Below are 70,772 nucleotides of genomic sequence, written 5' to 3'. Positions count from 1 at the left end.
TTGTAAAAGAGTTGTAGGTCTAACGGTTTTTTTCTTCTTCTAGATTATTATGAATAACAAAAGTATTTTTAGTTTCTTGATATCTTTGATCTTATTCGTGTGCCTTAATTACTTGATTGAATCTTGGACGTATGGTAACATACAATAATTAACAATTAGTACTTTAATTTTTAGGAAAATGTTTGGTTTCATTCTTTTGCACATCTTTTGTTTATCTCTATAAAAGAGATCGATGTACAAATCCATCATTGAATCATGCATGAGATCACATACACGTGGGTTCCACAGATTCAATGGTGGATTTGCAATAAAGATTTTGTTGTACGATCCAACGATATTGTACATAGCATTAGATCTTAGATCTAATAAATCTAATTTGAATCATAAAATAAATCATCTCCGTTTGACTTTGATTGCCAGGATACTGATGTGATGTGGCTTCAAGATCCATTTCAACGGTTCTATTCAGATGCTGATTTCCAAATTGCTTGTGATCAATTCTATGGGAACTCTTATGATGTAAATAACAACCCAAATGGAGGATTCAACTACGTAAAGTCTAACAATCGGACGGTTAATTTTTACAAGTTTTGGTACAAGTCAAGAGAAGCATATCCAGGGAATCATGATCAAGATGTACTTAACAAGATCAAGGGTGATCCATTCATCACGGAGATTGGACTGAAAATGAGGTTCCTTGATACTGCTTACTTTGGTGGGTTCTGTGAGATTAGTAGAGATTTAAACCTAGTTTGTACAATGCATGCAAATTGTTGCACTGGCCTTGAGAACAAAGTTTATGACCTTAGAATTTTGCTCGAGGATTGGAGCAAATTTATGTCACTGCCCCCAAGTATGAAGGCATCACCACCATCCTCATGGACAGTTCCACAAAAATGCAGGTATATATATATAAATTATTTGGATATATATGATTTGCTGGAAAAATTATTATTATTTAAAAAAAAAAAAAAAAAGTTTCTATGATGGTTAAGAATTGGTTGTGTTGTTAACGTGTGGTCATTATCATCAAGGAATTCCTTTGGTAAATTATCAACGAAGAACGGCAGAAGGTGATCATAAATGGCAATATTTGCACACTTTTAAGGGTTCGATCATATAAATTCAGGTAAATTATTTTAATTGTTAATAATTATTTTAATTTTTTTTTTTTTTTTTTGGCTTTTGGTTTTTGAAAAGATATATATGAAATTTTAGGGGAAAATGTACTTAGCCACCAAACTTTTAAAAGTGACACTTAACCCTGTTGAACTATGACATTATTACAAGTTTTTTTTGATCGAACTGCCCGAATTGCCCCTGGAATTATTAAAAAAAATAAAAGAAACCTGAAAACAATAAACCGAAAATGCAATAGGTGGTGGCCGAAGAACTTAAAACACAAAACAGTTTTTTTATAAATCTCAATTATTTCTCTTCTTGTCGGAATATTTTGTCAAAATATGTGCCTAACTTTTGTAGAAGAGTTAAATTATTATTTTAAAAATATATATATATATCAGGTTGGTCGTGTAGCCACCCTAAGTGGAGTAGGGTGGCCGTGATGTGGTGTTGATGGCCATGTGGCCACCTCGGTTGACTTTTTCTTATCTTTTCTTTTTTCTTAATTTTTTTTTTTTAAAAAAAAAAAAAATTATTACAAGTAGTCTTTACATATGTAATGCTCGGCCCAAAACACTTGACAAATATTTAGATATGTTTAATTTGCTAATAAAAAAAAAAAACCAAAAAAAAAAAACACAATGAATGAATGTTGTGGATTTTCTAAACCATCCAAAGTACGTAGTTTTAGATAAAAAAATTTGGGCTTTCAAACTACTTTAAAATTTGAATTCTTCAAAAATCTTATGAACGATCCGTGGATCGTCCTAATGATGCCACATAAGTCACTAGACAACACTTTAACGATGTCACGAAGAAGAAGATAACAAAATTTTAGAAAAATCGTCCTAATAGTTATGGATAAGTACTGTTCGGACGGTCATAGTGCGCATGCAACAATAATATATCTAAAAGCTTAGATAAGTGGAGGAAAACCTTATTAAGGGCTGTGGAACCCTAGCAAAACCCCCAACTCGCCACCCTTCCACCCTAGAGAGAGAGAGAGAGAGAGAGAGAGAAAGAAATTTGCTTGGTTTTGGAGGCTTAATTAGGAGATATTTGTGGTAAAAGAGCTGAACTTGATCTTGCATTGCATGTTGTAATTTATGTTGGAGCTTTATTTCGTGTTAGTTTAAGTGTTTGCTTAGAATTTCTTGATCATTGTTAGAAAGTTAGGTTCTTTTGGTAAAAAAAAAACTAGACTTTACATGAAAGCTTGACCCTTTAGGGGCTAGTCTTAGTTTTGGACCTTTGTCGGTGCATGGCCCCTTACTTTCGTCATATAATAACATCTCTAGGCTGTTTAGCAAGAGGAAAATGGGAAAAAACGATGGGTTGTGTTAAATAAGTACCTTTAGGATTTTAGACCACTTTAGGGTCTAGGGAAAATGGAAAGATAGGAGTTTGTTGAGTGAAAGCTTAGAAAAATGCATTCTAGAGCAAAAACATCCAAACGGTGTCGAAAATCATCCTAACGATGGAGACAGCCATCCCAATGATTTTCGGGAGGTCCAGACGGTTTTGGGACAAAATATGTTAATTAGGGTCTTAAGTGCAAATTAGGATTTTTACCTTAGAACTTTGGGTAACATTAGAGTGTGATACAGAGTAAGAAGCTAGAACCTTCACAAGAAGCTCGTGTTTGAAATTTAATGCTCGAGGTAAATAATCACCTGCAAATGCTTAAATGACTAAATCTTTTTTGGCATGGAAATATTATGTTTATAACTTTGCATGTCAAGCTAGCATGAAACCCTTTATCTACATGTTGTGAGCCTTAAGTTCAACATTAATATTATTGGTCGACTATTTTACCCCCGTCAATTAGCTTGCAAAATTATGTTTACTATTAGCAGATGTTAAGTGATGGATTGACATGGCTATTAATTTTATATTACAAAATCGTTTATCAAAGATTGTAGCATAGGCATACTACACAATACAGACTTGACCTTATGGCCGTGTGATGTGTGCGTGAGTTCTACTCAAGATCTAAGAGCTATCATGAGCAGAGTAACCACTTATAGGTGGGGTCACCTCTGATTGCATCACTAGTTGAATAGCACCTGTGGGTCAGATTCTGTTGAACAACAAGGGAATGGCTTGCTATGATACTTCACCCGTTAGCCGCAAGGTTGTCCTTAAGTCCCACGGGACGCGCTACCCCTACCATGAAGGGGTTAAGTACACGGATAGGCCAAACTATTATTTATGTATAGCACATCAGCATGATTTTCTACCTTCCAACTGATGCGTGATTTTTCGAAGTATAAAATGTTCCCCAACTAATGAACCGCTTAAAACCACATTTGAACTTTATTTTTGCAAATGCTTCTATGTCAAAATGCAATTATTTGCATATTTATAAACATGTATTTTTTTTCATAACTGTCATTAATAATTGGTTAATTTATTGCATGAGCTATCTATTGCTGACAATTTTACTTACTATATCGTGGACTTACGCATTTCTTTTCGACTTGATGCAGGTCTAAAGGTGGATCTAGTTGTCATTGAGAAGATTTATTTTGGTTTTACAATTGTTGTGCATAAATGGTGATTAGCGCTCGGACTATATAATTGTAATGTCATTGTGCAAATAGAGAAAAAGAGAATATGGTGACATTGTAACCTAGGGGTAAATCTTCGTATTGTTTTTAATTAAATGATTTGGAGGCGTTACAATTAACGTCTGTTTGGGCTTCTCAAAATAAGCATATGTACTCTATAATAAAAAAAAAAAACATTTTTTCCAATCCAGACCCTACCAAGAAACACTTTTAAAAATAATTTTTACTTTTATATCACATCAAAACACATTTTCAAACCAAAAAATTAAAAATAAAATAACCTTCAAAAACACATTAACAAACATACCCAAAGCATTTTTTTTTTGGAAAACTTTTCACAACTTCTTATTTTAGACAAAATAAGTGCTTAAATTCTGGAAGCGTAGGAGTTAACCTATTACTTAAAAAAAAAAAAAAAAAAAAAAAAAAAAAAAAAAAAAAAAAAAAAAAAAAAAACCGTGGTAATATTGCCAATCTCAGTGGAGGAGAATCAACGCAACCATCACAAAAGGCTACATGTACATTCCTAACCCTGTCTTCCACGTCAACACCACTGTGCATCTCGCCACCTCAACCTGACTCTTTATATCACAAAAGGCCAAATATTTTCTTAGTCACTAACCTGACTCTTATCTTATCTTATCTTTTTTATTTTTTTATTTTTTATTTTTATAGATAACCTGACTCCTATCTTAAATCAACCTCTTTTTATTTTTTTTATTTATTTTTTTTTTTTAAGTACATCAGAAAGTATTACAATGAAAATTTAAAAGAACAAAAACAGGGCTTGGGCAATCCAAATTTAAAACAAAGAATGAAAGTGGACCCTTTGGCTCGAGACACTGATGCCACAAAGTCGGGGTCACTAATAAAGGTGATACCACAAGTGTATTGAGTCAAAAGGACACAAACACAAAAACATGGGTAAACTGGGGAGAGGGTTACAACAAATAAGCCCAAAAAACAAAGAAATAAAAACACAAATAGTAACAGCAGAAGTCCGGAAGAAGTGGGAGCCATCCGTGACAGCGCGTGAGGTACACGGGCCGCCGAGGGGAGGCCTCTCAGCAACAGGAAACGCCGATTTCGCCCGGAACCACAGATGACCGAAGTGGTGGGAGGATGTGGGAGCAAACGGGGTGGTCATGCGCCGGCCAGAGCGAGGAACACTCTGGAGCGTGCAAGCCATGCGTTGGGGAGCAGGCGGCGGTGGAAGAACCGGAGACCATCGGTGGAAGCCGGGGACGCCAGAGAACCCGTTGGTGAGGAGCGTGTCGTGTAAAAATCGAAGGAGGAGAGTAGATCTAGATTCGAAAATTTCAATCATAAAACCTTTCCAAAAGTTACAGAGAACACAGTGAGGGGCGGAAGACCAGATACAGACGCTGTGTGGTGACAAACCAGAAAACATGTAAAGAATTGAAAGGATAGAGGGGTAGATGGAGCTTTTGCCTTATCTCCAGTGGCTTAAAACACCATAAAAAAGGAGGATGGATGACGAAAGGTGAGAAGGGTGGACGATTGGCAAGGAGGATGAAGAGATGAGGCATGGAACAGTGATGGGTGATCGGGAGAGAAGATTTGGTAAATATTTGGAGATTTGGAGATTAGGTAAAGATTTGGAGATTTGTCTGGGAATTTTGTCTTTTGAGAATTTTAATTACCATTTTGCCCTTTTTGAATTGTAAGGGTTAAAGTTTTTTTTTTTTTTTTTTATAAATAAAATAAAATTCTGTATTAGTGCCTATATGTTAACTGATATATCAAGTTGGCATATATTTATGAAGTTTGATAGATACGTTTTTTGTGATACATATATTATGATATAACTTATATTTTGAACTGTAATCACCATACTTTTATGTATTATAATAAAAATATAGTATATAAAAAGAATAAAAAAAATTATTTATTATCATATTTTATTATTTTAATTACACCCCTACTAAGACAGATTTCGCCTCCGCTACTGTCTGGCAAGACAGACCAAGTCGAGGTGGATGCGAAGACAATCCTTGAGAAGACCTTTCAAATGATGACTGCGAGCATGCGCATGAGAGGGACCATGTTGATGACTATTTGGATGTGGATTATGACCTCGTGTCTTTTGAGGTTGGAGTCGAGGGGAAGTTGATGGAAGATAAAGCATCTTTTGTTGTTATTTGGTTCAGATGTATCTTTTGACATCTCATCCATTCATTAAAGAGAAATGATCCCTACACTCATTTCTCACAATAGCCCCACAACAAGCTGACGTGGCTGGTAATATTTTATTATTTTTTTACAAAAAGAAAACAAAACAAAACAAAAAAAATAATAAAATATTACCAGCCACATCAGCTTGTTGTGGAGCTGTTGTGAGAAATGAGTATATGGATCATTTCTCTTCATTGACTAATTTGACTTCTTTTTATGAGGTGGACTGATAACAACTGTTTTGTGGAATTGTGGGTGTTTGATAGACACATTTTTATGAGAGGAATGCTAGAGCTATCTCCTTGTGTTCTCTTGGTGTTCTCCTGAAATGGCATAGATATAATTTTTTTTTTATTAAAAAATTGCATCTATGCCATCTAAAAGGGCATAGATGTAAAAATTACATCTTTTTAATTACACCGGAAGATGTTTTAGCATTTATCTTTTTATGATTGTATGTGATGCTTCTTTTAATATGAATTAAATTCTAGTTAATTTCTACTAATCTCAATGATGTTTTGTGAACTTACACATTGAGAATGTGTAGATTGATTAAGAGATTATGTTGAGTTGAATTATGATATTTATTTATTTTTTATATATAAATTTCCTACAAATTAGTTTGTAAGAAATTTTTTTACAAACCAACTTTTAATATTGACATATGTTCCTCACATATATGGAAAAAACACATTTTTTTAATTACATTTTCTTTTTTAATAGCTTAAATTAGTCACTTTTAAAAGCTTATAGGAAATCTCTGTCCATTTCCTTACATCAAATATGAATGTTGTGATGAGTGTTCATTGTAATTTTAGAGAACATGTACAACAAATTTTTTCCATCCATCAAAGTCTAGTTGTTGTTTGATTGGTTTGGCTTGGCTCGGGTTCGAGTTGTAAATTACATTTACCAATAAATTTTTTTATTTTTTATTTTTTTATGTATTTTAATTTTGTCACCGAATGGCCAGAAGGAGAGATAATAAATTAGCGCTTGGTTTAAAAACCTAAACTAATAAAAAAGTAATGACTTGAACAATTTCATCGATTTTCTAATATTGTTCTATGTACTTGTGCTATTTTCTACACTTAAGAGAGACACCCTTCCTCTTTGTCATTGTATGCCCAACCATTTTTCAAAGAACATCTATTTCATGATTCAAATTAAATTTCACATATATAATTGTGTAATTGTGTATTTGTGTCAATTTTTAATCAATCTGGATCATGAAATAAGAAATGAAGAGAATCATATTCCTCATCAATACCTAAGCAACAAGGCTTTTTTTCTTCTTCTATTTCTCAAAATTACAACTCCACAACACTTGAGGAGAGTCCTATCCACAAATGGAAGCTTAACAAATGTCTATGCTTTGTATTAGAAAAACTACAAATGTTATTGCTTAGATATATGATTTTTTGCCACCCCAATACACAACTCCTTCATGACTACTTTGCCCACGTGAATAAAGTGTTCAACAGTGTGTTTTGGGGTGGCAATGTATCATATCTTTATTACTTATTACATGTTATAGAGGTCACTCACTACTTTTTTTACAAGTAAATTCAACCAATGTATAAGAGAGACACTTAATTAGGAAGAAAAGAAAGAACACAAATCTAGAAGTTCCAAAAAAAAAAAAAAATTAGAGAAGCGAAAACTGTTGAGAGCAATTATCTACCCATAAAAATATGGGTGAAAAGGCGGGCGATTAATAACCATCTACTAACAGCTACCTGCTAAACTGCGTAATCATTTTTGTAGGCGGTAGAAAAAAAACCTCTAACTACCTAGAGTAGGCCGGTTAGCGGTTTTAGGGGTATGCGAAAACTATATATACATACACACACAAAATGACATCGCTTTATATGGAGTTTTAAATGACATCATATATTCAACAACCACCAAAAAATAAAAAACCTTAAAAAAATAAAATAAGCCCAAAAAAAAGGTTCAATGAAGGTCCAACACCTAAAACTAAGCCCAAAATGCCCAAATTTAAAAATTTTTATGTAGTACAATTATAACTTTGAATAACCGCTAACCAACGATTATTTTATAACCTAGGCAGTTAGCGGTTATAAAAATAAAATAACCGACTTTTCACATCAGAAAATTGAGAGTTGTTACTCATCCATCTTTTACTCATATGTTATGCAAATTTACTTTTGAATTTATAGGACCCACTCACAGATTCAACGATAAATTTGTCAAATCACTTATACCATCATACGTACAGAGATAAACAAGAGAAGGACAAACATTTCTCCAAAAAATTAGCTAGGAGCATAACATAACCACATACCACTATATATTTAAGACTAAAAACTAAAAATTAATAAAAGAAAACGAAGATAAATAAAAGAACATCCAATTCCAAACAAGAAAATAACTGATCTCCAGTAATTGAAGGCCGACTTACTTCAAATCTCTCTATCAGGGTAGGGAAAATTTAAATACAAAAAAAAAATAGATCAGTGTCCAAAAAATTAGTCCACTGACTAATTTTTGAAACATAATTAACCATTCAAAGGTTTTACAAAATGGTGGGTTTAGATCCTCTTTGGTCTACAGTGCTGGAGAGTACCCAAGTACCAACAGTTAGCATTGACATACAAAGGTTAGTGTTATTGGCTCTTCGTTTGGTTGACAGGAAAGTTCTCTTCAGGTTGCTTTTGCCAAAAATAATTTGCAGCTTCTAGCCACCCTGTATGGACCAAAAACTTGTTCTGTTTCAATGCCCAACGAGATATCTCTGTTGCAGCATCCATAGAGACGACGTGCGTGACGGACGAATCGAGCTCCGTTGCACAAGTAGCTCCCAAATTCTCTGCCATCCTCCAGAGATGGTGATTATCTGCAGGGAATTTTGTGGGAAACACACGGCTAAAGACAATTTTACACCCTTTCAGTACTTCTTTCCTAATCGTTTTCAGAACCTGCAGAAAATGACATACAGAAAAAATCTTGATTAATACAAATCTCCCTATAGGAAAACCAACTATGCAAAAATTCTCCTTCTCAGATTTTACCAGGTTGAATTAATGGTAAGGCATTCAAAAATTTATTACAAGGAATGAAGGAACCAGAAAACATACATTACTGAAGTTAACATAAAACAGTTTAAAACTGATTCATGGTTGAATATATTAACAAAAAAAAAAAAATACATCATTTTTTGCACAGTTTTTCCAACCCATAATATAGGAAACACTTGAAATCATCCTTGTCACAGGAATGTTAGATTCTACAAATATGTATAGGCGCTTGCCACTGGGGGACCAGGTCTGGACAACAAAAGTAGAACACATGAAACAAAGCTTAGAACAAAAATTTTAGTCCTGTTTCAGTTGTCAAGAATATGATTACCTGCCTCACATCTCTGTCAACAAGATTGTCCTCCAGTACCTGCAAGAAGGTCCCCCTACATTAGAATTTATCACACAACAAACTAAATTAACTATTATCAAATGAGCGGAATGAAGAGGGACATACATCAAAAAACATTTTGTGGATTTGCTTGAGGACTTTAAGAACAGAAGCAAGTGCTCCTTCAGTCTCACTTTCATCACTCTTCAACTCAGAAAGAGATTTACAACTGAAGCCAAATTGGTGGCAACTTGAAGCAAAGAAATGATATCTTTCCATCAATATCAAATTGTCCTTGTGCTTTGTCCATGCCTACAATAATGCATTAAAAATTTATGTCTAGATTATGGTAAAAGGATGATTGTAGCCAACAAAAACGTATAGAGATAAATTGTAGGTTAAAGGCAACAGAAATGATACCCAGTGAATCCAAGCAAACACTGGGTATCATTTCCTATTCGGCCTATCTTTTAAGCAAGAAAGAGTGCAGATATAAAAGAATGAAGCACAGGCAAGCTGATAGTAGGAAATACTTCATTAAATTTCCCTTTTAGCTCCGTTTGTGGCAATAATTTCTTTACGAAGAAGGGCCGTATTTTAACAGCCTCAGAAAGATTTCGAAGGGTATACAAAGTGCTTCTATATACACCAGGAGAAACTGTATATCCTGCATACAAGGTAGATCAATCCTGACAACAAAATCTTTCTGGTTTGATTTCAGTAGCTCCTAGTGTAAAACAAATATGGCATATTGAGGTTGATTTTCGGAACTCCAGCACACTGTCAAGGCATTTCACTGCAGACCTCTTCAACTAAAATCATACTACCTCATCGAGGTAAACATACCACTTTTCGGTCCCCTAAAACCCTCTAACAGCTGATTTCTTTAACAGTGCATCGTTGACCATAAACAACTATAAGAAGAAGTCTTGTTAAGCAAATATAAAGGTAAGCTGATTGCAAATGTACTTACATTTTCTGTATCATCAAGAATCAGAACTGCACTTTCCTGCCCCAGCACAACATCAAGACCCTTTTGATGTTTATGGGTGCCATCATCTCGTGAAATCACTCTAGCACTGAAGTACTCTCTTTGAGGATCAAGCAGCTTAGCCATTTCCAACGCATAGGCCCGGTCACCCATTGTATAGATATACATCTCAAACATCTCACTTGCTTCTTTTAAAAATGTGTGAACAATGGGCCTTAACTTGGTCATCATATGCATAAAATCCAGCATGAAGAGGCTGCCTCCTGAGACATCTATCCATTTCATAATTTTTCAACACAAAAAGGCAGCAAGAACGTTTAGTCATTAAAAGTGTGAAGAACATCAGAAAATTAACTGGTGCAACAAAAACAAAAGTATTAGATGATAATTTAAAAAAATTATCACTCAACTTCTGTGCCAGCAGCAGATTGGGATAAAGCAAAAGCCAACACATAACCAGTCAAAATTAATAAGGGCCTCTATTTAGTTTGCAAGTTCCAATGGGGACGGGGATGCAAACAGTAAGATTGTCATTATTCTTAAATATTTGCTTTTATATGATAGGTTCTGAATATTCTACATTACTACCACGTAACCCACACAAAATAAATCCCATGATACAAATTTTGCCTGACAACTTCCAAAATTATCATATCTGCAGTTCACGAAAAAATATTTCATTGTGAAATTACATTAAAAGGCAGTATCAAAGCTCGCCATAAGCACATCATATAACTTCTACCAGTCTTCTTGTAGAGAGGGAGAGAGAAAAGGCCAAACCCCAGCCATACAAAGCCTAGCTTTAATTAGAAGCCACAACATTCAGCTGGCAAATCAAAAACTTCCCTCACCACATTCCACAAAACTTCCAAGTTCTGGTGATAAAATAACATAAGACTGCATAAGCTCGTCTCAAGCACAAGCAGCTAATTACATCCTTTCAATTTCTTTCAACAATTTTACCTTTCAATAGAAATCAGAATATCCCATTGACAAATTGAAAGCACTCAAAATATAGCACAAAAATTTCCATAAACAGACTCAGAACAATTCATAATCACTCATGTCAACTTCTAAAAGTTTTGGTTGCTTTAAACATGATAATGTTCAATAGCATTTAGCCAAACTAAATAGTACTAATCATACAAAAAGAAAAGAAGCAATCTCACCAAGACATCTGAAACCAAAAATATCTGCAATGCTAATTACACTACCAAATCATAATAACATAAAACAGAACTACCTTGCAGAGAATCTGTTTGGGCCTTTAAATATTCCTCTTCTGGCGTAATATGTATAAGTTGAGTAGAATTTAGCAGCGTATGATCTAAATCAAGAACCAAGTAAAGCTTCTTATGGCGTAACAAGTTCTTCATGTCTGTGTTTCTCAATCTGGCAATTTCATCATTCTGAAGCCTTAGTCCCTGCAAATACATATGTTACACAGGCTTAAACCAAATTCCATTTGAGATCAATAAACATCAGCATACTTCATAAGTTCTAAGTTGATTTAAATCGCTCCAGTTCTAATTATAAAATTGCTTCATATAAGGGGATCGGTAACTTGTGAATATATAAGCTGTATGATGCCTCAATATAAGAAATTTCAGAAGTATTACAAATATTCTCTTTCAATATGCAGCAAAGATAACCAAAACTCAGAATTCCGCCAACCAATCATCTTGAAGAAGTATACCACCCAAATGTAACACCAGATTCCTCAGCCAACCTTTGCCCACAAAGTATACACATGTCTCCAAAAGAACCAGGATGTGTACATAGATCCTTCTTTATGGATGCTTCTGCAAAAGATAAGACATTACATATAATTCAAATCAGTGAAAATAGCACATATCTAAATGAAACTAAAACTCAGCAATGCACGTCCAGTTTTCTCATTCTCTAAGAAAGTGTTTCAAATAACACACACACACACAAAGACTGCTATTTGCATCTGGAATCTTTTCTTCCTCCAATTTATATACGAAAGTACCGTCCATCTTTGTTTCAGTGCAACCAAGAGTATGAACTTCTAGTTAGAAATCACGACCAAGTAGAGACTTCTTTTTATATCTTAACAGTTTGTATAGACATACAGACACAAATGAATGGCCACAGTGGAGACACTTGGGGGCACTCCTTATAAAAATTTTAACAATACTGCAGTCCATGCAAGAAACTTGTGAACATTTTTAACCCCCCTCTCCCTTTCCCAACTAAATTTTTCTAAACCTAGAAAATGGCTCAATTTGACACTTCGCAGAATATTGTAGTTTTTTTATCAAATAAAAAACAGAAACAACTTTTCTCCTCAAAAGAAATCTAATTTCTTTCCTCCGGAAGAGGGGATGATATTCTCACTCTCTCTCACACACCAATTCAGGGTAATTGCCCCTATTGTCAGGCTCCATAAAATATTTCAGGCACTGCACCTGCACACACGCACACATAAATATGTGCACACACATACACTGATATTTACACATGCACATTTCTATATAAGTAAATTTAACAGGAAGATGCCAAGGGCCATCAATCAAGTACACAAGAAGGATATGCTTACAATACATGCGTGTGAGTACATATGAATGTATGTATGTATAGTATGTAAATACATACATATGCATGTCTATTAGTATGATAATTTTTTCTTTTTACAAGAATATTTGAATATTGAAAAGAAAATCTTCAAGCATTGGAGAATTTGTAGTAAGTTGAATGGCCTCAAACCACTTTTCTAAAAGTAAAATTCATTAGTAATAGCAGTTTATTTAGGCTTTAGAAAATATACCAATCAAACAGATATAAGCACAAAAATTGTTTAAGATTTATCTGTATGTACTCCAGCAAAGGAGTGCCTTCAAAAATAAAAATGTTACTTTGGTCCAAAGGAGCAGTTGATGAGTTGGTCTTGTGCTGTGTTTTCCAAGATTTGGCTGGGTGGGTGTTCACAAAATTTGTTAGCCACTGAACTATCCAACTAAGTCAGAAGAATTTACCTACGGTTTGTTTGAGGGACGATGTTTGTGAAGTTGACCCCAGAACCCCCTCTACGTTTTCCAACTTCTCCACCTTGCACCTCTTTATCCTGCAAGTTAATGCATAGGGTTTGAGTTCAAAAAGGAACTATAGCTGACCAGTGAGACTCACAAAATACAAAATCAGAGAATCCGAAAAATGGGGTATCTACTAAAACGAAGTCTTTCATCAGAAAAGTTTCAGAAGGTCAGCTAAAACAGGTTCTCAACAAAAACTGTGTAAAACAATGCAACATATCAAACAAATATTACCATTTTTATTTTTTGATAAGTAACAGGAAGATAAGCATCCCAACCATAACAAGGATGATAAAAACAATCATCTAAATAACCATACAAAACTAAGCAAACTAATTATACAACTAGTAATTTCAAATACAATCACGAATCAATAATATAAGATAAGTTCCCAACAGACCCACAATAGCTTAACGCATAGTCAGAGAACCCAAAACGAGAAAAAAAGACCAAAAATGTTAAAAACAGCACCTTTGGGTTTCGAGGTCGTCATTGCCATCTTCAGCTTCTTCGGAGGAACCAGAATCCAGTGACGCATCGAGAAACGCCGCGAACTCGTCATTGCTCGATGAGTGAACCGGCGAATCGGTCACGAGGCTCATCTCTGCATATATTAACGTAATTGAAGACGAGCTTTGAAATGGGAAAATTAAATTTTATGAAAATAGATTGCCTTGTTGTATGGAAATTGTTGCAGCAGCTGTTGGGAACTGGAAACCAATTCCAGTTTCAATTTTCCTTTGCTTGAGTGTGTGTGCGTGTCTCTTGGGTTTTCAAGCTGAAATTTTTGAGAAGTAAATGGGATTTGTGAAAGGTCCAATTAAACTGGTTTTTTTTTTTTTTTTTTTTTTTTTTGGAAAATTCTTTCTAGTTTAACACTACACTGATGTTTCACTTTCTTGACGTGGTCCTGCTAATTATCTTTAATTTTTTTTAAAAAAATGTCCAATTAGGAATGTGAATCTGTGATCAATAAAATAGAATAAAAATGTAATTTTTAACATTTTTTTAATTTTTTGTATTTTTATTTTCAGCTGACAGGTTGGGCATGGTTGCTACCCAAAATTGAATCAAAATTGGGTATTATAATTTGAGAAATGTTATTTACTACATTATCATTCTCTATTAGGTTGATGCGGTAATGTCCATTAATTACTGGATTAACCCTTACTAAAAAAATAAAAATTCAAAAACTAATGGGTACTTCGACATTTGAGGTGTTGTATATAGCATCACTCTTACAATTTGTATCACCATCTCAAACAATAGAATTATCATTCGATTGTGATGAAGTGGAATTTGGGTGTTGTATATAACATTACTCTTGCAATTTGTATCACCATCTCAAACAATAGAATTATCATTCGTTGGAAGATCTAAAGCAATATATACTAGAACCAAATTTTATTGAAGCAAAACAAAATACCTAAAAACCAACTCTTTGTCGGTAACTCCGACCAGCAGCTCACTGTTGGTAACCCCATCTCACCATAAATGATAGTTACGACTAGTACTAGGGGCCGCAAAACGGGTTGGCATGTCGGATTCGGGTTGACCTACCAACCTGTTAAACTCAAACCCGATACAATTAACTAAACGAGTTGACAACCTAAATCTGAACACATTTATGAGCCAGGTAACTCGACACAACTCCAAAAAAAAAAAAAAAAAAAACCAGCTCTTTGCTTCTCACTTCGGAGAATGAAGGAAAAGCGGCTCACATTTTTTTTTTCCTGAACACGAGATGCTATTTAAACTTGGGGAGTGATTCATGCACTTTTCATGCCCAGCCCCACCCCAATGTATCTTGTAGGAGTATCCCTATTGTGCATGGGGAGTTTTTCTACCATTTCCATTTAAACTTTGGCCTACGCGTCCAGACTAAAGTGGGTCGTAGTCTCCATTTGGCCCAAATTTCACATCTAGGCACCAGTGTCTCTGTGTATTCCCTAGCATTACTCCTCACATATATAGCCAAATTCTCACTTGCCTATTTAAAAGAAATGCTATTTAGCACTCTCTTAAAATTCTCAGTTGAGTTAATATACTCCATCCACCAAGGGGGACAGAATGTCTTTTTTAAAATATTTGTGGTTTATCATTTGGGTCATACTTGTGCTTATGCATCAGACAACTAATCATTGTAAAGAAAGCATTTAACTGCATGTTAACTCTTTCACTTGATACATTGATATGTCTTCTTTCTTTCTTTCTTTCTTCTTCTTCTTCTTCTTCTTCTTCTTCTTCCTTTTTTTTTTTTTTTTTTTTTTTTTTTTTTTTTTTTTGGTTTTTGTTTTAAAACGTGGGATTAACTTGGTTTGTGTGTGTGAGAAGTAAAGATTTAATTCTGCTACTGTTTTTTTTTTTTTTTTAGATGATTTAACTCTTCCACTTGATGCATTGATGTGAAGTAAAGGGCAATGGTGAAAAATGAAAATGCAGGCAATTATTATCTGCCCGCATTTAGTATTCGCACCTAACTGCTATCTGTATATGCGGATACGGTTAATATATAATATATATTATACATATTTAATTAAATTCACTAAAACGACGTCGTTTTGAATTTGTAAAGTTTATGACCTGTAGATTATGTTAGATTTTTTTCACTATCATCTCAAGATCATACCTCACTAATTTTATTTATTTATTTTTTCCTTTATATATATATATATATATATATATATATATAATATAAACCTGTATATGAAAGCCAGTTCTATTTCTTTTCTAATCGGGCTGCAAGTAGATTAAGTATAAACATGAGGGATAGTCACCAAGAAATCCGCCGTAGCACTATGGCAATTTTCATATCGAGATATTACGGTTTCGAACCCCGGCGGCGGAAAATTTTTAATTTCCAAATATTTCTTTTGCCCTAAACAACTCCCTCGTCAAGTGAGCCCTTTGCCTTGTTCCAATCATGTCGGGTCGGTTAGGTAGATTTTGAGACTTATGCTCCGTTTGTTTCGACGTAAAATGGTTTCCGTCGTAAAATATTTTCGACGAAATTAATTTCAAAAGAAATTATTTTCTCGAAAATATTTTTCGGCGTTTGGTTCTCACGAACAAATTAGAAAAGTGAAAATGCAACTGTCGCCGGAATCCGGCAATGACCGGTCGCCGTCGCCGGAATCCGGCGAAAATGTTTGGCCGGATCCGGCCAAAATTGCCGGATTCCGGCAGGACACCTCCTGGCCCGGTCAGATCCGGCCTGATCCGGTCATTTTGGCCGGATCTCGGCAGGATCAGTGGCCGGATCCGGCGGGGTCAGTGGCCGGATCCGGTCAGATCCCGCCGGATCCCGGCCTTTTCGGCCAGATCCGGCCAGATCAGTGACCGGATCCGGTCAGATCAGGCCGGGTTCCGGCAACCGGATTCCGGCGGTTAGCGGTATTCCGGCAGCCGTCAGGATTCCGGTGGTCGGATTCCGACGCCGGCATTATTCCAGTGACTTGATGATGCCGGATTCCGGTGCTGCCTATTTTCGAACGACCGACTGTTGTAGGATTTGGACAGTCAGATATCAAACGTGCGTGTAAGGACGAAGAATATAATTTTGGAAAACGATTTACGGTTTTAAAAACCGTAAATCGTTTTCCAAAAATTAAAGAAGGTTTTACGGTCAAACCGAAAATGATTTTCGTTGACCGTTATTTTCGCCCCTACCAAACACCGTAAAATACCGAAATCATTTTCCGGAAATCATTTTACGCCGAAACAAACGGAGCATTAAAGGCAATAAGTTTAAGTGAAGTTATTTTTTAATATTAATTAAATAATATTTATTTCAATATTAATATTACTTTATTTAAAAATTATTGTTCTTTGTTTTTTGAATGCAAAATTGTCATCCTTTTAAATTTTAATTGGAATTTTAGTTGCTCAATACTTATTACAAGGCCCAAAAAATTTATACCCACGCCATAAATGAATGTTATTATTATTTTAACTATTTCCATTTTTTTCAAGAATAGAATGTTTAAAGTTAAAAAATGGATTTTATTTAATAATATCTTTAATATTACTTGATTCCTTTATTTAATACTATCAATTTTTTAAGACTTAATTTTAGGGAAATGAATTAGAGAGGATCCGGTTAGTTTTATTTGAGGGGCAAAATTGTCTTTTCATATTTTATGGACAATTTTGCCTCTCAAACAACACTAATTGAATCCCTTCCAAATCATTTGAACTAGAGAAGATCCAAATGCTAATTTTAGATGGTCGATATAATATTTGCTATCTGCATGTACGAAAACGGATAGTAGAATATAGGTGGGCACCGTCCACTTACCCATATGCATGTATTAAAAAAATGACTTGTGATCCATTATCCATATGTTGGAAGATTTGATATGTTTTACTTAATTAATTAGAGTTAAGAATGGTAAATTACTTGATTAATCAAAGTTATGTTAAATTGAAATAATAAGATTTTATATTATATTGTCATATATGTTGTGTCGTGAATCAAATCATTAAATTATGAAATTCATTAGCTCTTCTTACTTCTTATGATCCTCTTTAGGAGGCTTTCATCCAATTTTTCCTATACATGCTAGACCCAATATCCATGGTCTATTTATTTATTTAAAAAAGAAGAAAAAAAAAAGAAAAAAAAAAAAAAAAAGAAAGAAAGAGGCAAATGGTACAAACTAGTGAGGAGGTGGGGGAGATAAGATACTCGGACTCTCCGGTTACAGTGTAATCTAATCAAATTTGTGTTCCAATGATGAATTTGGGAGCCAAAATGGGAGCGAGTGGCGTTGTTTTCAGAATCCCAAATCCTCCAATTCCCCTCTCCTCTAATAAAACACCCACACAACAATTACTTCACCATAAGGAGGCGATTTGTAGCAGCAGCAAAGGGAGGCCATTTTCTGGGTTGTCTCTGAGACATGGTGGCTCCTTCGTGTTGGCGTGTCTCCCTCCATCTTCGCCCTCGTCCTCTTCACCCAACAGTCGCTCTACAAAGCTCTACGTCAGTGGTTAGCTTTCCCACTCTCTTAGTTTTGGTCCATCGGCAGTGCTTCTTATTAAAAGTTTACAAATTGTTACAAAATTTGAACTGCAAACGGATAGAGCTTTGCATTCTAATATGGGGTCATGGGGAAGATAGGAAGAAACGTGAGAGTTTACTAATTCATGGAGGTTGTCTCTAAGCGAGGTCTTGATATAACATGTTGGGTCACTTCCTCAATCCATAAAGCTTTAGCTTTTGATTTGAGCTCACTGTATTGTATCAACTTCTCCCTCTTGTGTGACTAGTATCGGATGTGAGAATTAACCATTCACACTCACACATGAACATAAGCTCCAACATTTTTCTGGTCTTGGTGGCCTTTTCCAATCCACTTGCTTGTTGACTCCTCCAAATATTTTTTACTGTTTTAGTATAAATAACATACTGTGTTATAATAGCTTTGCATTTAAATCTATAAATATATATATATATTCATTACAAAGCTTCCTAAACCCTTTTGATCTTTTATACTCCTGTTTCTGCCAGATATATATATATATATATATATATATATATTTTGCTTCAAAAGCACCTGTACAAAGTTTTTTTTTTTAAGTATTAAGCATTATTGTGGGATTATGGGTTGTCTTGGGGGGGTGGTTCATTGAGTCTGCCTCAGTTTTTAAAGTGTATGGCCTTTCACTTTGATATGATAGGATTTTATATGGCTGAGAAGAATCTATATAATACTGCATTCCCTCCATTGTAAACTAATGTCTTATTGGGTTTTATTAACAATATGTTTGGGAACTTCCTTCTTTTGTTGTTTATAGATTTGATGGCCATGTTAGACGCATATCTAATATATATATATATATATATATATATACACACACACACACACACACATACATCATGTCATGCTGTACTATCTGATATGGATATTTCAAACTTGCAGCAGAGGTTTAATGTTTACTGGACTGGACAGTTCTGTTACATATCATTCATAACAAAAAAAAAAAAAGCTCTGTTACGTGTCTCCCATAGACATACCCATGTCTTATGGTGCTATATGACATGGATACTTCACTCTTGCTACATTTTTGAATTCAATTCTGTTGGATCCATATATATACACACACATGCATATATGTATAGCCATGTCCTGTGCTATGCAATATGGATACTTCACACTTACTGCATAATTTTATTCAGTTCTATTGAACCAGCGAGCTTAAGAAAGGTTTTATCCATGGTAATGAATTGAAATTTTCTAAGGACCAATTTACATTGATGCCTTTCTTTATTGGTTGTGATTTCTTTCCCACTTCATGCCGCCTGCCTGGGTGGGGGGGTGTTTTGAGCATGTTGTAATTCATTTCCTATTTCATGCAGGTCTCTCTTTTCGCACCACTGAAGAGAGTCTACGAAAGGCTTTCCAGAACTTCGGTCAACTTGTAGACGGTGAGAATCGCAAATGTTCACATGCTGCCCTTCATTAAACTGGTTTGTTCCAGTTTGTTGATAAATATTTGGTTTCTTAAAAGATTTCCTCATACTTTCAGTCAATCTGGTGATGGATAAAATAGCTAATAGGCCAAGAGGGTTTGCTTTCATCCATTATGCAACTGAGGAGGAATCCCAGAAAGCTATTGAGGGAATGCATGGGAAGGTACACATCAGGCTTTTTACCTCTAAAATATGATATATTCATATAATCTGAACTCTCTTGTAATCTTTCTATTATAAATTCGCAGCTTTTGTGTACGAAGACCAAATTTCTTCCTGTTGCCTTACATGTGAACCAAGTTTGTTTATTCATATATGCAAGAAACAGTTTAGGATAGTTAGTTTATGTAATAGAGAAAGTGGGGAAAGAAGATGAAAAATTAGGAACAGAAGTGGAGCTTTGCGTTACTGAAAGATAGTCTGTTATGTATTTAACAGTGCCTCCAGGCATTGAGATAGGGTGGCAACATGTCGAGTTAGGTTGGGCTATCACTTTTACAAACATGTGCTCAACTGAACCCACTCATTTACTGGGTAAGAATTTAGAAGCTCGATAGTTTCCATTAATATGTATTCTTAACATGTTAATAGTTTCTTCTAACAGTAAATAAGATTCACTTTAATGTCAATTCAGCTGATCAAACTGATGGTAGGTTTTATTGAATCTTTGAAACAAGGAAGGTATAAGTGGAGTAATGAAAAACTATGACAGAGGTAAGTGAAAAATCTCTTGTGGGCAGTTGGGTTGTTGAAGTATCAAAAAGTAAATTGTGGGTGGTGAATATGCATTTTTTACTTTAGAAATCAACAAGATTTGTCTAATTTAAATGTGACATGGCATCATCATCATCATCATAATGATGTTGATGATAACACTCCTGACATGTAGGAAGTGATTACACTCTTGATAAGTTGCTGAGCTTGCTTTGAACCATAACATGTGAGGCTTGGATAATCATGGAGTGTTGGATAAAATTATATAGTATGCATGATATACGCAGAATTAACTTTTAAGGGTGAATCAGTGTAGGTGATTTTCGTGCTAAAAGATTATGATTTGTGTAAATTCTTCGCTCAAGAGTTCTCCACCTATTGCTGTTTGTTCCTATATCCATCCTAGGACCCACAAACTTAGCAATGAGGGGCCTCAACAATGGTGAGGTCCAAATTTTTAACATCTAACCAGCCAATCAAGCCCCAACACGTTGACATTAATAGAGGGGCCTGTGTTTTCAAAAAGGGATTAACGTCCGCTATATAGTAGAACAGCAGGCAATCCTCTTTGTTCATATATATATTACGTCATCAGTTTGCTTCTATTGTGGTCTATAAAAAGTCTTCTACACATTTTTTAGCCAGAAAGTACAGTGTTGGTGGCGTTGATATGATGTTGATGCCACGCATCACTTACCATCTATCTAGTATTTACTCTCAGCTAGTTACTGCCTTTTGGATTAGCAACCTTGGAGGAGATGCTCCAAATGCTCAATAGTCAACACAATATCCAATTTTTTATGTACATTCATAAGAAGGAGTCTTGTTTACTTTGACTGATATATGTAAGAAGTAGGTTGATGGGCTCTTTCTGGAATTACCAAGTAATCAATATATGGGATCATCTACTTCTTGCAGCTCTTATGACTATGGGATTTGTTGAAAATGATTCCTACCAATGGGAATCTAATGATTTATTTATCTAAGTGTAGTCATGTGACTTGTAGCTCTTGTGAAAATTTCTAGTTGAAGGAACTTTTTGAGTGAAATCAGATGGTTTAAAGTGTTATGGTCATCCTTGCTTCTTTGAACTCAAATTGTATACCAGTTGCATCGATTAGCTGTTGCAGCCAAATGCTTTGTTTTGTAGTGCATGTACTGTAGACTTTGCAGGTGCATAAGAATGTCTGAATTTAGATTTAAAATTCTCTTCCATTGGAAGTGGGCTAGGATTTTTTGGGGTCATGCTCTCAAAAGTGTCTGTGTGTTATTTTCATAATCCTCTAAATGTGAAGCGGGCATTGTATGACTGAACAATCACAAACCACTTTCTTTCAGTTTTTGGATGGTAGGGTGATATTTGTGGAAGTCGCAAAATCTAGATCAGAGCTCCACCAAGGCGGCCTTAAACAAAACAGAAGACAGTTTTGAAGAGCAAGACATGGCATCCTTGTAGTAGATATAGATTGTGGAGTGCAACTAAGCTAGCCACTGGCTCTAGGATGTCAGTTCTCCATGTACAATAATATTGAATGGTGAGACCTTTCAGATTAATTGTTTCTCTCTCTCTCTCTCTCTCTCTCTCTCTCTCTCTCTCTCTCTCTCTCTCTCTCAAGAGTTCTGATTTCTTTGAAACACTTTGTATTTGGTTTGGGATGGGATCGAAACTATTTAACATTTTTGTAGACTTTGGTTGCATGCATGGCACAATCTAAGAACTGGCAAGGATAAAAATACTATCAGGCCTTCTTTCACCGAGCTAATGGATGTACCTATTTGACTGTATTCTGGTCGGGTATGAGGAGCCCTATTGCTTGTGGAAAAAAGGAGGAAAAACATCTCTCTACATTTTCTCCTATGGTCAGAATAAAATCACTTCACCTCTCCTTGTATTGTTCAGAAATAAAAAATGGAATACTTTATTGTTGGCGCTCCAAATAACAACTCAAAATGTTATCCTTTTATTTCGGATTAGGATCGTTTAGAATTATTTGCCCGAATTTGAGAAAATTTGGATAGGTGATTGTGAGAGACCAGTTAAAAATTGGGCTGCTCACTACTTATTTAGTTAGGTAGGTTCCATAAGTGGTATTTTACAATCACTTGCATTCTCTCAAATTCGGGCAAATAATTGTAGACTAACCGTGGCCGGTCAGGATAGGTCCAAACCAATCCGTATTCCCACATAATCTTCCAACAAGTTGCAAGAACCTAGTATAAGAAAAGAAAAGAAAAGAATGAAAGGAAAAAAATTAGAGAATATATTCTTTAAGGATGAGCTATAAATTCCTCATTTTACAGTAACCAATTATAAGTGGACAAGTCATCAAAAACTAAAAAATACAATAAACATGAAAACACCAAATCCTTTAAAACAAATGAAAAAATGACGATTTCTAGACACTTCACCAGAATACGGTGGCTTTGGGTGGTAGTCTCCAGCAGATTCCGACGGTGGCTTTCGGCGGATTCCGACGGCTGGGTGGTTGTCTTTTCCCTTTGATTTTATCTTTCCTCAGTTTTCTTGGCAGATCCAGTGGGGTGATGAGGTCTTTGCATGGAATAAAACTCAAAAAGTGCTCTTTTGTCCATTGGTTTTGTATTCTTGGCAAATCCAGCTGAACGCCAACGTTAGAATTCACGGAGTCACCGTCGGAATACGTCGAATTCTACAGTTGTAATCCGCCTCTTAGAGCTTGTTCTTGTTGAGGAGTGTTGATGGGTAGTTGAGAATCTCAAATTTGGGGTTGGAAAGATCGTGAAGGATTAAATCCTAGGAGTTTTTGGGTTTGGGAGGGTGAGGGAGAACATGGATTGGGCTGTTTTGGGAAAGAGCTTGTGAAGGCCATTGATGGTGGTGGTGCAGAGCTTAGAAATTGAAGAATGGAAGATAGAAGAGCACAAAGCCATGGTGACAGTAATGTTTGACTAGTTTGGATGGCTGGTTTGGCTGAAAGATCTGGTGTTTTCATCATATTATTTTGTTATAGTATTTTTTCTGATGTGTCAAATTTCTACTAGAAGCTGTAAAAGTGGTGTTTTACAGCCCATCCTTATAGAAAGGACTCTCAAAAAATTAAAACTAGTCTCTAGATTTTATTTTGATTTTAATTTTGTCATTGAGTTTCTAATTTCAACATATAGGTCATTAAGTTTTATTATAGTTTTAAATATATCCTGTACAATTTACCATCCAATTAATTAACGACATACGAAGTCAAACCCTAAATTTGATTACACGCAACACGCGTTTGACACATGCACCAATTATACATTCCATTAAGAAAATATTTCCTAAATTAAAGATCTACTCTAAATAAAAATATTAAAAATAAATTAAAGCTAAAATAATAAACCCAAAAAGAGAGAGAGAGAGAGTGGTGACAGTTATGGAAGCCTCCCCTCACTAGTGAAGGGCATCCAACCCTTACTAGATGAGGAGTGATAGTCACATATGTGTGAGGGGCGGCCGACCACCCCTCTATCGTGGGAGGCTGGGCCTCACTCCTCATGGAGGGGGTCTGCACCTCGTATTTGGTGAAGGGTGGCCTTCCCTCACAAATTCACAATTGTCACTCTTCTTATTTTTTTTTTTATTTAAAGTATATTTATATAAGAGAATGTACAGTTGATGCATGATGTGTCAGAATCATGTCAATAACTTAATAATCTGATGTAACACACTGACAATTAATTGAACGAATTAATCGAACCCTATAAGAAATTAGTGTAAACCAAATGAAAGAAAATAAAAACCTAAAAGAAATTAAAGATGAAATGTGGAAATAATAAAATTGAGATAAAAGAATTTTACGTGGTTCAGTTTATGACCTACGGCCTCGTTTGGCTCGTAAAATGAGTATTCCATTAGAAAAATGAATAGTTATTACTGAGAATGAGAAATAGTGGAATGAAATAATTATCCAAATTCCTTAATTTGGTGACAACACATATACCACAATTGGAATTGACCTAAAATTACTAAAAAAATCAACATAATTTCTTTTTCTTTTTTTTTTTCTTTTTTTTTTTTTTTAAAAAAAAACTCAAATCTTTAAAAAAAAAAATAATAAATGTTGGATCTTAGATCTGTGGGTGGTCGGCCACAGATTTGATCTAAATTCTTTGTTTTTTTTTTTTTAAATTTTTTTTAATTTTTTTAAGTTTAGTTTGGAAAAATTAAAGAAAAATGTGATTTTTTATTTTTTTTATTTTTTTCAGGAAAATGTTGTCTATTCCCTCAAGAATAGCTATTCTTCTAAAAAAATGAGAGGAATAACTATTCCTCTTCGTAAGGGAATAGTTATTCCCATGGAATAACTATTCCAAGGAATATGTCCCTATCAAATAAAAGAATAACTATTATAATGGAATAGTCATTCCATTCCAATGACTTATTCCCCGAACCAAACGAGGCCTACGTGGAATAACTATTCCAAGGAATATGTCCCTATCAAATAAAAGAATAACTATTATAATGGAATAGTCATTCCATTCCAATGACTTATTCCCCGAACCAAACGAGGCCTACGTCCACAAGGTAAAGTCCAAATGGCTACATTGTTGCTCTTATTGCTTGATAATTTTACAAACAAAATATTCCTATTTATAGGAGAATTGAGATAAATAAGAATGGTAATCAATCAAATCTAATTACAATCAACCTTATAAAATATAATATATTTCTTTTCAATATAGGAAGTATATTCTCTAATATCTTGAAAATATATTATCTGAAATATATTCTCTAACATCTCATAATATATGGAGAATATATTCTCTAACACCTAAGAACTTAATTGTTAAGACTAAAAACCTAAGAACTAAATTGAAATTGAAAAAAAGAAATTTATATATATATATATATATATATTATTTTTCCTAAAGAGAATTCCAATTGGATGGTCTCAATCTGTAATTTTTCCCTTCAATTTTATTACTCGAGATTTCGAATGAGTCCCACAAGTTCCTTCAATGAAATTAAAGTTGCTGGAATACTTTGATCAATCCTCGGTACTGAAGCCTTGTCTCTAGGACTCTATTCAACAATTTGTGACTATTGTTGCATTCAAAATTCCAACTTCAGCAGCTATTATCACAAAGTCTGATAAGACTGATATGATTATCATTCGGTATTCGATTAATTACCAACAGTTATCGTGTTTGAAAGAATGAATCCAGACACAATATTACAAAGATTGCTACAAAGTAACACACTGTTTTCTAGAATATCCTTTGGATACCAAGATAGAAGGTGAGTTGAAGGGAGCTCTTGTGGAGAACAGGGGCAAAGGAAGTAAAACGACTAATTCCTGTCTCAAACGACCTAAATTAGCTAGAGCTACATGTAGGTCAAATGGAGTTGGAAGTGGAGGAGGGTGCTATAAGCAAACTCGAGCTCTTTGTCCCTCCCTCTCCTCCAAAACAACCACTGATGAGTTTCTATCCCTCTCTGCTACACGTCTTTTGTAGGGAGCAAATCCTTTCATAGACTTGCAGGGGCTAATGCTCCCCTTATGGAGGCGTTCTTGACACTCAGAATCAACACCGTCTAAGTTCTTCTCTCCGTTTTCCGCTTCACTAACCGATGCAGAATTCGAACTGGGACAAGATCTTTCCTTCAGAATATCCCTATCTGTTTTTTCTTCCACAAAAGAATCTGTTGGTCTTTGAACAAGGGGGAGGTAATAAAATGGCATGCCTGGGCACAAAGTCCACCATGGCAGAGAAGCATAAGGGTTGGCTTCTGCAGAGTTGGCGTTTACTTTGGGATGTTCCACAGATCTAACAGGGGCTCGACATGGCAATAATTTCCAATTACAATCAACTATTTCAGGTGGTAAATGTGCGACTAACGGTAATGGTTTAAGATGCTTCTCTGTATTCTCTGCACCTGGAGAACATGGTTTCTGGGAATCTGTCACCAAAACTTCTCTTCCAAAAAGCTTGATACTTTTCACAGGTGCTACAATGGCTTCATCTCCTTTGGTACTTAAAGTGTCCTTGGAAGCTAACTCAAATTTCTGTGTTCATAATGATAAGAGAGAAATCAGAGAGTCAAAATTTTGCTCAGGAAACAGATTAATAAGTATCATACAAGTCAAACTAAGTTGGCGATTAATATAGAGATCATTGTACCATGGAAAAAAAGTTCTCCAGGGTTGATGAAAAAGGTGATGAGCCGATTGAGTGCATGTCAGTTGTGCAAGAAGTGGGCGAAGGACAAACGCTGTGCTGCTCTGAAATTGCAGACCCCAGTGAATCTGACCCAGCTGCAGACAAAACTGACGTGGGAGAACTGGTGTCTTTCTCAGTCACCGACAAATTTGGAGATGAAGTGGGCAAAAGACAAACGCCGTGCGGCTCTGAAACTGCAGACCCCAATGAATCTGACCCAGCTGCAGACAAAACTGACGTGGGAGAACTGGTGTCTTTCTCAGTCACCGACAAATTTGGAGATGAAGTGGGCGAAAGACAAATGCCGTGCTGCTCTGAAACTGCAGACCCCAATGAATCTGACCCAGCTGCAGACAAAACAGACGTGGGAGAACTGGTGTCTTTCTCAGTCACCAACAAATTTGGAGATGGAGACCTCTCACATTGATTTGTAACTGATACTCCATTAAGAGAATCAGCTGATTTACGAGGATAAGGATGCAAGGGTTTCTTCTTCGGCCTTGGAGGAGGTATCTCAGCCGGTTCAATGAAGCTTCCGGTGCTACTACCAGATCCCCGGACCACCTGAAGCCAGTAAGAGAAAGAACAAAAAAAAAAAAAAAATTAACACAAAGGGAACATGCTAACTAGAAAACCCATAAAAAATTAAATGCTTGCACACCATAGGACTGTAATTGATCCACAGACTTTCATGATCGCATGTATGCATTACAATAGGAATTAGACACTAAAAATATGAGCATTAAACCTTAGAGAAGAATTTTTGAGCATGACTTCGAATCTGAACCGCAGTTTTGGTGCCTACATGTGCTGCGTGAAGATGAGAGTAACTTCACTTTGATTGAACATCCAATAGATATGAAAAATCATATGCAACAAATCATCATACACCAAGCTTACCTTCAATTTGGCGCCAACCGCGACCATACAGCTTTAAGGCTTCAAGAAACCTCTCATGCTCTTCTTCCGTCCATTTTTCTCTTTGTTTTACAATCGTATAAGGCTTCCTTACCTACTCAAAAAAAATAAACAGAGGAAAACAACTAAGATTGTGGGTAAAAAGAAATATAAGTTATTTGGCGAGATTAATTCCCAAAGAGGGAAAAGGCAGAATATAAGGCCATGGAGAGAATGTAACCTTAGCCATATTGTAATTCCCGAAAGAATGTAGGACCACTGTTTCAGACTGAGCAAAACCATCAGCGCGGTAGTTACCAGCCACAATAGACGAATTTGATGCAGTTCCTTCATTTCGCTGCTATTTCCAAATGAAAGAATAATTCATAAACTGTTCTTCCTTGGAAATGAAACCAATTGAACAATTCTTCTAAAGTAAAATACTTAGTACCACTTGTTAAAGTATTAATTAAATTTACAATTTTCTATTAGCTTAAGCTTTTGAGATAAATAGTATTTTAACATGGTATTAGAGCAAAGATTCTGACTTCGAATCAGACTCTACAATTGACTCACAATTTCAATTAAAATTTCACGTGTTACGTCTTACTTTTTGAGAGAAGTATGAGCCCACGTAGAAGTATTAAAGTATTAATTAAACGACTCAATTCACTCTATCTTGTTGGCTTAAATTTTTGGTATAACTAGTGATTTAATACTACTAAGTCACATGAAAAAAATAATAAAAATAAAAGAAAAACTAGACATTTCCCTTTATTCTGTATGATTTAGTCCGTAAATACTTTGGTACAAAAGAATAGTGACTTTCTCTTGTGATCATTATCTAACAAAATTGGCTTCCAATAGTAAATACAAGCCAATATCAATCCACCACGCCACGCACACTATGAGTGACGAGTCCCAATTTTCCTTTCCTATTTTTTGTTATTTATAGCTATGATCTTATATTCAAGTATATTCAAATATTCGTTCCAACTCTTTGTTTAACAGAAATGGGACGTAAATTATAGAGTAGGCTCTAAATCGCCAAAATATCCTTCAACTTATGCTTATAGAAAATGAAGAATTTCATCATTTAATAATATAAATCTCCGAAATGCAAAATAAGAAGTAATCGCAACAGGTACCTGAACAGCCATTGCCACAAGATCAGAACGAGTCCTCTCTCAACGAATTAGCGTTTAACTCAGCAGAGCTGCAATACAAGCTTCCAGTCATTAAACGCAGATTGCATAAAAGATTTACACTGTTCCTCACTTTTTCTTTTTCTAAAAAAAAACAAGAAAATATAATAATTGGCAGCAACCGGAAATTCTTAACCGGACCAGTCAGAAACTCACCGTTGGAAATATCTCGGGAACAAATTCCTATGGAGAATCGGAATCGGAGAGTTTTTTAGATTCCTCGGATTTCCTCTGAGAGAACAGATTCCACAATCCGATAGCCCGTGAAAAGGAAATATCGTTTGCAGATACTTTGGAATTGAAATCCAAGGAAAGAGAAACAGAAATACAGTCTGAGAGAGAGAGAGAGAGAGAGAAGAAGAAGAATCAAGAAACGACCGACTATGCAGTGAAGATAAGAAGGGAAAAGGGCAAATATTTCCAGTGCTTTAAAAGGGAATGAGACGGGAGCCACGTCAGATGCTTTTTGTGGCAATCTTTTAAAAAATATTTTCCGTAGAAAATTCGCGAATGGGCCGTGGAATCTTGTGGCTGAGAGCGCTCGACACGCGGCACCCTCTCGCTCATTTATGCGAATTTTTGTGGACGACATGGGCTCTGCGCTGATAAATGGATTGTTTATCCCTTTTATCAGTTGTGACTTGCGCTTTTTTGACAGGTGTCGTTAAAAGCGTCGGTCTTCATAGTTCCAGTTCTTGGTAGCGGTGACGACAGGTAGTTGATGCCCGCTTGGATTTGGTCATCCGGAAATCCTTATTCGTTTGGCAATTATTATTTTTTTCAAAAACAAATTATATTTTATTTAATTTTATTTAATTTTATTTTACAAAGTCAAATCTCTAAATTCGCACACCAAATAAGAATTGAATTCTGATTTACAAATTATTCTTTCCATGTCCATAATTTTTAAATTATATCTAAAATTAGTTACCTATGACACAATAATAATATTAAACGATTATTTATTTCGCCAAATAGTTTGCGGTTATAATACCCAATTGATCTCCCGCGTATCAAAAGTATCTTAAAGATTTCTATGTAAATAATTTATTCAAAATGTTCGTACAATCAACTATCTGACAAAAACCGTTATATCATTATAACTTATGTTCTACATTCTCCGACCCTCAATATATTCGGTCTTTATTAAATTGACGTTTGTTCTTAAAATCATGTACATTTTTAGTAGCATATGTATTTTAGGAATATCACGTCATTCACGTGCATGTGAGAATTATATGTTCTGAGGCATATGTCAATTTAATAGATTATGAATTATATGTTCTGAGGCATATGTCAATTTAATAGATTATGTTAGAAGAAATTCCTCCGATCTAATTTGAAAGAATACTTTAGCCTTATTTGAATATGTTCTCTCTTCAAATTTTACTTAATTTTCTAAAATTAGTGTTACCGGTCCAAATTTTGTATATAAAAATGAGAAATTTATATATATATTGGTAATATCTATATTTAAAAGAGTGTTTTTTTTTTTTTGAATTGTTTATTAATGATTTAAATTAAAAATATCTATTTTGTTTTAATTTAATAACAGATAAGTGTTTTCAACAACCGTTTAGGCCTTAAATTTGGGACATGTCTATAGATGCATCAACTTCAAAGGAACATGGACCGGTCACACCATTATATACGAGAACTTTGTATTTATTAAAAATAATATATATATTATTGCGTTAGGTGAAATGTGGAGAAAGACGGCTGGCCAACCACTATCCATAATGTGTGATTAATGAAGGAGATCACTCAAGAGCTGATCTCTGATCTGAGTCTGAGCTGGTCCGCATGAGACTTTCGTTGCGCTTTTTGCCATGCCACCTCAGCTTCGCTTGCTTCCTTCTTTTACCGTGAACGCCACGACCAAGTGTCCTAAAGGGTAATTGTGTAAAGATCAAAGTGACCATCAAATTATCAAAAGTCTTAAAATTGTTAATTTTTTTTTTATATAATATATTAATACTATTTTTTTTCTTAAAAATTAAAATTAAAATTTAATAAAAAAGTTTTTAAAAAAAGAAAAAAAAGAAGAAGGAGGTGGATTAATTCAAAAGAAAAAGAAAAAGAAATTCTAAGAATAAATGCAAAATGTAATCGATCTAAACTAAAAATCGCTCCATGCAGTATAAAAATAAGAAAAAATTGCATTATTGATCTATTTAGTTAGCCTAAATTACAAATCACTCACTCTTATATCAAAATTAGTTCAGAGATTTATGTAGTTGGCTTAATTTACAAATCGCTCCCTATAATTAAATTCTGTTAAAAATTTTAACAGATTCCGTTAGGTGCTAAGTCAGCGTCAATAATATAGCAACGTGTCGATTATAATAAAAAAATATAAATCTATTAAAAATAAAAATAAATAAAACTTAATTTTAATAGTAATTTTTACTATTGCAGAATAAGCGCTAGAAAGTATTTATAATAATTTTTTTAAAAAAATAAAAATAAATAAATAAATAAAAGATTGCGACAAAAAAGAAATCCTTTACGTGATTCTCTTTTGTGCGCCACTACAAAAGTATGAGAAACAAGGCCCCACAAGCTGTCCACGTAGAAGATTTTTTTAAAAAATAAATTAAAAAAAAAAAGTGCCCAAACATCTCCCCTGCTTGGAGAACAAAAGAACAAACACAACCCCCGCAAGAAACAAAGTCAACATCACAATTACTTAATTAACGTTATAGACCACCAAAATCTCCATCTATATTGGATAATGGATATTCTATCTTCAATAGAGACATTTATGATTTCAAATTTAATCTATAATTTTCAACTCCACATTATATCCACAAGGACCATAAAACTTAGATGTTTTATATATACGCAAAGGTGGTCGGACAATCTAAAATTTATTTGGACAGATAAATTTTATATGGCATTTTTTCACGATCTGCTATCAATTTGAACAACAAATTATCAGAGACCTCAATCACTAATTGACAATCCATTGCACTGAAAGCCGGGATCGTTTATTCTTCCTGTGTAATTTCAGTGCTAGAATATGAAAAGAGCGTATGAAGCGTTGCAATGTCCTAAGTCCATGTTTTGATTGGCAGGATTTGATTATGTAAAGCTGTTGAAATTGAAAAACCAAATTTATGTTCGGTGTTAGCTGCAGATTGGCTTTTAGTTTTGCTGTTTATGGGATTTGGAGAGCTAGAAATGAAATTAAACATGCAAGCCATCCTCGTACAGACTCGGATTGCAGGAAAAGGGAAGTTTCAAAAGGTCAAGGAAAACATTAGTCTATGTAAATTTCTCTTGTTTTCTTGTCATTGTTGACAGATTGTTTTGTTTGTAGTCTGGTTTTTCAGCTTGTTTTGCTGGGTTTGTTTGAGGAGTTTTAGAGCTTGTTTGCTCTTAATCTCTTATGTTTCTGTTTTGTGGATTCTGGAGTTTGTACAGTTGATTTGATATCAATATAATTCAATTATTCATGGAAAAAAAAAAAAAAAAAACTAATGGGCAATCCAATCAGAACTAGGAGTCATCATGACATATGGATCCTGTCTGATCGATGAAGGTTCCACGTATAGGTGGACACATTCCATTGCTGCAGAGAAGTAGGCAACGATCCTTTGAAAAATTGGCAGCCACAATTTCTGCTGCGTTTGGGGAAGGTTGTTTGTAAACTCATCCAAGTAAAAAATAAAGAATATATGAGAGGCTGGTATTTGTCTAAGATACTCTCTGCTTTCGGATTGATCACTTTTTGTTTTTTCAATTCTATTTTGACCATATTAACACCTATTTGTCGGGAATTAATGACCAGAGAGGCTTAGACGGAGTGCCTAATTCAGTATCGTCATGACATTAATGAAACTTAAAACTACAAACACTAATCATACTTATATGATGATTTTCATTATGAGATTCGAATCCATTCTCTAATATGTGTTTAACTACTTTTAAAGTTTCTTTAAAATCGCTAGACTACTACGGATTATAATCGTCTATAATTATTTGTTTGAATTTGATAGAATTCGGACAGGTGATTGTAAGAGATCGCTTATAGAATTCACCTGACCAAATAAAAATTGGGTTGTCAAATTACTTATCCGGTTAAGTGGGTTATCCGACTACCACCGCCCATGATTAATGATCAGTTTGTCTGTCCATCTTCTTAAATTCGGACATGAGGCTGTGAGATACCATTTATAAGATCCTATCTGATCAAATAAAAATTGAATTGTCCAATCATTTATCCGGTCAAATAAGCCTTATAAATAACCTTCTACAATCAACTACCTACATTTTCTTAAATTAAAACAAATAATTGTAAACGATCATCACTCGACAATTACAGCCTGATTGATCAATCAATTAGTCTATCCATCTTTTCCGACTCTCTTTTTTTTGGTCCTTCTGTCTCTTTTATTGCTATTAATATCACTTCATTATTTTGTCTCATGTCTGGTGGTTGCATTTCTGGTAACACCCGTGTACGGAATCACATGAGGCTTCAGCAGTGCTGCACAATGGCTTCCAGATCTAGGATTTAATTGGGGCTTTTTTCTTTTTTTTTTTTTTTTTTTTTTTTTTTTTTTCCATTCTTTTATACTTAGGAAACTGAACCAACTACACATAAAAATTTTGTGCCTAACCCATCATCCTTCTTTTTCATTTTTATAATAAACGTGGAAGCAATTTTTTTTACGACCTATCCACATAAGTTGTATCAAGACAAATTTGAATCCGAAACAAAGAAAAATTAAGAGTTAAAAAGATTTTCATCAAACAAACTCAATTTTGATCGAACGGATTTATGTGGAAGATGAATAAATAACTTTACAAGAGGGTATCATTTTTTTTTTTTTTTATAACATTTATATTTAAAAAAGTGTTTTATGTTTTGAATTGTTTATTAATGATTTTATTAAAAATAATATATATATATGGAGAAAGACGGCTGGCCGACCACTATCCGTAACGCGTGATTAACGAAGGAGATCACTCAAGAGGTGATATGAGTCTGAGCTGGTCCGCATGAGACTTTCGTTGCGCTTTTTGCCATGCCACCTCAGCTTCGCTTGTGAACGCCACGACCAAGTGTTCTTGTTTTCTTTTTATTTATTTATTTATTGCATAAATTATTATTCTTGTACGGTATTATCCTCTTAGATATTGAAAACTTTTCTTAAAACTTGGTTATTTAAATAAATTATTAGATGTGACGATTGAGCTCACTAGCTCTCGCCTCTAACACGTTTTTCAAACCAAATTATAAAACTTTTTTAAAAAATAAAAACGCTTCTCACAAATTAGTATTTAATAATTAAACACATACATTTATCAAAAAGAATATAGGAAAAATATAAAAAAGCTCCCTCAACAAACAACCGGTTTTAAAATAGTCTCATAAATTTTCAAGTATGCTAAAGCGATAACCCATCAAACTACCAAGTGTTTAAAAAAAGCTATTTTTTTTTTAATACTAAAATTAATTAATTAATTTTTTTTTAAAAAAAAACTACATTTAAAAAAAAAAATGAGAAACAAGGCCCCACAAGCTGTCCACGTAGAAGTTTTTTTAAAAGATAAAATAAAATTGGCCCAAACGTCCCTCCTGCTTGGATAACAAAAGAACAAACACAGCCCCACAAGAAACTAAGTCTACATCACAATTATTTAATCAACGTTCTAGTCTTCTAGACCACCAAAATCTATATATATATATATATATATATATTGGATATTCTATCTTTAATATAGACATTTTTTTTTTTTTTTAACGAAAGATCTGAGTATTTCATTGATAAAAGATCACGAGTATAAAGCTCTTACATCATAAAGTATAAAGTTCTGCAAAATCATAGCAGCATGCTATAAGGTTACATAGTCTAAATATAAACAAAATTCTTACAATAAAGTTCTATCTATAACTTTCATCTTCTACTAACCCATGTACAAAAATAGTTAAAGTACAGATCTACTCCGAGCATACTAGATCTAAGATAAGGGTATGCAAATATCCTAGAAACAATTATTTAAACCGACCGTGAAAGATAACCCTTAACACCTGACTAACCTTCATCTCATAGATTGCCCATGCGAGCAGATCTAACGAAAACAAAACTCTTATTCAAAGCAAAAACACAACTAGCAAACAGCAGTAGCGGCCGTGAATGAGATCAACGATACAGCACAGAGATAGATAGACAGATGCATAGCGAAAATGTCAAAATTACTGATCTGGTCGGAAAACACCTACAAACAAAAGAAAAAACCAAAATGAAAGGGGGAGGGTTGAAATATGTTTTCTGAAGGATGAAGTCTAGGGTTAGCTCCTTTGTCAAAATAACATTTGTCAAAAATGAGAGTAATTGTGTTTTTTTATAATAAAAGATTATCATTTCTCCATTTATTCATAGCGACACTAGCTATAAACAAGCTTTTATGTTAGAGCAACTCATTTTCTCTTTGTAGTTGTTGCTTTAAAAAAAAAAAAAAGAAAGAAAAGAAACATATAAAAAAGCAAAATAACTATAAAAGCACAAACAAAACCCTGAAAATAAAGCAATAATAATTTCAAGGGGTGACAAAATGGGCTTTGAAAAAAAAGGTAAATTAATTACAAAATAGGAGTCTAAATAGGAGAAACACTTACATGACTATAACCCAAGCTTGGGACTTTGTCACAAACAAGAAGAATGAACATAATACAGACCAACCTGAACTCATAAGTGAAGAAATCTGCAACAAACACGATATAGATAGAAAGGAAGAAGAATGCCTCTTTTGTTGTGGGTACTAATTGGATTCCAAGTTTCCATCATCATCATCACCATCATTATCATGATGCCTCAGCAATTTGAATATCATCAATTATCACTTCCTCTTCATTAGATGGAATCCGCAACTTTTAAAGAACACTGACTTTAAATGTTTTTCGCATGTAAATATAACTCGAAGATTATCCGTCTTTAGTTGAGAATGGTTTGACACATGGTAATTCAACCATACATGATCTGAGCTAACTAAACTATACATATACGGCCTATGAGAATAGATGTGTTGACCAATATCATTGATGATTTCAACGAGAATTCGAAAATCACTCACACCTTGTACATCCTCTATCCCAATAATAGCAGAGAAAGCAAATCTTGTATTCTCCAAATCCAAATGTACAGGCTCATTGATATCTATTTCACACCAATTGGTATTTGAAAGCTCTTTACGATAACTGAAGTAATCTGGAATCTTATTTCCTGGAAATATACAGCTATATTGATGGTCCTTAAGATGTCCCTGTTACACAAATATAAATAGGTGACAACTTTTCAATTATAAGATGTACAAATAACAGGTATATATGTGAAAGGGAGATACCTCACTCAATAAACAAATTTGCAGATCATCCCCCATATTTTCACGTAGTCCATGGCAATTGGAAAACTCAATCCATTCAAGCATTGGTAAATCCTTTATATTATTAAATTGAAATCTTTCCAATGATGTGCATCCATCCGCAGCTACCTCTTTTATATTTGGTGGAAGTTCTGGAATTTCTTCAAGTTGATTGCAACCGTTCAAGTAAAGATCCTTCAATCCAACAAATGTGTTGAACCATGTAGGAAGGCTAACAATAGCGCTTCCTGATAGATCAAGAAATCTCAAACTAGAAGGGCAATCGCGTTGAATCAAGAACTCTGATTCTGTCAGAACATGGTTTCCAAGAATCAACGCTGGAAATATCGTTCCAACGTGGAATAGGGTCTCTGGTGTATTAAACCATGGAGATCTTCTAGCTTCTTCTAAAAAAATTGCCAATGACACACACCCCTTCGCACTCATTGAAATTAAATTTGGTGGAATTCCTAGAATTTCTCGAAGTTGCTTGCATTCCTCCAAATAAAGGGACTTCAATCCAACAAATCATCTGATGTATGGAGGAATGGTAACAATATCACTCATTGATAGATCTAATTCCGTCAATGTGGAGCAACAATCAAAGGTTCTAAATAAATTTGATCCCGAGAAGGCACAATTTTGAAGTTTCAATGCTTGAAGTTTTGGAAATACGATCGAAGAACAACCATCATTAGAATCGCTTGTATTCGACGAAGGCGGCAATTGGAGTAATTCTGCCACCGATGAAATTGCCGATTCCTCTATGGATACAACACCGAGCATAGATTGTCTCATATTCCTCCATTGTTTTTAGAAACTTAGCAACTTTTGAACAGTCAATGAAACTAAGATATTTGCTATTTAGAAAAAATGGTTGTATAATCCCATCCAGGTCCCCAATGCATGGTATTTCTAAATATTTCAACTTTGTGCAATCACTTAGATCCAAGGTTTTAACCCCAACGAGGTTCTCAATAGATGAAGGTAGTTCCTTTATACCAGTTCCTCCAAAGTTGATATATTCTAAACATTCCATTTGACACTCAATTTCAGGGAAGTTCTTAAGCTTCGAGCATCTCAAAAGGCAAAGAAATTTTAGAGATCTCATCTTAAGACTTCTCGGAAAACTCTTAAGATTATAGCATCTTCCAAGTTTCAAACTAACAAGCTTATCATGGAATCCAATGGAATGATGAATCTCAACTAAATTTTTGCAACCATGAAGATCCAACTCCTCTAAATTTGGGATCCTTGAAACATTAGGAATTTTTCTTAGGAATTCACAACCAACTAAATTCATAATTGTCATGTTTTGGAAATTCTGTCAAGAAAAAATGAAATAAATTAGTTTGAAAGAAGTTTGCAAAATAATCTAAAGGAATAAATATTAAAAACAATAATTCTACCTGGACTCCCTCCAATTCCTTGAGCTGACTTCGAGGCATTGTTAAAACAACAAGGTTCTTTCCACAAAAATTGGATGGCAAAGATTCCCCAGGATAATTAGACCAATCAAGCAATCTTAACTCATTAGAGAGAAAATTAGGCTTTTCAGAAAAGCATGCATTACGGTTAATAAACATTTTGAGCCTTGTCATATTCTTGAAGGCTTCGGGACTTAAGTGTATCAAGTCTCGTTTAGGCAAATGTATCAATATGCCCTCAACTTTGTTTGTTCCCTAACAAAACAATGTATAAGTGTATCAGTAAAATCCCAACATAAAGTTCTCCATATTTTAAGACGTCCTAGAACTATAATTCTTGTCTTGATAAAATTTATATTTATATATATATATATACTTTGTAAAAAGAAACAAGCTTATACGGTTTGTCTTTTGTATATTGATTGTTTTTTTTTAGATTTTCAAAGTGAGTAATTTGTTTTTATTATTAAAAAGTCTTAAAGGGACTAATCATCACATTCTCAAAATTAATGTTTCTTTTGTATATATTTACATATTACCCTTACTTGTTCATCAAAGAAAAAGCAAGACACTCATAAAAACCTTGCACATCTTTGAAATAATGGGAAGCGATTACCAATGACGATTTTATTAATCTTTCTTAATTAAAATCATTCTATTTATTCAGCTATTTTGTAATGTTATTTGTCAATTTAATTTTTTATTTATTCTAAAATGAGTAGAAAATTATTGAGACTACTATTTAGTAAAGTTTTGAAAAGTATTTTGAATTTTAAAAAAGGTAAAAATTCAGAATTGATTAGGTGAAGCTACATTTTAACAAAGTGTTGCATGTGGAGTATCAAATGAAAATTGATTTGGTAAAATTTTGAGATGCATCTTTGAAACACCAAAAATTGGAAAAAAAAAAAAAAATAGAGATAAAGGTCCTTAATTGGGAATTCCTGCTGGAGTTGGCTGATGAGCGTACGGATGAGATGCAAATGAGTGTCTGTGACAATAATGTCGTTAACATAGATCAGTATAAAGAGTTTAAAACCAGTAGTGATAAAGGTGAAGAGAGAGGTGTCAACAAGTGACACGATGAACCTAAGGTCCAAGAGAAAATTGGACAGGCGGGTGTACTAAGCTTGAGGAGCTTGTTTCAGGCCATAGATGGACTTGTTGGGCTTGCATACAAAGGTAGGATGATGAGAGGAAACAAAGCCACGTGGTTGTTCCATGTAGACTTCCTCATTGAGAGATCCATGGAGAAAAGCATTTGATATGTCAAGTTGTCGAATTGGCCAGTCAAAGTGCACAACCAGTGCTAGAATGAGCCTAATAGTTGCAGGCTTAATAACAGGACTCAAAGTCTCTGTGTAGTCCACCCTAGATTGCTGCTCAAAGCCCTTGGCCACCAACTAGGCTTTAAACCTTTCAACAGATCCATTTGCATGCCTTTTGATCTTGTACACCCATTTGTTATGGATGACATGGCGGTGTGGAGGCCGGGAACAAAGAGTCCAGGTCCATTGGATAGGAGAGCCTCAAATTCTGCACTCATAGCAGCTTTCCATTGGGGATCAAGGGCTGCCTTGCTGTAGCTGGTAGGTTTAGACTCAGGAAGTACAGAATGGAAGCTAAGGAGGGGGTATTTGGAGTGGAAGAGTTTAAAATCAAGAAATTGTTTAGGCTTGAGGGATCCTGTGTGTGATCGAGTGGTCATAGTGGGTAAGGGGATGGTAGGTAAGGGCTGGTCAGTAGGTGGGATAGGTGTAGAATCAGAGATGGATTCTAGAGGCATAAAAGCTGGTGCATTAATTAGGGAAGGAAGAGGGTCAGCAGAGAAGGAAGCAGGGAGAGGTGCAGTAGCATAGTCCAAGGAGGTAGGCTCAGGAGCTGAGGATGTATCTGAGGGCAGGGATGGGGCAACAGAAAGTTGTGGAGATGTTGGTAAGTCTAAGGGAGGTTCTAGAAGGACAAACGGTTGCAAGGAAGCTGGAGCAAAATTAGGAGTGGTTAAAGGTAATGAAAATAAAGGAAAAGAATTAGAAGAGTTACCTTGAGCAGCCAGTTGAGAGGGCAAAAGTGAGGTGGCATGATCCATGGTCGGGAAAGAGATCTCATCAAAGACCACATGGCGAGAGAGATAGGCTTTGTTGGTGACAGGGTCGAGACACTTGTATCCTGCATATTGGTAGCCCAGAAATATGCATGGCTTGGACCTATACTCAAGCTTATGGAGGCCATATGGACGAAGTAGTGGGTAACACAAACAACCAAAGACTCTAAGGCGTTGGTAATCAAGTGATTTGTGGTATAGCTTTTCATAAGGAGAGATATTGTGAAGAGTGGTTGTCGGTAGTTTATTAATGGTGTAGACGGCAGTAAGGAATGAATCAACCTAATACTTGTTAGACAAATGGGCATGTGCTAAAAGAGTTAACTCGGTTTTAAGGATATGTCTCAGTTTACGTTCTGCAAGACCATTCTGTGGAGAGGAATAAGGGCAGGATTTTCTGAATACAATACCATGGTGGAGAAGGAAGGCTTGAAACTGGTTTGACATATATTCCCCTCCCCCATCAAATTGCAACTGTTTAATTTTGGTGGAGAATTGATTCTCAACAAGGGTTGTGAATTTGATAAAAGCATCAAAGGTTTCAGCCTTAGTGTAGAGAGGATAAATCCAAGAATATCGTGAGTAATCATCCACAAAGAGGGCATAGTATTTATAACCACTCATTGATGGAACTGGAGAGGTCCACAAATCACTATGAATCAATTGTAGTGGGGATTCAGATATGCGAGCAGAAGGTTGAAATGGAAGTTTCTTAGATTTTCCCAATTGACAAGAAGAGCAAAGGACATTTTTATTAGAATTCAAAGGAGAAACATGCAGTTTATTTTTCTGCACTACACGGTTTACAACTTCAGAAGAGGGGTGTTCTAGTCTAAAGTGCCAAACTAAGGGTGTAGCTTTTATTCTAAACATGGCTATAAAGACCTTGCTGCCTTTTTAGTACTTCTTGCCAAGCCGGATGGGTTAAATGCCATTCTCACTCTTCCTTTTCAGCAGGAGTGCTCGAGTCTGCAAATCAAATATGTAAACATGAGTTACTGTTAAGAGAAAAAAACAATCATTATCAGTACAGAAACGTTGGATGGAAATGAGGTTGGTTGCTGCCTTAGGGTAGTGTAAGACATTTTTTAGAGAAAAGATGGAATAAGGAGAGTGAAGAGTGGCAAAACTGAACCCACTCCAATGGAGTCAGTTCCCTGAAAAGGTTGCTGAAGATGGAGGTTGTCCAGATCATTGGCAATGTGTGCATTTACTGCATTGTCAGCATCCCATTCGTGCTCTTCAAGTGCATGAGTGTTCTGAGCAATCAAGGCATGGAGCTGATGTGGTGGATGTCTACCTTGGAAGGCATAGTCCATCTGGTGGTAGCAGTCTAGTGCTCCATACCTAAGTTTGCCACAGATTTGGCAAGGAGTCTGAGGGCCTTGAATGGTTGAGAATCGACTATCTGCAGAGGTGTCTGCAGGATACCTGGAAAGAGTGGGATGCTTGGGTGGTGCTGGATACCTAGGTGATGCAGAGTATCTAGCAGGAGGTGGTACTCCATTGTACCTTTGACTAGGTGCTTGTGCTGCCTCCGATCGGGAACCAGAGTTTCTGGAGGGAAACTTGGGGAAGGGTGGTCCATGATGCTTGGGAGAGAAAGGACGGGTGTTGGGTTTGTGATTAAAGAGAGCAAAGGTGGAGGTGTCTACTGTCTTGATTGTTGATGGTTGAGGAGAGTCTCATGATTCAGAAGATCTTCTTGGAAGTCTTATAGGCTCACATTTTTGTCTCGAGTCATAATGGAAATAGAGGTGATGAAGCTGTTGAAGGTTGGATTTAATCCATTCATGAGGTAGATGATTAAGTCTTCATTGGGAATGGGCTTACCAGCAGCAGCCAGTTGATCCGAGCACTCCTTTGCAGCCTGGATGTAGTCAGAGTAGGTCTTGGGACCTTGGTGAAGGCTCTGTAGCTATTTCTTCAGATTGGATATGCAAGATTTGGATTGATTGGCAAATTGGTTGGCCAAGGCTGACCATACCTACCAGGAGGTATCAAGTCCATAAATGGTAGACAACACCATTTTGGATAAGGTGATGTTAATCCAGCTTAATATAGTATGGTCTTTTCTTTGCCAGATAGTAAACTTTGGGTTGAGAGTTTGTTTGTTGCTGTCATTAGACAGAAACTTTGGTGGACAAGGTTCTGATTCATCGATGAAGCCCATGGAATCAGTGCTGCATAGGATTGGAAGGAAATGGGTAAGCCAACTCAGGTAGTTGGGTCCTTCAAGCTTTTCATGAAAGGTAAGGTTAGTTTCTGACATGGTGGGTATGGCTGTGGGAATTGCAGTGGTGGGTATGGCGATAGTAGGGATAGCATTGGAGGATGAGGCTGCCATGAAAGTGGGGATATTGAAAAATGGGTTTGGGCGCGTGCCTAGAATGGCTCTGATACCATGAAAAGTAATTGAAAATATGGAATTCTAGCTTACTTTTCATTGAACATATTACACAGTATATATACTGTTTTACACGACCAACTATAAGAAAAATAAAATTACATTTAGTACAAAATAAATCATGTTAGGAAAGATTGGCTGTAATTGGAATGGCCTTTGAATGTGTGCGGTGTACGGCTGCATGCAAGGATTCTTGGAGAGACTGGCGCGTGTAGACTTGTTGTGTTGGACCTTGGGAAGTTGCCTTGGAAGTCATACACGATTTTAGGAGTGTTACCTTTTGTGTCACTCTTGATCGAGTGATATGCGTGAGAGGATGTTGTGTAAAAATCTCCAAGGTGCTGGTTTGATTTATTTCCTTCAATAGCCTTGTTGATGGGATGAGTTGCGGCTGTCTTGTTGCGTTCATCCGAATTTGCAGTGTCTCCAACGGCTAGTAGCCATTGGGCAAACTCCTCGGCAGTGTCTCCAACGGCTACTAGCCGTTGGGCAGATGTGTGGCCGCCAACGGCTAGTAGTCGTTTGGGTTGGGCAACAGAATCCGAATTTGCAGCAAATACAGCTGTTGTGGCAGCTGTATCACTAGGCTTAACACTTTCTCCATTTCCCTTTTCTTTGCTTTTTATTTGCAGCTGCTGCGCCTACTCCTTTTTTTCCCTAACTCACCCACACAAAACAAAACTCTTGCGGCCCCATCAGCTTACAACACATCCAGCCCTCTCAAAAATAAACAAACTTCTCTTCTTTGGTTCTCAATATCGTAGCTTTTGTTTCTTTTGTCTTTTCTTTCAATTTCTTTTGGTTTGCTTTGCTTTCATTTTCTTCATTTTTCTTCTCTTTTTGGTCTTCTATAAAATAGTTCATTTCTTTTGGAATTCCTACAAAAATACAATTCATTGCATTAATATCAATTTAAGCTCAAATTTAATAATTAAACAATACTCCACGATTAAATATAAAATAAAAGAATTAATACAAAACAAGGTATGATAATGCTTATTCTAATAAAATAAAATGTGCACATTTAAACTATTATCGTAGAATAGTCATTTTATATGGGATTTTCTCACGATGTGATACGAATTTCAACAACAAATTATCATATATCCAAATCACCAAATAATCAAATATAGACCAGGGTGACAATCCAATCAGAATTAGGAGTCATCACGACATATGGATCCTGTGCGATCGATGAAGGGTCCCCGTATAGCTGGACACATTCCATTGCTGCAGAGAAGCCTAACCTTATGAGGTAGGCAACGATCCTTTGAAAAAATTGGCATCCACAATTTCTGCTGCGTTTGGGGAAGGTTGTTTGTAAACTCATCCAAGTTAAAAAGAAACAATATATGCGAGGCTGGTATTTGTCTAATAAGATACTCTCAGCTTTTGGATTGTTCAGTTTTTTTTTTTTTTTTTTTTTTTTTTTTTTTTTCAATTCTACGGGGACGTGACTATATTAACACCTATTTGTTGGGAATTATTGACAGGAAAAACTTAGACGGAGTGCTTGATTCAATCCCATCAAGATATTAGTCAGACTTAAAACGACTAACACTAATCATACTTATATGATGATTTTCATTACAAGATTCGAATCCACGCCTTAATACGTAACCAACCATTTTTAAAGTTTCATTAAAATCACTAGACTACCACAGATTAGGATTGTTTATAATTTTTTGCTTGAATTTGATAGAATTCGGGCAGGTGATTATGAGAAATCACTTATAAAATTCATCTGACCAAATAAAAATTTGGTTGCCCAAACACTTATTCGGTTAAGGGTCCGTTTGTATTTGCGATTTTAAAAAGTGCAATTTAAAATAACGATTTTAAAATGTGCGATTTGAAAAAAATTATTTTTAAAAACGCAGTTAAGCGTTTGGCAAAATCGCAGTTTAGCCTTTAAAATCGTGAATTTACCTTTAAAATTCTGCGTTTTCAAAAAAGCACCATCTTATCTGCGATTTGAAAAAGCAGATTTTCTGTGTTTTCAAATCGCAATTTTTAAAAACGCAGTTCCCAAACAATCTATGTTCTGCGATTTGGTTTAAAATCGCACTTATTGTCTACGAAATCGCAATCCCAAACGCACCCTAAGTGGGTTCCGTAAGTAGTATCTCACAATTACCTGTCCAAATTATCTCAAATTCAGACAAATAATTGTAGATGATCCTGATTCGACTACCACCGCCTATGATTGATTAGTTTGTCTTTCCATCTTTTCAAATTCGGGCAGGAGATTGTGAGATACCACTTATGCGGCCTACCTGACTAAATAAAAATTAGGCTGCTCAATCACTTGTCCGGTAAAATAGGTTTTATAAATAATATTTCATAATCACCTATTTAAATTTTTTTAAATTAAAACAAATAATTGTAAACGATCATTGTCCGACAACCGCAGCCTGATTGATCAGTTAGTTTATCCATCTTTTTTGGTCCTTTTGTCACTTTTATTGCTATTAATATCACTTCATTATTTTGTCTCCTGTCTGGATGGATTTGTGGCAACACCCGTGTTCGGAATCACATGAGGCTGCTGCTCAATAGCAGCAAAAAAAAAAAAAAAAAAAAAACTCAAGTTTTCTCAGCCATGATTTTACTCTTCCAGATCTAGAATTCATTTGATGCCTCTTATTTTTTCCATACAAAAATATTTAGGTAACTTAACCAACTAAACATAAAATTTTAGTGCCTAACCCATCATCTTTCTTTTTCATTTTTATAATATATGCAGAAGCAATTATTTTACTACCTATCCACATGTGTTAGGCCAATGTAAATTTTACATATAGGGTTGTACCAAGACAAATTTGAAGCCGAAACAAATAAAAAATTAAGAGTTAAAGATTTTCATCAAACGAACTCAATTTTGGTCGAACGGATTTACGTGAAAGATACATAATACTCCGTTCGCAAATGTATTCGTAAGTGTCCAGAAGTTTTGTTGTCAAGGCATAATGTTTCGTTCGCAAAGGTGTCCAAACAAAGCAAGGTCATTCGATGAGATTATAGAATTGGATTGAACCAAATTAATTTGTTCGGAGAAAATTAAATTCGATCTATCAAATTTAAATTGGATCGAATAAATTTTGAACAGTGCAAATTAGTCATAGAGAAGACACAACTTGCAGTTTTTAAAGGGTCACACCAATTAATAACGACTAAAGTCATCTGCAATACACAAAAAAATATCTTTTATTGTTGCTATAACATATAGGAGAGCAAGACCCATAAATCAAGAAAAATGAGATCTCAAGGACCATTAGACATAGAAGAAGTAACATGAAAATGAAATTTATGGAGCTTGCCTAGTTGACTTAAGAACAAACAGACACAACTTTTTATGACGAAAATGGAAGATGATATAATGAAATATTTGTTTTATTTTAAATAACTCACTATATTAATAAATATAATGCTCAATATGTTCTATCTTTTTGAAGACTTATATTTGGCCTCTTCTTCCACATTGTTTGAATCAGTAATAACAGACAGTTTCTCAGTTTGGAGTGCCAAATCAAGATCAAGAAAACCAAGGTGAAACTAAACTTGTTCAGTCTAGTTTGAGAAATTAGTTCCATTAAGAATCAGAATAAATGAAGCATGCGAATGTAGCGAAATAGAAATTAACATTGCAATCAAATTAATACTTTGAGTTATCAAACATAAAATAATATTTTAATAAATAGTAAGTAGTACTACCGCAATTCACATTTGAGTGAAAATTACAATATACTAAAAATATAATCATTATGGTGATTCCCTTTCACCTATTGAGAATAATTAATAATTAATACATAATTCAATAGATCTGTTATTTTTGGATATCCGATTTCAACTCTCAATTAAGGATACACATTAATTATCCTATCTCAATTTGTCAATCACTTAAAAAGTTGTGTACCTTTGGGTCAATCCATAATGTTCTTGTGATTAGAAAAACTGTCAAAAGATTTGCAATATCATTGTCTTAATGCCTAGGATATGGGTATTAACTTTCAAACGTAGGACTTTGTTGGGGAAATTATTATTCCCAAAGCCCAAGTGAGCCCATGACCGAGATTTGGGCCCAGTCGATCCAACCGACTTGAATCAAAGACCCATGAAGACCTGATAGTCATTATGGTCTCGGATGCTCCTTACATAATCTAAATCTTATGAATATCCTTGGATAACAGATCCAGGGATAAGCACAACTGATATGGCTCGGAACATCTTCGTCCCAGGAATACGAGAAGAAACGCAGCAGAATGTCCATATCCAGTTGGTCTCGAGAACGGATTTATCAGGACTACCATGAGGCGATATGGATGAAATATGTTGGAATACTTATCTCGGAATTATCCCAGGGGATTATGGAAAGATCTAATTCATAGTCCCTAAAAAGTCATTGAATGACTCTATCTCGAATTTTCCAGGATAAGCCCTTATCTCACAAAAGAAAATAGGAAACATGTTTGAACTCAACTGAAAGGTAATCCTACCCAAACTGGACTCCCCAAGAGATAAGACCTAATCCCACGCAATTTGGGATTAGAATCTTAATTGAACCATAACCAGAGCACTCCTAAATGTATCAAAAATACATGCCTATAAATAGGTCACTGCCCCAGGTATCAAAATTCTCTGATCTTTCTGATATTCTCATACTTTTATATTTCCATATATTGTCTATTATAATTTGACTTAAGCATCGGAGTGAGACCCGACACGTCACCAAACCGAAAATTGTACCAACAAACTTGAAACTTGTAAATCATTCTGGTTGGGTTACTTTGGTGATCACCATACTATTTCATAATATAAATCTCAATTCGAAACAATTACAATATGACTTGAATTAGTCATAATATATGCCTTTAAAATTGATTGTCATAAATATTCATGTATATAATCAACAAGAAAATAATACAAGAAATAAAATAAATAAAATATTCAATGTTTAAAAATAAAATCTGTTTACTGCCAATGTTTCTAACTTGTTATTAAAAGATTTTGTAAGAGCTCTAACAGTAGATTCTTTAAACTTTTCTTCAATTTAAGGAACTAAATATATTTTTTCTTTCCTTTTTAAATGCATTTCACAATAGTTTCTCTTATCATTTTTCTATTCTATTTAAATATTATTTAAATTAAATGTTAGGAGAAAGAGAGAGAAAAAGAGACCATTTAAATATTATTTCAAATAAATGATAAATGAATAATAAAGGAAATATTATTATTATTATTTTTTTATATATATATATATATATATTAAAACATGACAATTATTGAATAGAAAGATTGAGAGTCAAATCAACCCACAAATTTTTTATTTTTTATTTTTAAAAAAAGTAAATTCAATTTTTTTAAAAAAAAAAATTGCCACGTGGGACGAGGGTCGGACGCAGGTTTGGCACTCATCCCACGTATAGACGAGCTCATTTCCTAGTGTTTTGGGCTTTTTGATTGTATTGTCATCGTGGATTTTAGTATATTTCTTTTATCAATTAATTGTAAAAATCATAATAATTAACATCTTGGAACTTATAAAATGTTACGTAGATTTATGTTAGATGTGGTATCAAAGCCTGAGTTATGACTTTCAATCTTTCATAATGATTTTCTGTTGAGTGATTGTTATATGTTGGAACTAATGAATTCGAATTACACTACTTCACTTGCTATTTGTAATTGGTACAATCTTTCTATTCAATAATTGTCATATTATTGAATTAACTGGATAAATCACTAGATAGAGAGTCAAACAGCAAAGATAGATGTTTGTTTGGAAAATACTACTTTGGTAAAGCAGTACTACTCATGAAGAATACTTCTATTCAATAATTGTCATATTTTAATAATTGACTCTCAATCTTTTTACTCAATAATTTTTATTTTTATTTTTTTAACAAAGAGTACCTGCATTCATTAAAAAAAGGACCCAAAGGTACAATCTTTTTAATCAATAATTAAGATGTTCGGGTGTGCAATTTTTTTTTTAATATTATTTCATATTATTCTTTACTATATTTAAAATTGTGAATATCGAAAAAAAATATTTTTTAAAATTATGTTTGGATGGTTTAGAAAATCTGAGACAAAATTAAAAAAAAATTGGATAATACTTAAGTAGAATTCAAATTTAACAAACCAACCCAAACATGTTATCCTTCTATACTAACATAGAAGGGTAGAAGGGTATAGTAAGTTAGCAACCATTTGATTAGTTCTTGTTATTAAAAAAAAAAAAAAAAAAACGCAATGTTATACACTACACTTTTATCCTACTTTACTAATGCATCACTATCAATTAGTCACTAGATTTTTTCAATAAGGGTTGACCAATGGTTAATTGGAGCAATGTGGGATAAAAATGTGATTTTTAACATGTTTCTTTAAAAAAATCCAATGAATATAGACTCTGCCATATCTCAGTATAGTGGATAAAAAGTAATGTTAGAAAATACATTTTTATCACATAACTGTTCTCCAATGATGACTCAACCAACCCTCAAATATATATAAATATATATATATATATAAATATATATATATATATATATATATTAACAAAGACTAATCCAAATATTAGTTAGAACCACCAAGACTAATCCAAATATTAGTTAGAACCACCACATTATAATTGTGAGCTGAAAATGTAATTTCTAATTTCTTTAAAAAAAAGTGGGACAAAGGTGTGTTATATAGCATTAAAACAAAAAAAAAAAAAAAAATTGTAAGCTAAAGTAATTTTAACAGATATGTGATGGCAAATTTCCCTATTTAAAACCCAATGCAAAAACTACCACGTGAGACGAGGGTTGGACGCAAGTCTGACACTCGTCTCAAGTATAGACGAACTCCTAGAAAATGGTTTCTCTTATGGTCTGTTTGGGTATTGAATTTTTGAAATCAGAATTGAATTCTTATTCTCTTTATGAATTTCTAGGCAAATAGAGTTTAGAGTTTTTTTTTAAATTGTGTTTGGGTGTTGAATTTTTGAGATTGAAAAATATTGTTTTTTAATGGTAGGAAATGATTAGAAATAATTGGAGGTATGAAAAGTTGTGTATAATGATTGGTGTTATGAAAAGTAAATTTTAATAAAAAATAAATAAATTTATTGAAAAATAAATAAATATTCATATTTTTTTTAAAAAAATTAAAATTAAAAATTAAAAAAAAAAAAAAAAAAAAAAAGGAAAAAAGCAAGGGGTGGCAACCACCCCCATAGGCTGGGAGTGGCTGGGCCACCCCTTGCTTTTTTCTTCTTTTTTTTTTTGAATTTTAATTTTAATTTTTTTTTTAAAAAAAATAAGTATATTTATTTAATTTTTAATAATTTTGAAATGGAGAGTTATAGGGTGTGGGCACATGGACGATGTTTGAATCCATTGGACAGCTCGGATGAAAAATCGTCTACAATTTACGCATCCAAAGGCTCAAATTAAGTGAAACTAGAATATGGTGTACAAGTTTTACACCGTGTATTTATAAAAGCATCTTTACCCCTGACACAGCAGGTGGAAAAAGGTGAAAATTTGACGTAAAGGCTGTTTGATTTTCGTGGCATTTATGGCGTGGGAAGTCAAGAATTGAACGTTGGTTTTCCAATCGTACTGCGGCATGGGCTCTCTCTGACTCTCTTAAGTAATGGAATTCGGGTTTTAATTCGGGTTTCTGGCTGGTTGAATACGGGTTTTGAAAAAAAAAAAACCCGAAAAGAATAAGATTTCTTCTCTCTATCCAAACAGACCATAATTACTGTCCCTTAAGATGCACAAAGCTAATGGATATTGTGGATATTTATAGGGCTGAGAGAGGACCGATTTCCCTATTCATCATTAATTCTACTTCGCATCAAAGTAAGAATTAAATAAGAAACCACTTATCTTAATCAATTAGGAAAAAATTACACATATCATCATCAAACTACCACCAAATTGTGTCAATATCTCCCTAAACTACCAAAAATGTTAATGTCCCCAAGATCAACAAATAGACAAAAATGAGCTTAATTTTTTTTTTCAATAAGACAAAAATGTCCTTATAAATTCGAAAAAATAAATAAATAAAACTAAAACTACAAAATTACAAAAAAAAAAAAAAGGAAAACGTTAAAAAAAATATTTTTTTAAAAAAAACAATTAAAAACTAATTTTTTATTTATTTATTTATTTTTGTAGTTTAGAGGAGAAATTAACATAATTGGTAGTTTGGACAGGGCATTGACAATGAGATGATAGTTTGAAAAGAGTATGTTTACTTTTCTTATTAATTAACCAACAATTTAGAGTAATTCTAATAGTACATTAAGTGTCAATTAAGTGTCCATAAAAAAATAAGGTGGCTTTTAAAATCGCCATTTGATTAAAATCATCATTTGATCAATCATATGCTCAATGGTGATTTTAAATGCCACCTCATTTTTTTATGGACACTTAATGGGCATGTAGAATTACTCAACAATTTATAAAGGAAGATTAAATAACCTTATACAATTAGGAGTCCAGTAGATTTTTGTATGTGCCATATCATGTGAGGCATTAAATTCTTACATCCTATTCATTGATGCTAGCTATCTCAATGATGTAGGATTGACTTTTGATTTCGAGATTAGGATTTCCTATGCGCAAGCAATGAGATTATTTATTGGGAAAAATATATAATTAATTCACGTGGTTTATCTGGTTTACAAATAGCATGTTGTGACGCCCCGCTTTTTGCAAAAAAACTTAGGTGAAAATTTCTGATTTCCACGTGACGTTACGACAATATCAAATTGAGATTTGACAACGGAATATATTTTTTTTCTAAAAAACTTAGAAATGTAACACATCAGAACTGACTGAATTACCTCAATATGTAAATAATATAATTTGGCATTCTCACATAATAAATACATACAAAAACATTAACATATGTGCCACATGTGGCACTAATAGTAGTAACTATTGTTTTGACCTAATGTGAACCATAATGTAGACTATTACATATTAACATAAAGAATAATGTTTTCTGCACAACTTTAACAACTTTTTTTTTTAAGATCAACCATTGAATATGTATGGCCCACATGTAGAAAAACAAATCCAATGGTTAATCATTTAAAAAAAAAAAAAAAGTAGTTAGAATTGTGTAAAAGTTTTGAAATAAATATTACTCTAACATAAATACATAAAAGCTTCAATCATAAATATCAGGATCGACACAATGATTCTGACAGCTCTGACCTTTTCTCATGTTTTTCATAAGCATATATGTGCTTGTGGTTATCACCACAATCCCATATTGTAATCAAGTTAGTCAACTGCCTTCAATAATATAATGAAATACTGATTTATTTAACAATATACAATGCAACAATATGATGTAGTGACATATCAATATGCACAATCTTATTTATAGGTGCCGTGCGACACTAACTTATAATTCGGTCCTATCATTTATAAATGTCATGAGACGATAACTCATAATATGATCTTATCATTGTCGTGGGTCTTTTACCATCTCTGATCTTAACATATATAGATGTCGTGAGATGCTAACTCATAATGCGGTCTTATCATTTTGTTTTACCATCTTCGGTCTTATCATTTATTGGTGCCGTAGACTTTAACCACAGATCTTCCTTTCATTGGTGCAGTGGGCCTCTAACCTTTTTCAGTCTTATCCTTTGTAGATTAATGTCTTGGGACGTTAACCCTTGGTGTAACACTTCGGTCCCTTATTGTGAAGAAATGAATAGTTCATATAGAGTGATTGGTTTATAAAGATACTCATGGGTGCTAAATCCCACATTGCCTAGTTACTAGGTGAAACTTGGCTTTATAAGGGATTCTAGGAAAACTTCAAATTTACTAGTCCTTTTGGAGTGATAGCGTAGATGTGGCTAACGCTTTTCCCTAAGTCGTTACAAATGGTATCAGAGCCCCCAAACCGCTAGGGTTAGGTTCATCCATTTTCTTACACAAAGCCGCAAAGATTCATAAGGTCTACCAGATAATCTAGCTAATATGTTGAATTAAATAAATTGTCAGAAAAATAATTTTTTAAACTCAAAGCTTCAATAAATGATGAAACGGGTATTTCGAAAAGAATAATTATGTTCGATAAAATAATAATAAATAAAAAAACCAAAGTAGAACTAAATTTATTGTGTTGGTGCACTTATTAAGGTAAATGAAATGCAATGTCTTAATGCTAGCCTAGATCCCATTTCGGCTGCTTAGGTCTCTCTGCTCATAACCTCAAAACAAAAAAACAAAATAAGGGTGAGTGAGAAATGCTCGGTAAGGTAACCCTCAACCATAAAACGGTTGAGTTAAATTCATTTTCTTCAAAACGATTATTAAAGCAAACTTGAAATCTTAATTTCTAGGATACAAAATATAAGTTCGGCATTTTGCTTAAAGCATAAAATTACTTGTTGATAAATAAAACTCCTCACATTTAGGGCCCATGTACACTATTACGCCCTGTGTACTAGGGTTGCGCGGTCAATGCGACCCAGGCAGGTAAACTGTGGCCACAGGCTTGCCCCGTCAGCTAATTAATCAAAGTGCACTTAGCATGACCTAGGGATGGATTACCACATTCTCAAAGTCCTTCAGCGGTTGCACTTCCATCCAAGCAACGATACCGAGCTTAAGCCTATGTGAATCTCTGGGGCCAAAATAATAGTCCCCTCCATACACGTTCCTCATTTATAAAAAATCTTTGTCATTTTCATAACTATTCTTATTCTTTTCTCTATGCGTAATAACTCTTGAGGCAACGTGTATGAGGGTTTTTACACTTCTCTTTTCATTACTATCAGAAAGTAGTGACTTTCCATCTCGGGAATAATATAAGTAATTTTCTATAATTGGAAAGTCTTTTAGAACTAAGGTTTTTCTCAAAATCGCTGGTTTCAAGAGTATCATTTCCACCAATAACTTTTACATCAACACTATTTTAAAACAATCTTTTATGGAACAATATAATTTTAAATACCTGGAGAGAATAATTATTGACAAATATACTAGGATAAATGAATAAAATAATAAAACATAAAAACAATTTTAGAAGGGGTAGAGGATCCCTTACCTCTCTACTTGCTACTAATGAATATCTCGACAGTTAGCTAGTTACTTGATACATGTTTAAATAAATTAGTATCTCTTGCTAGTCACTAGACGACACACTGACATCACTAAAATTCGTCTTGGTAGCCTATTGAAAATGGATTCCCAATGAATAATTAAATAGATTTAACTTATCAATTTTAACCCCTTTATAATTTGTGTACGTGTCAACATATATTACAGAAAGTATTAACACGTGGTAGTAACTGTAATTTTGTAAAACATAGGTATTTCAAAATTATACATATTAGTAATACTCAAAATAAATTATTAAAAGCTCCCTGTTTTTAAGCAATCTATAGGAGTGTTTGAAACACTTGAACTAAAACTGTTTTGTACAAAGAGAACAATTTTCAGAACTATACATGTCTCTTTATGGGAGAAATTTAAGGCAACCAAAATCTGTACAAAGAAGGGAAAACAAAACAAAACAAAAAATGATGATTTCTCAAAATAGCATCCGGTTGTATTGGAAAGAAAGAGAACTTAATAATTCAGCAAGTCTGAATTTGTGCTCGGCTAGAATAGGGAGAGAAAAATAAAATATATGCAAAGTACCAACTCTCAATGGTTCTCGGCGGCAATAGGTAAAAAGGGAAGAAGAAGAAAAAAAAAAAATATGTTGACTCTCATGACTTGCTACAGAAAAGAGAAAAATGCAAGATGCTACGGTTCCACCGTGTCCCATAGAAAAGAAAATAGGAGAGAAGAAATTAAAAAAAAAAAAAAAAAAAAAAAAAAAAAAAACAACTAGAAGGAACGAAAGGCTACATGTTTGATATCAATGAATCAAAAGTCAAAGTACTTAATTGTTATACTGACATGAAAGACAATAAAACAAAAATGAAGTAAATACATGAAGGATAACAGAAACGAAATAACGTAAACAAATATGTATATCAACAGTGAACCTACTATGGTTTCATCGAAAAGAAAACTAAAGAAAAAGATAAGAGACAAGATGGTACATTGTCTGTAGGAGCTGAAAATTGTGTAAGAGGACAAGGGTATTTGGCTAAAAAAAAACAATGAAGGGGAGAAAGAGGCGCCACTAGTTTATTTATATTAGTAGGGTTTTGTTCTTTTTGAAAGGAGGAGTCGGCTTGAAAATAATTTGAGGGGGAGAATGAGAGTGACGGCTATGAGAGGTATTTATAGGAGTAGGGTTAAGACAATTAGGGTTTTAAATATTAAATATAAAAGTGGAACTTAAATTGATATAAAAATTATTAAACTTGAAAGCAAGTATTTAATAAAATATAGAAGTGGTTATTTAATAAAACATAAAATAATATATATAAAATCAGGCGTTTATTATTTCTGTCCAGTCATCCATTCTCATAGGTAATAAAAGACTATTTTACCCTCGAAAGTGAGTCAGGATTATTACAATCTCCCCTCCTTGTAAGAATTTCATCCTCGAAATTCGGTAATCGACTACAACAGTAGCTATGGAAGGTATCCGAGGTGTCCGAGTCGTACTTAGGTCTGTCCGTAACTCTCACCATATCTGCTGGTTCGTAAGAGACTTTATCTTCGTCTGAGTCATAATAAACGTTCAGGTCTTCCTCTAGATTGGATTCCTTTTCTGAAATCTTTTCTGAGCCTTCTTCCAGGATAAAGTTAGAGTAAGGCATACTTTTCTCATCGCTGTCATCATCGCCTAGGACTTCTATTCACCTCTTCCAAAATTAGACTCCAGTCTCACTCTTCAAGGCAGGCGAGGCATAGGAAATTAAGTCTCGAGTTTGGCACCATAAAACTTATTCTATGGATTGATTATTCTATAAGACCTTCACAACACTCTTGTTTCTCAGGACTTGCTTCTTTTTGTCTAGCACTTTGATTAGCGTCTTCTCCTAGGTCATGTTGGGCAAATCTGGAGGGTTTGCTATCAAGACGAGAGTCGGATCCGCGAATAATACTTCCTCCACTTTGGTATAAGAACACATTGGTAATTTCTGCCAAATTCTTATGGTAGCGCTAATCGGTATGCTAACGCTCCAGCTTTCTAGAGGATCTCGTAGGACTTAACAAATTTTAGGAACGATCTTGAGGGAAAATTTTTGTGTCGACTTCGAACTCCAATTCTTGTTGTCTCGAATCGACGTAGCCTTTTTTTTTTTTTTTTTAAGGATTCTGCACTGTTGCCAATCGTTGTTTGATCACTACTACCTTCTCGCTATGGTCTTGGGTGCTTTTGGCACCAGTAGCTTTTGTGCTCCACTTCGTTGCAATACTGTGGCGGCCTACACTTCATTCTATATAAGAATTCATATGGTGACATATCGTTGTTGACCGGTACCTCAATCTCCACGAATCTCAAACTCTGCCTCACCGACGGTTTAAACACTACTTCCTTACAGAAGCGGTCCACAAAGGCATGGAACATGGAGAACCATCCCATCCGTAAGATCACATCAATCCCACTTGTAAAACAAAATTGAGATTCGTTGGCATGATGTGGCCTTTGACACATCATGACAACTCCTAGCTACTAGGGTGTAAACTACTGCCTTCCTACCGAGTAGCTACTGCTAAGTTATATCTAATTGTACTAACTTCCAACATTAAGCCCTACCAATGGAGTACGACACACACGAATGTGTTGCCCTTGCATCGAAAAGAATTAAAGCTCTACTACACGAAAAAAAAAAGAAGGTACCTGTCACCACTTCGTTGGATGCATTGGCGTCACCTAGCGTCAAAGCTTAAACTCAAGCGGTTCTGTGTTTCTCTGTCCCTCTAGGCGACTTTGACCAGCTTGGTTGTTAGTAGGGGTCTTGTAGTCATTCACGAGGTGCCCTGGTTTCCCACATCTAAAACAAACTGACTGCCTAAAGAGGCAGTTTTCGCCCTGCATCCTTCCACATTTTTGGCATAATGGACGTTGCCCGCCGCCACCTTGGTTGTTGAATTGCTAAGGTGCATGGTTTCTCTCTGGTGGGTGATTAAATCTCCTTTTGTTTGCGTGCGATGGTTGTTCTCCATAGTAGTTCTCTTGCAGTGCATTTCTTTTCTTCTGGTTGAAATCTTCTGCACTAATCTTCAACGTCCGCTCAATCACTGATGCTTTGCTGATGAGGTCCGTCAGGTTTCCAATCTTGAAGCCAACCACTCGATTCATGATTCTTGGTTGCAAATCCCTTTCAAACTTCCTTACCTTCAGGTCTTCTATAGGCACTAGGTATGGGGCGAACCGTGGGAGTTCTATGAACTTTGTCGCGTATTGTTCCACTGTTGATGATCATCGCTTGGATCGATCATCAGAATGAGTAGATCGATCGCCCTCTCATCAGATTGGTTTCTATTGTATTTTAAGACTTAAGATGTGTTAAATTTATCTAATTAATTTGGAACTATAAACGTGACTCAAATACCAAGGATATTTAATCCTATAAATATTCAAATGCCAACGAACATTTATTCTCACAAATATTCATATATTCTTTTGTATTATTAATATGTCTTAAATTTATAATTTAAGACATTATATTTGATGTTTTAAAATCTAGGGCACTACACATGTTGTTTCAAAATGAATTTAGAGGTCTTTGAGATATACCAAAATAAAGAATTTACTCCCTATAGTCATATTCTATCAACAGATTTAACAAATTCAGTTCGTGTGATTCTGACTTAAATAAATAGGATATGTGTAATAATTTTATTGGCTATGGCATGTCATAGTATCGGAATCTGTTAATTCAGTAGACGCAATATGACTATAGGGAGTAATTTTTTTTTTAAGCATACTTCAGGAATTTCTGAGTTCATTTTGATACCACGTGTAGTTAATTGTAAATAAAGTAAAAATAAAAAAAAAAAAATAAATAAAAAAAAAAAAAGAGCGGAAAAGCATATTCGAGGGTTTTCTAGTAGCACGCTTATAAGTTTGTGCACACTGCGTTTCTCTCTTTCAGCGTTAGGGTTTAAGTATCATACTGAATCGTAGAGGGAAGAAAGAAGAAGAAGAAGAAGAAGAAGAAAATCATGCACGCACCGGTGCTTGTTCTCAGTAAGTGTGTTCTGCGTTTATTTCTTTTGGTTTAAATTAATGGAAAATGGAATCGATCGATTCGATCTCTGACGAAATGATGAAACTGAACAGAGGACTCTTTGAAACGCGAGTCCGGAAGCAAGGTTCAGCATGCTAATATCCAGGCTTCGAAGGTGCTTCATTTCTTTCTTTCTTCTGTGCGTCGCATTGTATTGTGAATTTGTGAAGCATTTCATGATTTTTCTGTTTTCTTTTTGTTTAATTAATACTTGGATAGGCTGTTGCTGACATTATTCGTACAACATTGGGTCCGAGATCCATGTTGAAGATGCTACTCGATGCTTCTGGAGGTAAAGATTTTTTTTAAATTTTTTTAAATTTTTATTTGTAACGAAAGAACAAAGGGATATCTTTATGATGTATTCGAATATTCTCATTGTAAATCAAAGATTTACGGCAGCATTTTCTGTCTCGGCTTCTTATTTCCTTTTCTTTTCTGTTTGCAATTTTGTTGCTATTAGGAATTGTGGTGACTAATGATGGAAATGCTATTTTGCGTGAGTTAGATATTGCACACCCAGCTGCAAAGGCACGCTTTCTCTCTCCCTCTCTCTTTTTCTCTTGTTTCTTTTACTGATTTACGATATTGTTTGGCATAAATTCTTTTGTATTTTTATTGTTTCTTGCTGTTTTTCTTTTGTCGTTCTCCCTACTGTAAACTCTTATTTCAGCCATTTAAAAAAGAAAAAGATTTATTTTTGGTACTCTCTTGGAATTCTGATGTTCCATCACTGTCTCGTTTCTACTCTTCTGATGTATGTTCCACTTTTTGTTGGTAGCAGTCGATGATCGAACTAAGCCGCACGCAAGATGAAGAAGTGGGAGATGGAACTACATCAGTCATCGTTCTTGGTATGTTTTGACCATACAACATCTGGACTGTCGTACTCGTCTTTGCAACACATGTTTCCTTTGTGGAGTGTCACAGATTTTTCTTGTCTTTTAAGTGAGTGATAGGTTTAGAGAAGTCTGTTTCTGATTGCTCACCAGTTTGACTTCACAGTTTCAGGACATTTAGCCTGTGGGTTAATTAGCTGTGTGTATACTTGAGTGAGGAATGCAATTGCTTGTGAAGAACGGGATCTATTTTTGTGTTACAATATATATTAATGATATTCCCTCTCTTTCTCACATTTGGGCTCAAAATTTGTTGAAGCTGGTGAAATGCTCCACGTTGCAGAAGCATTTATTGACAAAAATTATCATCCTACCGTTATCTGCCGAGGTAATGTCACTAGTACTTATGGTAGTTCTTTTTTGCTTGTGGCTAATCACTTTTTGTTAATGATATGTGCAAGCTTTATTTGATCTACAGCCTATAACAAAGCTTTGGAGGATGCTATTGCTGTGCTTGACCAAATTGCGATGCCCATTGATGTGAAGGACCGTAAGTTTTTTTAATTCTGTTTGTGTTTTTAGTATTGATTTCTCAAGATTCTGTTAGTTCTCAGACTGGGATGTTCAGTTAAGAGCATAGTTTGTCCTTTACTAACCCATGAGTGAATTGCTTGATTGCCGGAATCTTCTATGAATTATGTTTTCCTTTTCCTCTTTATTGGAGGAACTTGTGTTACTTAAGAATGACAAGTGGCTAGTGCAAAAAAAGAAAAAGAACTAAGATTAGGTAATCTTGCACTTAAGTGATTAACTTGTGGAACACTGAGTTTTTGGACAAGTAGTTGCTTCTTATTTTTATCTGTCTCTAATGAACAATAGCTAGACAAGTACGCATCTTTTTCTTTTTTTCTTTTAAGGGAAGTAATTCACATCTTATTTGTGGGAATATGCGTCCTATCCATTGATGCTAGCTATCTCAATGATGTAGAGTTGCTTTTTGATTCTGAGATTAGGATTTCCTATGCGCAAGCTATACCAATAACTATCTTAATCGTTGCTAATAATGTCAACTATCTTGTTTCCTCTTTTACGCCTGAAAGATTTCATAGAAGAATCATCCTCAACTAGAATATCTCAAGAAAAATATTCATTTTAGTGTAGATAGATTTATTGAAGTAGTATGAAAGTGTTATTATGTTTTTGAATTAGAAGTAGTTTATTTACCAATTATAGCAGTCATCAATTTTCCAACTTCCTCTACTTTCTGAATCAGATACATTTTGATGGCCAAGGAATACGAGTATCGGTGGATCGTATATTGCCCATCATCTGTATCTTCATAAAAGCATGAAATTCTGTCTTACAAGTCACAGTTGTGGTCCTGTCCTTTTTGACCTCAACAACTTTCTTGGGCACTTGTTTTTTTTGATAAGTAAGAAACCAATCTTATTAAAAAAGCGTAATGTACTTTTAACTAGCTGTTAATGTACTTTTACTTGGTTTGTCTTGACCCTGGGTCCTCTCTCAGGTGGTAGAGATAGGGTGGGTTGGATAGCCTGTAGGTTGAAATATTGTTCAGGAAAAAAGAAAGGAACAAAAAACAATAAAACAGAAGACAGTCTGTTCAGGTACCTTTGTTTGGTGGCGAGGTTTAAGACTAGATTACATTACCTTTTGCAAATTTTCACCTTTCCAATCACCGCAGCCAGAGGTCACTGTATTTAACGTTCTCCTTGTGAAAAGCAGGATTTTATCAATTTGGTATGAATTGAATGCACAGTTCCTGGAATTCTCAATCCACTCCTGATGGACCTGCTGGTGCTTGCCTTTTCAAGATTTTATGCCTTTTAGTCTAATCTTTCTGGATTGCCTAATAGCATGTGTTCCTTTTGGAATATATGTTTTACTAGAGCGCTTATAGGTTTGTAATGACTTAGGAAAAGCGCTAGCTATATACGTGCTATCACTCCAAAAGGGCCAATCAATTTGGAGCTTTCATAGAATCACTTTATAAAGCCCAGTCTCGCTTAGTAAAGAACCAATATGTGACTTAGCACCCATGATTATCTTTATAATCTATTCACTCTAGGTGGGTTATTAATTTTCTCAATGTGGGATTGGAGTGTTACATAGGTTTTCCCTAAAACCTTTGAGGATGATGCAGCCAGAAAATGCAGAAGGTGATCTGCTTGCTGTATAACAGTAAATATAAAGGCCTAAAAGGGCAGAAAAGTAGTAATCCCTGAAATAAGATGAGCTTTTTGTCAAAGTAGTGTGCCTTCCCAGATTTGCATTAATCAGTTATAGAGAATACTATCATGGGGGGCAAGTACAGTATATGGCGAAATGAGGCTCCTTTGAGAATAGCGTTCTTTGCTTGGTCGGCTGCCTTAGGAAAGAAATTCACTATGGATAATCTAAGAAAGTAGCATGTCATGGTGGTTGTATTTGTAAGAAGAGTGGGGAGATAGTGGACCACCTTTTACTGCATTGTGAGATGGCTAGTGCTCTATGGAATAACATCTTCAGCCTTGTAGGTTGGCTTGGGTTTGCCTAATCAAGTAGCAGAACTTTTCGCCTGGTGGAAAGGGCAATTTGGTAGGCTTTAGAATGCTGCTATGTGGAAGGTGGTTCCGTCTTGCCTTATTTGGTGTCTTTGGAGGGAGATAAATGATTGGAATTTTGAAGACTGTGAACGGACGGTGGAGAAATTGAATGATTTATTCTTCAAGACTTTTTACCACTGGACATCTGCCTTTGATTTAAATATTTCAAACTTTCACTTTTTTGTGATTTTCTATTTTCTTCTAGTTGGGTTGTACATTGTGTGTGTGTGTGTGTTTTTTTTTTAAATTTTTAATTTTTATAAATTGTGGTTACTTGTCAAAATAGTTGTAGAGAATACAAGCCTAACTTAAATATAATGCTCTTATACAGTCTACATAGGCAGTAACTACTTTCAGAAGTTTGTAGATAAAAAAAAATTAAGAGTCTAGTAAGAGTTTTGACCATACTAAGAGTATTTACAGCAACTTTCCTAAATGGTGTCTGTTCTTTAAGTTTTAGGGGAAGTTTCAAAAAAGTTACAAAAACCCCTCCACAGCAGCTTCCCTAAAATTTTTCGTTTCCCTAGGAAGTGAATAGTATTGGGAAGCATTATTCACTTTCCATTAAATTGTTTATTCACAAAATATATTATCTCTCTCCTACTTTATTTATCTTTCCTACTTTTAATTAAAGGTAAAAAATATATTATCTCTCCCATACTTTATCTTCTTTTTCCTACTTTTAATTAAAGTAAAAGTAAAAGTAAAAAAATAATATTTTAATGATATAGGAAAAAAATGAAGGGAAGCTACTATGGGGTGTTTTTTTTTAAGGGAAAAAAAAAGTAGTTTTGCTTCCTACGTATAGGGAAAATGGTTGGGAAGCTGGTGTGAATACTCTAAATTACATTTAAAGTTCTCAAAATATTGAAATCAAAAGACTGAGTACTAAACTTGACATAAATACCCTATCGTCTTCCATTTTTAACAGGATATTTCCTTGATATAATTGTGAAACGCGTAATGTATAGATATAGTGTCCTTATGCACAAACTAGTGTGCTTCGGGATGAATTTTTCTTTTTTATATGCTCTTACATTGGTCAATTACTCTCTTATGTTGGTCAAGTATAGCTCTTTCATTTCCATTGTGGAAAACTACAGTGCCTGCAATAACTCTGTTGGGAACAAATACCCATAGCTAGGCAGAGTATTTGGAAAGTTAGTTAGGCAATACAAGGATAAGAGTAAGGCATAAATGTGAATGTAGGTTTTGAGAGTACATAATGGCCTATGGTTTCACTAAAGTTAATGCTCTTATAGATTAAGTGAAGATTAGGATTATTGCAACCTATGTAGTGGAAAAGAAATTTATTGGGTTGAGCATTCATATAAACCATCCTGAAATTTAAGCTTTATCCGCTCTTTCATTTTATATAATATAATAGAATGGTATTCCAAGCCAAATAAGTACTTTTCTGGTTGCAATTAAAGATCTTTAACTGAAGCTAGAAATATAATTTCTTTGTTGGAATAGTTTCAGTACTCTCTCTCTCTGTCTCATGCACACAAACAACACACACATGGACAGACACATAGACACATCTTTCTTTATTCATCACACACTTCTTCGTTTACATCTTCATCGTCTTATTATTGCTCACGGTTTATTTATGATGAAAAAGGCTTGTAGATTCCTTATGTAGAACTTAGGCTTGCTTTTGTATTGTGCACATAATGTATGGAATTATGTGGCAGGTGGAACAATGTTGGGGCTGGTTAAGAGCTGTATAGGCACAAAATTCACTAGTCAGTTTGGGGATCTAATTGCTGTAAGTATCTTCTATTTATCAAGGTTGTTCATGTGGGTGTCTTGATAACCATTCTTTTCTCTTTTCCTTTATTCATCTTAAAGCTCTCTAAAAATGCTTAGATCCTTTAGATGCTGCCACAAAATGTGGGTACACTTTTGTCTTTGAGACATTCAAAATTGAGATATGTGCCTTATGCTTCAATAAGGGGGTAAGATGACCTTTGGAACCTGACGTTGATGTCAATTTTTTCCTAACTAGTTAGCTAATCTTTCATTCGATAAGTATACATCATGTTTACTGTTTTTTATCAAAAGATTCAGAAACTCTTTTAAGACTGTTAAGCTTTGTGATTCAGAGTTTTTTTTTTATCACATCTCTCTCTCCTTAAATATGAAAGTTGCATTAAAATTGTGGATCTAAAATTCGTTATGAACTTGCATTAAAATTGTCATGCTGTTTTCTTGCTTTTTAATGTCAATAGAAGATCCTTTTGCATCCACCTAATTTTAGGCCAAGTCATTGTTATATCACTAGTTCTTTTTAATTTTATTTATTTTTTCTCTTTTAACCATTGCATAAAGCATGACTTCAGCAACCACAAATGTCTCTTTTACCATTATATGGAGACTGCATTTTAACATTTATATTAGTTGTTTTAGTTTATATGTTTATTTCTTTGGTTAACTTTCAGGATCTAGCTATAGATGCCACCACAACAATTGGTGTTGATCTCGGCCAAGGCTTGCGGGAAGTGGATATTAAGAAGTACATTAAGGTTGAGAAGGTCCCTGGTGGACAGTTGGAAGATTCAAAAGTTCTTAAAGGAGTTATGATTAACAAAGATGTAGTTGCCCCTGGCAAAATGAGGAGAAGGATTGTCAACCCACGCATCATTCTTCTTGATTCTCCCCTCGAGTACAAAAAGGGTGAGAACCAAACAAATGCTGAGCTAGTTAGAGAAGAGGATTGGGAAGTCCTGTTAAAAATGGAAGAAGAATACATCAAGAACCTTTGTGATCAGATAGTGATGTTCAAACCAGACTTAGTAATCACAGAGAAGGGTCTTAGTGATTTGGCATGCCATTATCTGTGCAAGCATGGAATCAGTGCAATCAGAAGGTTGAGGAAGACCGACAATAATAGAATAGCCAAAGCATGTGGTGCCATTATCGTGAACAGACCAGATGAATTGCAGGAGTCTGATGTTGGTACTGGAGCTGGGCTGTTTGAAGTAAAGAAAATTGGGGATGAATTTTTTGCTTTCATTGTTGACTGCAAAGATCCAAAAGCTTGTACTGTACTTTTAAGAGGTGCCAGTAAGGATCTCTTGAACGAGGTGGAAAGAAACTTGCAGGTACTGATGTGATCATCAAATTATTCTGTTTGGGTAGTACTGTGTTCTGAAGCCTATTTCTATTACAGGATGCCTTGTCTGTAGCAAGAAACATAATAAAAAATCCAAAACTTCTTCCTGGAGGTGGTGCTACAGAGTTGACTGTCTCTGCTACTTTGAAGCAGAAGAGTTCATCTATTGAAGGCATAGAAAAGGTGAGTGGTTGTCTCTTGCATTGGTTGGTCACTATCATGTAAATCTACGTCTGAAGTACTTTACAATCATTTTTAGTGGAAAAAATTAGGTGGAGACCTATAGTTTTTCATGATTATGCTTATCTTAATTGTTTGTGCTTTGTGGTTGTAAAACAGTGGCCTTATGAAGCTGCTGCCATAGCTTTTGAGGCTATACCCCGTACTTTAGCACAGAATTGTGGGGTGAATGTGATTCGAACCATGACTGTGCTGCAAGGAAAGGTAAGAATCCTTTTATACCACGATCATAGCACACGAAGAAGATATATGGAATTGGCAAATTTATTTTCCCTTTTAAAATACATACCTGTTCTTATTTGTGGTCCTACTTAAACTACTGTAGCATGCAAATGGTGAAAATTCCTGGATTGGCATAGATGGAAACACTGGAGCTGTAACTGACATGAAAGAGCGGAAGGTACGTTGAAATTATTCTATGTGGGCTTCTGTTCTTATGTTGTTTGGTGTAATTTCTTTCAATCCAACATCTAGCATATGGACCACAAACTTATCTGAAATGGTTCAGTAATTTCCCAAAATAATCACGTGTAGGCGTAGCAAATTGTTTCAGATGATATGGAACGATGGAACTTGATATCTTAATATCAATATACAGTTTTTGAATTCTTCAAGTCATTCGTTAAAAAATTTCTTTAATTATAGACCAAGTTGTGTTTGTTTGGCTTTCAAATATGCCAGTGAATGAAGTGTCAAATATTTGCTTATTTCAAATGTTGTCAGATCTGGGATGCCTACAATGTGAAGGCTCAGACCTTTAAGACAGCCATAGAAGCTGCTTGCATGCTTCTTAGGATTGATGACATTGTCAGTGGGATCAAGAAGAAGCAAGCTCCTGGTGCAGGTCCACCAAAGCCTAAGATTGAGACTGAAGCCGATGCTGACACTGAGCAAATACTTCCCGACTAGTACACGAGAACAGACAAACAAACGAACAAACCGGCTCTGTTTTTTTTTTTTAAAGTATTTTTTTAGGAAGAAGCAAGATGGTCTGACTCTTGCTGGCTGTTGTTGTACAAGGGTTTTGTTGGGCTTTTGATTTGATCACTGCTTGAAACCTCCTTGTCTGTTATGGGGGCAATTTTGAACTTGTACTCACTTCAACAATTTAATTTGGATTTCTTTAAGTATTGGTGATGATTTCTCCTTATCTGTGCCTTTTTTTGGGGGGTAAAACCGGTTGGTGTTACTATTGAGAAGGTTGCGTATAAATTAAATGGCAGAAAATGACTCCCTAGGTTAGTCGAATATAGTGTTGTATAGGTTAGTCTAATTTTATTAATATTATAATTGATAAAAAAGAAAAAGAAAAAAAAAAGAGATTAAAGTGGATGGTCAATTGGCGTAATGCCATGCTACTCTTTAGCGTCAAAAGCAAGTCCTTCAATACTTAAAAGAGTCTAGAATGGTTTATAATTAGAATTGGCCTAATGCAACTCTTTGCTCGTTGTTTGTTTCTTCGATTCTTTTTGGCTTTTTGTCCTTATTGTTTTGGCCAGGCAGGTAATTTTCTCCAATCCGTAGGAGGATTTGGAAGGTTGAGGGTTTTAAATATGTTGTTGGATTGATTTGGGTAAGATGCCAGCAGGCACCCAGTGAAATGAAAGTATTTTGGCTTGGTTTACAGGCCGCTTGTTTTGAAGCTAGATTTATGATTCTCCGTTAACCTCTGCATGTTACGCGCCCCTCCAGGGTGTTCGTCGTCGTCCTTTGCCTCTATTATACCCAGGCGTGTTTTCCCTGGCTATCTGTACATCGAAGCGTGATGTGTACACGCCAGCAAGTGCTTCTCACTCGCCGGCGCGTGTTGGCTCTATCACCTCCTCTAGTTCGTGGTTGGCGGTTTTCGGGAGTTTTCGTGGTTTTTTTGATGGTGGGAGGTCTTCTGGTGTGGGTGCGTGGTATACACGCGTTGTCATCGACTTCTCCCTATTCTCATTTTAGCTGGTCAATGTTGTTTTGTTATTGTTATAATTTTTTAGTTTGTGTTATGTTGTTAGCCTGGCAGCTTGCCTTTGTAGATTTTAGATCTAAACTGCACTATAATAGCTGTTTTTAGATCATAAGCTGCACTCTCTTATCTCCTATAGTAGAACTCATGAGTAAAGAGAGGCTCGTATTATTTGTTAATCTGCCTAGACAACTGCTCCCCAAGTCAGGATTCATTCTTGAACTTTGTTTTTAGGAGTCTTTGTACACCTAATTACTGCTATTGACGCATTTGGATCTCATATTATAATGAAGATTTCTCATTTTTTTTAAAAAAAAAAAAAACATAAATTAATGTGACATGTTTTAAATAGTTCTTTTATGTTAGAAAAGGCACAGTAACTGCTCACAAGAATATTACCAGCAATTGTCTGCAATAATATAATTTACCCCACCATGCTATAATAATAAAATCCTCACTTTTTCGATTTATTTGAGTCATAATAATGTGTCCATAGAATAATTATTTAAATCATAAAATTGCCCTTACTAACCAAGTAGATACCGATATTGTGCTCATGACAGGCTTCAAACTAATTGAGCCTAGCCGAATGGGCCACTAGGGTTTTCAATTTGTAATCTAGGAAGTCAGTGTAGGGTTTTTATGGGCTTTTTTTTTTTTTTTTTTTTTTTTTTACGGCCCAAATATTAAGAGCAGCAGGGTTGGGATTTTTCTTCTTGAGGGGCCATCATTAACAAAATGACAAAAAAAAATACATTTTTTTTTCCTTTTTTTTTTTTTTTTTGGAGGTTTGTAAGGAATGATCTTTCTTTCTTTATTATTATTATTTTTTTTTTGGGACTTTACTTTCTTGCTTAAATTGAAGGCATTCCTCATGTGTGTATTGGAATATTGTAAAAGATTTTGTTAATAATTTAGTGAAAGCAATACTTTAACCACGTCCATGCATTATAAATGTAATATTACTTATAAGCAATACCATTTTATGGCAACCACAAAAAAAAATAAATGCAATAGGTAAATGATGTTGAGCATTTTCTTGTTTTAAGGAGAAGCTTTGAAATTCACTTGTGGGGATTTGGGAAATTAGGGTTTTTCTTTCACCAGTCCAAAAAAATAAATAAATTAATGGATGAAACTAAAATATGCCATTTCCTCTGGAATTCAAAAGTGCTGCAAATCATTGCACCAAGTGATCTTTCTTCTCTTTGTAGGCTTTTAGGACAAAGTTTTTCGCAAAATTTCTTTTAATTTAATCTATTAAACAAACGTCGATTTATTCTTAGAGAATATAATTCTTACATGTATTTTTATTAGACCATGTGATTTTTTACCTAAAAATTTATGTGAGAATCATATGCTTTAAAGACAGGCGTCTGTTTAACAGACCTTTTCCGTATAGGTTTCTTCCTTCTTCTTTTTTTCTTTGTTTTTCATAATAATTCACCAGTTAACTTTTTAGTTATTATTATTATTTAAGTACCAATTATCCATTTTACCTAATGCACATGTTCTTCCGAAATAAAGCTAATTCTGAGTATGGAAGCAGCTTTGCCTTTGTCTCTGATTGCTCAAACATGGCATCTATTCCTAATTTGCTACAATTTGGGCATGTGAAAAATAGATTGGACAACTCATCTACATTCCAAATTGAATGTTTGGTGAAAACTTTCACAGAAACCCAGTACAATAGGTCATAGGATTAATGCTTTTCTTTAAAAAAAAAAAAAAAAAAATTGTTTAAAGATATTGTAGAGCTAAAATAAATGCAATATCTTAAAATAAATAAATAAATAAATAAATAAATAAATAAATGGAAAGAAAAAAGAAGAAGTAGTAGTTCATTGGACAGCTTGTGTTTCACTGGTTTGTGTTCCACAAGAACAAGAAGGGAAGAGTTGACAATAAACATCTTATGAGTGGTTTTGGCAATAAAAGATAAGGAGTTGCCAACTCTCATCATCAATTTTTCTTTCCCCTTTTTATCTCTTTTTATAAATTATGGATGCCCTCTCTTGTTAAAAGTTAAAACAATGTTTTGGGAAAAGACACTTTTTACCTCCATAAACTCCTGCGACTTTTGTTATATATATATATATTTTAACCAGAATTTTTAATTGAATGGTCTAAATTTTATCATCTCAATAGGATACAATAAAATAAGAAATTTAGTCATTTAATTAAAAATAATAATTAAAGTTTTAAAAATTCCACCATAGAGTTACATAAAAAGAAATATATAAAAGTGTGATATGAGTTTGACTTGCATCTAGTGAAAAAATTACTTGGATTTCCTACGAAAAAATAAACGATAAAGATTGAATGATTGAAGATTAATCCACAAACTATATATGTTAGTGGCACAGATTCTAAAAGAAAAGTACTACCCACAAGACAGTTTTTTGGAGTTCGCCTTAAGGCATAGGTCGTCCTATGGATTAAGGGTGGGCATCAATTCGGTAGGCGGTTAATTCGGTCGGTTAACCGACTTTTGTCGGAATGCAGTCGGTGAATTTATTTCGATTAAGCGGTTAATAGGCGGTCGGTCAAGTCGGTAAAGCGGTTAATAAACGATCGGTTAAGTCGGTAATGCGATTAATAGGTGATCGATTAAGTCGGTTAACATGGGTAATGAAACGACGTCGTTTTAATTTTTTTAAAGGAAAAAGAAAAAGAAAAAAAGAAAGATCAAACGTTTCATTCTTACTAAAACGACGTCGTTTCATTTTATGTTGGTTCGGTTAATCGATCGAAATAAAAGGTGGTTCGGTTCGGTTCGGTCACCAAACCGGCTTTCGAAACAAAATTTTATACCGACTACCGAACTGAAAATTAGTTGATAAAGTCGGTAGGCTATCGATGACGGTTCGGTAAGCGTTCGGTAGGTGGTAGGCGGATAATTTGCCCACCCCTACAGTATGGATGGAGGAGTATTTGGCAAGCCAGGGATTTGCTGCAAGCAGGGTTGATGTGGTGAGTGGGTGATGGTCCAACATCAGAATTTGGAAAGATAAATGGCTCCCAGTTCCGTCCATTTTTGCGGTGCAATCGCCAGTTTAGAGATTGAATAGAGGGGCCAAAGTCAAATAACCTATTGATGAAGACAAAAGGTTGTGGAATGTGCCACTTGTAACAGAGATTTTTAATGAAGAGGAGGCTGAGAAAATATGCAGTATTCCAATTAGTCTCAATGGACATACCCACAAATTAATTTGGCATGGGTCACCTACTGTGAATTTTTCAGTGAAAAGGGCCTACCCATTTGAGAAGAGCTATGTAGTTTATGGAGTGATTCAGAAGTCTCATTTTGTTTTCCTCTATTAATGGTGAGAGAGGAGTGGGAAATGCAGTTTGGCTATCACTTCTTCCAAACCAAATGGGTCATATCTCCATTTATGGAGTGATTCAGAAGTCTCATTTTTTTTTTCTTGCTTTCTTCTATACTGTATTTTCTCACTTGAATTATGAATGCTTGAACATATGATTAATTGCAATGTCACTTACTGTTAAATTTTTTAAATTTTCATTCTTATTGAAAAAGATTTTAATCTTAATTAAGTGATCATAAAATAAAAAATGAGTTCCAAAATAAAATAAAAATAATTTCAAAAAATTAATATCAAGAAAATACTATAACTCAATATGTTTAAAAATTTAAACAATAATTGTTTAAACTCATAATTTAAAATAATATAGCAATTAAGCTTATAATTTTGGTGACAAAAAAAAAAAAATACATTTTTATCCTTTTTTAAGCTTCCCTACACATTTCCTAAAATACCCTTGAGCTACAGTAACACCAAAAACTCTTCTCCCTCATCTTTCTATTTTTTTATTCACAATCCAAAATGGTTGCGAGCGTATGGTAAAGAGTTTTGTTGTGAATTTTTGTTTGAAATCTAGAAGAAGTGGTTGATATAATAAAGTGAAGAAAGTTGTTTAATAATAGTTTTGAATAGAAATTAATTAGTATTTTTTTTTTTTTGGGACAAATGAAGATAAGAAGGGAGATTGTTGCCAAGGGGGTTGAAAGCTATGTGAATAAAGAGATAATAAAGAAGGAAAAAAAAAAAAAAAAAAAAAAAAAAAAAAAAAAAAAAAAAAAAAGGGATGTAGAGTAAATTTGAATAAAGAGGTAAAAAGTAGGTTAATTCATTGAAATTCACGAAGATGTGGATTGGAATTCCTAAATTTGGATTGAAATTCAGGAACATGTGAAGGATCTAAAAGTACCCAATGTTTCAAAGGTCATATCAATGAACAGATGCAAAGGTGTAAAAATAGTAGGATCTTTTTGAAGTTCAATTTCAGTCTGAGAAAAAAAGGCATATGGAGCCCACCATTGATGTGAAGCTACGTTGGCTATCCAAACCATCAATGTCTGACCCCTTTTGCCTTTTCTCGTTGCTTTCAAACTCCTGCCTCCTCTTTCACACAGACAAAATCCATTTATGAGAAGAGAGAGAGAGAGAGAGAGAGAGAGAGAGAGAGTCTCTTGTTTTGTCACAAGAATAATAATTCATTCATACAATGGATTGAAAGAAAGAAAGCCAAATCAATGGAAGTCAATACCCGAACCATACTGTTTCTTGCTGTGTTTGTTGTACAGTGGCAATGAGAGGATATGGAGAGATGGGAATGCAAAAAAAAAAAAAAAAAAGAGGAAAAGAAAACCAGCAGGAAATGTGTGTATGGTGCGTTCTTGACTCCCTCTTTCTTTTAAGACTAATCTTCTTCTAAAGCTAAATGCAAAAAC

General features: G+C 34.5%; 8 protein-coding genes across 9 annotated transcripts in view; 3 read left to right on the top strand and 5 right to left on the bottom strand.

Moving 5' to 3' along the window:
- The window catches only part of LOC133867307 (uncharacterized protein At4g15970-like), an 8,212-nt gene extending 4,401 nt beyond the window's left edge, over positions 1-3,811 (top strand). Inside the window, exons 3-5 of the mRNA XM_062304033.1 lie at positions 421-902; positions 1,035-1,129; positions 3,612-3,811. Of these exons, the coding sequence (XP_062160017.1) occupies positions 421-902; positions 1,035-1,077 (525 nt within the window). The 3' untranslated portion in view covers positions 1,078-1,129; positions 3,612-3,811. The remainder of the gene's footprint in view (positions 1-420; positions 903-1,034; positions 1,130-3,611) is intronic.
- A 4,459-nt stretch (positions 3,812-8,270) lies between these two features.
- On the bottom strand, positions 8,271-14,109 carry LOC133865374 (RNA polymerase II C-terminal domain phosphatase-like 4). The gene is made up of 8 exons (XM_062301769.1): positions 13,779-14,109; positions 13,251-13,339; positions 11,948-12,053; positions 11,495-11,667; positions 10,234-10,523; positions 9,387-9,572; positions 9,261-9,299; positions 8,271-8,830 (listed from the first exon to the last, which is right to left on the bottom strand). Exons 1-8 carry the CDS (start codon positions 13,907-13,909, stop codon positions 8,519-8,521), a joined length of 1,326 nt encoding a protein of 441 aa, XP_062157753.1. The 5' UTR covers positions 13,910-14,109; the 3' UTR covers positions 8,271-8,518.
- Positions 14,110-17,952: 3,843 nt separating this feature from the next.
- On the top strand, positions 17,953-22,254 carry LOC133866024 (organelle RRM domain-containing protein 6, chloroplastic). The gene is made up of 4 exons (XM_062302589.1): positions 17,953-18,298; positions 19,669-19,737; positions 19,839-19,945; positions 21,835-22,254. The coding sequence occupies exons 1-4, from the start codon at positions 18,040-18,042 to the stop codon at positions 21,925-21,927; spliced, it is 528 nt and encodes a 175-aa protein (XP_062158573.1). The 5' UTR covers positions 17,953-18,039; the 3' UTR covers positions 21,928-22,254.
- A 3,332-nt stretch (positions 22,255-25,586) lies between these two features.
- LOC133866023 (protein REVEILLE 7-like) lies at positions 25,587-29,147 on the bottom strand. 2 transcript variants are annotated; one of them, XM_062302587.1, is made up of 7 exons: positions 28,932-29,147; positions 28,719-28,786; positions 27,812-27,931; positions 27,574-27,685; positions 27,422-27,483; positions 26,635-27,237; positions 25,587-26,519 (listed from the first exon to the last, which is right to left on the bottom strand). In XM_062302587.1, exons 2-7 carry the CDS (start codon positions 28,728-28,730, stop codon positions 25,878-25,880), a joined length of 1,551 nt encoding a protein of 516 aa, XP_062158571.1. In that variant the 5' UTR covers positions 28,731-28,786; positions 28,932-29,147; the 3' UTR covers positions 25,587-25,877. The 2 variants fall into 2 exon arrangements, with proteins under 2 accessions (XP_062158571.1, XP_062158572.1); XM_062302588.1 differs by having other exon boundaries at positions 27,812-27,928.
- A 6,327-nt stretch (positions 29,148-35,474) lies between these two features.
- Positions 35,475-36,700, bottom strand: LOC133865459 (probable disease resistance protein RPP1). Its single transcript, XM_062301873.1, has 2 exons — positions 36,129-36,700; positions 35,475-36,047 (listed from the first exon to the last, which is right to left on the bottom strand). Exons 1-2 carry the CDS (start codon positions 36,591-36,593, stop codon positions 35,625-35,627), a joined length of 888 nt encoding a protein of 295 aa, XP_062157857.1. The 5' UTR covers positions 36,594-36,700; the 3' UTR covers positions 35,475-35,624.
- Positions 36,701-36,840: 140 nt separating this feature from the next.
- On the bottom strand, positions 36,841-37,823 carry LOC133866289 (disease resistance protein RUN1-like). The gene is made up of 2 exons (XM_062302817.1): positions 37,556-37,823; positions 36,841-37,470 (listed from the first exon to the last, which is right to left on the bottom strand). Exons 1-2 carry the CDS (start codon positions 37,745-37,747, stop codon positions 36,841-36,843), a joined length of 822 nt encoding a protein of 273 aa, XP_062158801.1. The 5' UTR covers positions 37,748-37,823.
- A 19,267-nt stretch (positions 37,824-57,090) lies between these two features.
- On the top strand, positions 57,091-65,215 carry LOC133866523 (T-complex protein 1 subunit gamma). The gene is made up of 13 exons (XM_062303078.1): positions 57,091-57,222; positions 57,316-57,377; positions 57,482-57,554; positions 57,726-57,793; positions 58,047-58,116; positions 58,421-58,489; positions 58,580-58,651; positions 62,405-62,478; positions 63,152-63,814; positions 63,883-64,008; positions 64,165-64,269; positions 64,391-64,465; positions 64,789-65,215. Exons 1-13 carry the CDS (start codon positions 57,198-57,200, stop codon positions 64,972-64,974), a joined length of 1,668 nt encoding a protein of 555 aa, XP_062159062.1. The 5' UTR covers positions 57,091-57,197; the 3' UTR covers positions 64,975-65,215.
- A 5,319-nt stretch (positions 65,216-70,534) lies between these two features.
- The window catches only part of LOC133867020 (homeobox-leucine zipper protein HDG11-like), a 3,684-nt gene continuing 3,446 nt past the window's right edge, over positions 70,535-70,772 (bottom strand). Inside the window, exon 10 of the mRNA XM_062303690.1 lies at positions 70,535-70,772. This exon is cut by the window's right edge and continues 652 nt beyond it. The gene's annotated coding sequence lies outside the window, so the exon portion shown is untranslated.

The sequence above is a fragment of the Alnus glutinosa genome, chromosome 4 (assembly GCF_958979055.1).
Source record: "Alnus glutinosa chromosome 4, dhAlnGlut1.1, whole genome shotgun sequence".
NCBI classification, from domain to species: domain Eukaryota; kingdom Viridiplantae; phylum Streptophyta; class Magnoliopsida; order Fagales; family Betulaceae; genus Alnus; species Alnus glutinosa.
This window is presented reverse-complemented; position numbering and strand designations above follow the sequence as displayed.

Bases quoted from the DNA above. Each gene is read 5' to 3' on its own strand.
- LOC133866023 (XM_062302587.1), bottom strand. The intron at 27,686-27,811 runs GTTACATTCTCT...TTTTTTGAGTAG, and splicing joins GGAATTACAATATGGCTAAG to GTAAGGAAGCCTTATACGAT. The intron at 27,238-27,421 runs GTTTAATGCTCA...TACTGGCTTCAG, and splicing joins CTCAAAAATTCTTCTCTAAG to GTGGTCCGGGGATCTGGTAG.
- LOC133866024 (XM_062302589.1), top strand. From the start codon at position 18,040: ATGATGAATTTGGGAGCCAAAATGGGAGCGAGTGGCGTTGTTTTCAGA. The intron at 19,738-19,838 runs GTGAGAATCGCA...TCATACTTTCAG, and splicing joins CTTCGGTCAACTTGTAGACG to TCAATCTGGTGATGGATAAA. The intron at 19,946-21,834 runs GTACACATCAGG...ACTTTCTTTCAG, and splicing joins TTGAGGGAATGCATGGGAAG to TTTTTGGATGGTAGGGTGAT.
- LOC133865374 (XM_062301769.1), bottom strand. From the start codon at position 13,909: ATGAGCCTCGTGACCGATTCGCCGGTTCACTCATCGAGCAATGACGAG. The intron at 12,054-13,250 runs GTAAATTCTTCT...TATCTTTTGCAG, and splicing joins GTCCCTCAAACAAACCGTAG to AAGCATCCATAAAGAAGGAT. The intron at 11,668-11,947 runs GTATACTTCTTC...GCAGGGACTAAG, and splicing joins TCTGGTGTTACATTTGGGTG to GCTTCAGAATGATGAAATTG.
- LOC133866523 (XM_062303078.1), top strand. From the start codon at position 57,198: ATGCACGCACCGGTGCTTGTTCTCA. The intron at 57,378-57,481 runs GTGCTTCATTTC...ATACTTGGATAG, and splicing joins CTAATATCCAGGCTTCGAAG to GCTGTTGCTGACATTATTCG. The intron at 58,652-62,404 runs GTAAGTTTTTTT...ATTATGTGGCAG, and splicing joins GCCCATTGATGTGAAGGACC to GTGGAACAATGTTGGGGCTG.
- LOC133866289 (XM_062302817.1), bottom strand. From the start codon at position 37,747: ATGACAAGGCTCAAAATGTTTATTAACCGTAATGCATGCTTTTCTGAA. The intron at 37,471-37,555 runs GTAGAATTATTG...TTTTCTTGACAG, and splicing joins AGGAATTGGAGGGAGTCCAG to AATTTCCAAAACATGACAAT.
- LOC133865459 (XM_062301873.1), bottom strand. From the start codon at position 36,593: ATGAGTGCGAAGGGGTGTGTGTCATTGGCAATTTTTTTAGAAGAAGCT. The intron at 36,048-36,128 runs GTATCTCCCTTT...TTTGTGTAACAG, and splicing joins AAATTTGTTTATTGAGTGAG to GGACATCTTAAGGACCATCA.